Source organism: Erpetoichthys calabaricus, chromosome 6 (genome assembly GCF_900747795.2).
Source record: "Erpetoichthys calabaricus chromosome 6, fErpCal1.3, whole genome shotgun sequence".
NCBI lineage: Eukaryota > Metazoa > Chordata > Cladistia > Polypteriformes > Polypteridae > Erpetoichthys > Erpetoichthys calabaricus.
The window spans coordinates 1,602,153-1,673,443 of record NC_041399.2 but is presented as its reverse complement, the minus strand read 5'-3'; the positions used below and the strand labels follow the sequence as shown (position 1 = coordinate 1,673,443).

Below are 71,291 nucleotides of genomic sequence, written 5' to 3'. Positions count from 1 at the left end.
ATGACATTGAAAGGAGGATGGGATGAAACAGAAGAGGACAGCGAGATGCCACCTGCTGTGAGGATGACCATAGCTGAAGGCAGAAGAAAGAAGAGGTAGGCACCAAGAATTTGGAGCAAAGGTTTTCCACGAAAAGGTAAAGGAAGAAACTGAAAATATACAGCCAAAGTCAAAAAGCAAAAAGACCGGTGAGAGTGTGAATACCGGTGTGTGGGTGGGGGTCCACCATGGGATGCCCACCAATATTAAGGAGAAAGGACTTTGCATAGACCACCTGTGCACAAAAGCCAAGCGTTCTTGAAGTTCACCTGAGATGTCAAGGCCAAGTCATCTGTCTGTGCCACTCAAGTGGGGCACACAGCGCGTATAGAGGGCATGCCACCCCCTGGCAGACCCCGCTTTCCTATTCTAGTATGACAAGACCACCTAAACACTACACAAAAGAGGAGAGCAAGCAGGTGCCTGTCAGGACTTGAGGATGCGTCCTTCTGTGACGGACTCAAGGGTCAAGCAGAGGGGACTGCGTGGGGACCTCATCCAGGTTCAGGCACCCAGAAGAATTCGTTCAGCTAAGAGGGTGAATCGCATCCTCGGGGAGGAAGCTCTTTGGGACTCCTGAACAAACCACCGAGACATGGAGCTGAAGAAGAAACACCGAGAGCCTTTAAAAAGAATCGGGAGGAGACGTCGGGACAGCGGAGCTGTTGGCTAATCAGACTAACGACCCACGGGCTGAATGGCCTCCTCTCGTCTACCACACACAGTGGGCACCGAGTCTGCAGAGCCGTGACCCACTTCTCCTTACTTGGTAGTCTTCAGTCCCCCCAGATTTTTAGGAGTCCAGTGAGTGTTTCGGCTCATACAGAAGGGGTTGTCCCTCACGGTACGGGTGCGCTCTTTGTCAGATTAGAGGGGTGCTTTACTAGCCCACCGTATTCTCCAGAGGAGGTTCACTGAGTGCTTCCTTATGTTGTTTCATTCTCTATCTCTATACTTGTGTTCGGTCATCTCATAGCCAATGGCCAGTCAATAGCCGCGTCCCTCAGCACGTGCTGTGAGAGGTGCTTCAGGGGTCAGGGGTGAGCCTGGGAAAGGCGCTATATACTGTAAATTCAATGTATGATTGCTGTGTGCTTTTCATCTCCTTTATGACTGCAGTGTCAGTTGTCCCAAATAGTTGGCGCAAGTCGAATTCGTTCAGTGTGGCCGTCAACTGCTGTGTCTTGTCACCACTCTGGGCAGCACATGAAGGTGGGTGTCCACTTGAGGGGGGCCATAGGTAGCACCGCCACTTTATACTGATGATGTCGTCCCCTATGCCTCCTCGGGCTGTGACCTTCTGGGATGAGGATCAGCACCTCCACGTTCACCAACAGAAGAGAGTGGATGGCTCTCCCCAGGTCTCCTTAGTGAATGACCCGAGTACCTCAGGACCCTGTTCATGGGTGAGACTGGCAGGCGGGGCTCTGCACCAGTCTGTGGATGGGAGTCTAAAAGCGAAGATCTTGGTTTACCAGTTGACCCACATCCTGGTCCTCACCTCTGGCCATGAGCTGTGGGTACTAACTGAAAAAAAAAATGAGATCACGAGCAGGGTGGCAGGGCTGGCACTCTGAGACTGGGTGAGAAGCTCAGCAATTTGGGAGACCCTCAGAATAGAGTCTCTGACCCAAGAAGACCCTGTGGAGGTGGTCTGGACATGTCGTAAAGATGCTACCCAGATGGCTCCCCCTGCAATATTGTTATGGGCACATCCTACTGGGCAGCGTCCCTGTGGCAGCCCCGGGACACGCTGGGAACCCCCCAGCAAGAGATGGAATCTGCAGCTAGGGACATGGAAGTCTGGGCTGACCTGCTTGGCCTGCTGAAAACGCGTTTTTGGAAGACGATGAGATGAGAGATGAAATGCCCTTGTCCTCCATACGTTCTTTGATTTCCAAAACTCTAATTTAGCAGAAGTGATTAGAACTTGTGCTGCAAAGATCCAAGTGTCCCAAGTTCAAATTCCAGTTTGTCTGGGTGTCACCTGCATGTCCTCCTGTGTCATGTGTCATGTTTTCCCTTCAATATCCCCAAAGACACTGACTGGGTGGGGCACTTCAGCTCAGATGGGCACGATGCCCAGGCCTGTTTTGGACCTGAGTGTTCTTTATGCCTGGATAAGCTTTGGTGATTGAAGAGCATGAGTGAGGCCATTCAATGAAGATGGACCCCTTTGGATGTTCATATCGCTGGTTTTGAGGGGCACTGGTTTATTTTAACCTGATTTCTCAGATGGAGCCATTTGCCTGTAATGACCTCCTTGCTCCACACACCTGGAGTTCTAGTTGTGTGCCTGTGTTACACTTCAAACTCCACCTGTGCCCACCATGCCCCTCCTCGTCCTTCATTATGGTGCCCTTATGACTTCACTTCACTCTTCTTGGTGACAATTGTGATAAAAGAGGCTGACTTGGATGGCCCGGACCACCCTGTCCTCAGCAGCTCTTTTCAACCATCTTGATCTGTCAGTGGACTCCAAGAAATTCAAAGTGCAGCCACCAGAGTGGAGACTCCTGCCAGCCACATCAATCACTTGGCCTGCTGGTTCAGGACCACCAACATCCCAGAATCCTCTTCTGTTTCTCTCTCTCTACTGTTTGCCCGGGGTGATCGAGAGGCATCTAGCTGCAGTCGGGACTTCACAGCACACGTTCTCTGTCACAGCCCCAGGATGTCATTTAGGAACAAACATCACCTCGTGGGATGATCACATGACTCAGCCCTCAGTTGTCACTCAGGCTGTTGGTGACAAGTTCATGCTGGTTTGAGGTCCCTCTGCCATGTCTAACATGTATCTGGAGGCTGAAGCTCTTTTCTCTTGCGTGTAATCAGTTTGATTTCTTTCAGTCCCTGGCACACAGTGGTGCCAACCTTGATGGCTGGTCACTCTAACCCTTCGCTAATGCCAGTCCGCCTGGTAAGAAGAAGTGAGGGGGACCCTTTGGAACTCCCTGCATTGATTCATAATAAGAAGTGGACCCCCAGCTTGGCCACCTGACTGCACTAATGACCCACAAACGGTTCTGCCCTTCATGTCTCTAGTGAGCAGGTTTGGTAATCCCTGACGGTGCAGGTGTGAAAAAGTAAGTGACCCCCTGCGAGCGTGACTTGTGGTCAGAGGTCACTCAGTGAAGGAGATGAGACTGAAGGTGGGGGTCACACAAAGCCTGGCACCTGGCACATCTGTGCTCCTCACGAGTGACTGGTGAGTGTGGACCAAACAATTGTCACATGACCTCAGGAGACGCGTCATCGAGAGGCTGTAAAAGGCTACAAGAGCACTGGGAAAGACCAGGGGTCTCGTTTACAAACCTTTGTGTGAAAATATGCTTTCGGGGGCTTATGGGTGACCCTCTCTGCACAAGTCTTCCTCAGATTGCACATCCCACTACCCGATCACCTAACCCCCCAACCCCCCCCCCCCCCCCCCCCCCCCCCCCCGCCACTGGCTCACTTCCATTGTCCAGCCTGAACTCTGAATGGAGACTAGAGGAGCTCAGTAAAGACAGGAGAGGTCCGGCTTAGTTTAGTTCGAATGTGCATCAGAAAGGCGCTATATAAATGAAATGTCCTATTATTATTATTATTATTATTATTATTATTGGAATTGTGACTTTAAGGAAGATCAAACCACATTTTATATGGAAATCCAGGGGATATCAAAGGGTCCGCTGACTTGTTCTTTGAATTGTATGTGACTAGCAACTAAAATAAAACCTAAAACCGAGTGGCTCATCCAAAGGCGCCATATAAATGTCAGATGTGACAAGCCGGATGAGCTGCGGTGGGGCGCGGGGAGCCCAAAGCGCCTGCCGAGGCCGAGAGAGAGCTGCGCTGAGGAGGAAGTGGCCGAAGCCCCCCAGGGGGCTCCTTCAGACTTCGCATTTCCTGTCTGCAGCTCCGCTCGTTTTTGTTGTAACTTGGTGTCTCGTGGCGGGCGCTCCTGACGTCACGTGTCTCTCCGCTCTTCTTCACGCGAATGAAAGATAAGAAAAAGCGACACGGCGGTGACGGCAAACTGACAAAACAAAAACTCCCAAGCGGGCCGGGAATGGGAAGTGACGGACTGTCTGCTTGGCCAATCAAAGGCGTGTTTATGACATGACGTAGTAGACACGCAGCAAGACAGCGGCTGGGGACCGCCGAGGATGATGAAGGCGCGACGAAGAGCGTTGAGCTCCGTAGAGGCGTCACAGGCAACTCGTGAATCCGCATTGCGGGGTGGCACTGACTTATATAGCGCCTTCTGAGGAGAGAGCAGAGAAAAGAACGAAGGAAGTGAGCGGAGGGAAACAGGGGCCGATGTCAAGGTGGGCGAGCAGGCTGGCATCCTGTGCGGTCTGCTGGGCACGTTACTTGTTGGCATTTCACGTAGCAGCAGGGCAGACAGACGTCAGTCAGAGATAAAGTGCAGTTGGACTGGAGGTCCACCCATTTTGTGAACCCACCTTTTCCGTTCCAGGAGTAAAGAGAGCATCACACAAAGCTGTGCCCGCTGGCAGAAGGGCAGTTTGGGGATGGCTAGTGAGCCCCAAGTTTGCCTTTTATAAAACTGGCTGCTGGCAGCCCAGTCTGAACTGCTCGGTATGGCAGCTGTAGTTAATCAGTGGCTATTTGATATAGCGCCTTTTCAGGTCAGCCCGATTACCGAATGGACATCACGTTACAGAGCATCTCGTTCAAATCCCCCGACTGTTTAACTTGAAATGCTCCAGAAAACAAAGATGTCTTTTTGTAGGGTCAGTCAGTGACGGGAAGTGCCGTGGGACAAACCCTTGGAGTGGCGCAGCGTCTCCTAATAATCTCTGTTTGATTAAACTGTAAAGACTCAGCTCTTTGAATCTTCATCTCTCATCCCCTGTAGCCCCCCATAATCAGCCTAGTCGCCCTTCTCTGGACCTTCTCTTGTGCTGCTATGTCTTTATGGAGACCAAAACTGCACCCAGGACTCCAGATGAGGCCTCACCAGTGTGTTAGAAAGCCTGAGCAGAACCTCCTGGGACTTGTACTCCACACATCAAGGCGCTATATAACCTGACATTCTGTGTGCCTTCTTAATGGCTTCTGAACACTGATGGGAAGTCGATGGCTTAGAGTCCACTACGACTCCTAAATCCTCCTCATAAGGTGTTTTCAGACCCCCATTGTGTATTCAGACCTCACATTTTTACTTCCTATGTGTAATTCTTTACATTTACTGACATCAAATTTCATCTGCCACACATCTGTCCAAACATATCTGCTATCCAAGTCCTACTGTGATAATTCAATGGATTCTCGATTATCTGCCAGTCCACCTACCTTGGTATCATCTGCAGACTTCACCAGCTTGTTCCTTATATTCCTATAAAAATCATTTCTATCAATTAAAAATAGCTGCGGTCCCAACACTGCCCCCTGCTGGTCACCACTCTTAACATCACCCAATTTTGAGGAGGTTCCCCACACCATCACCCTCTACTTCCTGTGCCAATTCTGTACCCATCGACACCCCACACCCTGAACTGCCACTTCTTTTAGTTTGATGCCCACCCTCTCATGTGGCACCTTATCAAATGCTCTCTGAAAGTCCACATCAATCATCTCATCTGCTCCTCTCTGGTCGTATCCTTGTGTTTCCTCCTCATAGAATTTCAGCCTGTTAGTAAAACACGACCTCCCTCGTCTGACCCCACGCTGACTGTTCTGTCCTTGCCAGGTGTTGCTCCATCTTCTCCTTAATAATTCCTTCCATTAATTTTCCTGTGATGCCCATTAAGCTCACTGGCGTGTAGTTGATTGGCTCTGCCCTGTCACCCTTTTTATATAACGTGATGATATTTGTCATTTTCTAGTCCTTCAGAGTCTCTCCAGTGTGTAGTGACTTCCTATAAGTCTGTGTCAGGGTTTCTATCTGAAATCGCTGGCCTCCTTAAGAACTCGGTGGTACATCTGATCTGCTCCTGGTGATTTGTGTGATGTCAGCCTCTTTAATCTCAGCTGCTCGTCTCTCTCTACAGTTTCTAAATCCCTCAGCACCTCCTTAGTAGTCCCTGTTACTGCTCTGAAGTTATCCACTTGTGAGGACCTCATTAAAATGTGACTTTAGCTCATGTGCTATCTCCCTGTCTGTATCTTTTAATCCTCCTTTACTATTCCTGATGCTCTTCTCCTCCTTGGCTCTTCTCTTACTATTAAGAGTCTCTTATGGTCGTCTGTCTCCTTATCTGCTATTCCTCTCCAGCTGTGTTTTAGCCTCCCTGATGTCCTTCTGAGTGGTTGCCCTCCTGTTCTCATACACCCTACCATTCATACTGGACTCATTCATCTTATACATCTTGTTTTTTCTTTGGCAGCTTCTTTTCTAACCCACCGAGGAGTTCTTTCCTAAATGTCCTCCCAATTCCAGGTGTAGGTGTGTCCCTGTCCTACATTGGCCTCCTCGACTGTCTCTTATCCCCGTGTAGTCCTTTCAGATTTTGCCACATCTGCTCAGAATTTCCATATGAGTGAAGACTGCAGTACAGGACTGTCATCTGTAAATGACAATGTCATTATGTCATTATGATTTCTGGGTCCCTAATTCAATCACCAGCCTGACAGGTACTTAGAGTGATGGTGACAACGCCATTATAATTTTACTATAAACTGTGACCGTATAAACATATTCAGACCCTTAAAGTAATATGCGTGGCCTGAGACAATCACAGCATTCGATGAAGTTGCGGTATAATGACGATTATCGCCGGACACAATGAGACTTTCACACGTTTACCCAATTCCTTGGCCACCCTGCACTACGGAGCAGAATCTCACTTCATGGACGGTGCTGAACAGCTGACTCTCATTTTATTTTTGTATTCTTATCCCATAATGATAAAATGATTCAGTGCTGGCCGAAGTCTATTTGGTGTCTTAGGTGGGTTTGATGGCCATTGCCCCTCATTGTCCATTCTGGGTATTATTAGACTTTGGTGACCTTAACCCCCTCGGTGTTTGTAGTGTGCGCCCCTTTGACTAATGAGGTCCCTCAGAAGATGGTGCCCTCGGAGGTCACCTATGTGGCCTAATGGATTGATCACCTCTGGAGATACACATGCCAAGTGAGACGCACACGCACTGAAGGAGAGCTCTGCCCGATACCAAGCACTGAAACTCGCCACCACAGCGGCTCCACCAGTGTGCCCGATCAGCCGCCAGACTTGTGTGCCGTGTCCCTCGCTGTGACCCCTGCTGTGACGTCTGTGACACTCCACCTGCCTTCTTCATTCTGCTTGAGCTTCAGAAGCCTAATGTTAATGATCCAGGGGTTTCACTGTCAATCATCCATCCAGCCCCACCTATCCTCAGGGTAATTTGCAGGCCACTACAATATTGTAAGGACCACCAAGATGGCCGACACCAAATGACAATTAATCAGAAGAAGAGGTGTATTCATTTATAAATGAAAGATCGTACCCCTACTGTAAGACGTCACACCCTCCTGCTGTTATGGCCATGAGGAAGACCCCATCCATCCATCATCTTAACTCACTTACTCAAAGCATGGTGACAAGGCAGGAACAATCCTTGAATAAGGCACCGGTCTGTCACAGGGTGGGCGCACACAGGGACAATTCAAATGACAAGCACCGACTGACTGGACATTATCCACTGCCGCTCTTACACGGGTCCACGGTGGTGTTAACTGGCCCAGTATCTCCAGTATCTCCACTGTCGCACATTCGGACCCTCTCTCTCTCTCCAGAGTACACCAGCTGTGGACCCCCATTTTCTGAAAGACCTTCTGTTCATTCTCTTCTCTGAGACTCTTCAACCTTCCTACACTTTGTATGGTGTATCCCGACTATTTACGAGATTTAGGAAACACGGAATTCTGCATACCCATGTGACAGGTCACTGTCAATCATGCATTCAGCCACACCCATCTTCAGAGTACTCTGCTGACTGACTACTGGCACAGAAACCTAACTCTGCAGCCTGGAGCTCCAAGTAGGTGGCGTTGACTCCAAAGGGTGCCAATAGAGTCGGGTGGCGGACCTCCAGAGCTCCACCCAGTGGTTACAGTTAGGCTTATGAGGGGCTTATCTGTGTCAAATAATGACGACTGTCCATCAACTCAACTCCTGGTACTTGGAGCTCCAGGGTGGAGGCTCCGGGCTGCAGAGATACCAAACTCAACAGCAACGACAACAAGAAGAACAACTGCTACAACTAAAAGTGGTATTCTGGCATAATAATAATAATAATAATAATTCTTTACATTTACATAGCGCTTCTCACACTACTCAAAGTGCTCTCCATGCAGGGAGGACCCAGGAGGTGAACCCACAATCTCCTTACACAGCAGCACTACCACTGTGCCACCTGTGTGGCATGAAAAGGGTTTCCTTACTGAAATGTCACCTGACATGACTGATATTCTCATCCCTGGTACCGTGTACAGCACCCGCTGGTGAACCCCCCACCCCTTTTTTGTCATTAGTGGGTGTTGCCATACTCATTATTGGGTGCCCTTTGAGCAGAGGTTCAAGGTGGCAGAGGTCAGCCTGTCCCCAGTGCCCGGGGCATCTATGGTCAGAGCCACACTGTGCTCTCCTGCCCTGAAGATCCTGTGCCATGACAGGAGTGGCGCGGTGGGGTAAAGTTGTGATCTCACCCTAATTCATGTTCATCCTGCCATTTCTTCTGGGGGGGGGTGGGGGGTGGGGAGGAGTTTGGGGGAGAGGAGGAGGAGTAGGAGGAGGCGCGCTTTAGTGACACAGCGCCCTCTCCTGGTGAACACTTGAACAAAGTGCTCCTCAAACTGGCGCTAAAGCCCGTCGCATTAGGGTGACAGCAGAACGTAAATAAATAAATAAATAAATAAATAACAGTGGGGGCAACTCCTTCTATAACACGAACAACGAGAACGAGCAGCGCAGTCTTTATTTAGATGAACTGGCCGCACCTTACGTTTACATTCTCTGATCCGAGCACAAGGAACGCGTCACAATTAGCCACAACGGGACACTTCTGAGCCACCAGTCAAAGTGGCAACATTAGCGTGAGACGACACCCGAGGGGGCATGGCGACAACTCGCAGCTCCACGGGTAGTCTGGAGACTGCAATGCAATGTGACAGCAAAAGGTCTGCGACAGAAGCGGGACTCCTGTCCTGTACATCACACACCCCACTCATTTGGGTTCAGGTTCAAAGTTCACATCATGCGCCCACAAGACCTTTAAATGCTATGTGCCCCCACCCTACACCCCCTCACGGACTGGTGACAGCAGTAGAGCAGCTACAACAGAAAAGGAAGACCACGTGATCACGGCAGATAAGGGGGCACTTGAGCAGTTGTCAGTGTAAGCGACTATTGAAAAGTGACAGTCCAGGGATGTGTCAGACAGCGTGTGTCCAGATGTGAAGGCCACTGATTTGCACTCAGCCCTTTGGCCGTGGACTCACAAAGCCTTCACTTTCTGCACACTTGATTTCATTTCAAATGGATGAATTTGCCATTTCTGCCCATCAATCCTGGCACATTCAATAACCTATAATGACAAAGTGACAACATGTGACCAGAAATGTTTGCAAATTTATTTAAAATGAAACACTGAGCTCTCTCGTTCATAGAAGGACCGAGACCCATAATTCTGTACTTTGTAGAAGCCCCTTTGGTTTACTTCTTGGGTAAATCTCTCCAAGCTTTGTGCACCTCAATTTGGCCATCTTATCTTCCCAACATCTGCTAACTGCCATCTTCAGCTCTCTCTACACTTGTTCTATGGAGATTAAGTCTGGGCTTTAGCTGGCCACTCAGGGTCACCCAGAGACCTGTCCCAATGTCACTCCAGGGTGATCTATCTATCTATCTATCTATCTATCTATCTATCTATCTATCTATCTATCTATCTATCTATCTATCTATCTATCTATCTATAATATAGTGCCTTTCATCTATCTATCTATCTATCTATCTATCTATCTATCTATCTATCTATCTATCTATCTATCTATCTATCTATCTATCTATCTATCTATCTATCTATCTATCTTTCATATATCTATCTTTCTATCTATCTATCTATCTATCTATCTATCTATCTATCTATCTATCTATCTATCTATCTATCTATCTATCTATAATATAGTGCCTTTCATCTATCTATCTATCTATCTATCTATCTATCTATCTATCTATCTATCTATCTATCTATCTATCTATCTATCACACAGTGCCTTTGTTGCCAATCTGTTATATAGTGTCTTTCAAATCTATCAGTCTGTCTGTTGTGTATTGTCTTTCATATCTAGTTATTATATGGTGACTCTCTTATCCATCTGTAATATAGCGCCTTTCCTATGTACTTATCTAACACTATTCATCTATCTAGTTATCTGTAACATAGCGCCTTTGCTTATCTTCCCATCTATCTACTGTATAGCGCCTTTCATACTTATCTGGGCGGTCCCTCAGTTATATTTAAGCCCCACAATGATATTTGAAATACTGTCGACAGCCTTCCCGATTCCTTCCACTAACGGGGTCTCCGAGGCCTTTCCGCCCCTTATCTTCTGATATTTCATATCGCGCCTTCGTCGGGGGCGGGCAGGCTGAGTGCTTTGTCGGGTCTCCTCGGAGTCAGGGAAGGAAGTTAACGGTGACGGGTGGAGGGGGTCCTGTCTTTCCCCCTAAAGCTACTGTCCAGTCTCTTATGTTTGTGAGTGACGCCCCTTGCCGCCAATGCCACTGATGTGCCAACACACGCGTGTGCCCTCCTTTATATTTTGAGTTCTTTCTCTATTCATCGGTCGAACACTTTGCCGTCCTTTCGCCCACTTCCGTCTGTTAATCTACGAACTGCTTTTGACCCACAAGACTTTCCGTAGAGTACGGGCTGTCCCCGCCTCCCTGGGTCTCCTAGCAACCTGCGTAAACAAACAGGGAGACGCGAGACTCGAGCGAGTTGAGCCGAAGATCCCCAGCACCCAGTAAGGTGAGCCGACAGGCGCCGTTTAAACGTTTTTATGTCTTTCCAGCTACAAATGCCGGGCACGCAGTGTGTGTAATGCGGGGTCTGGTGAATCGAGAGGGGCACCACCAGGCGGGCCTGCCGGTCACCTGCCCACAAACTAGATGAGCACCTAAAAAGCCAACACTTCAGTTCAGGACAGGTGCCGGTCACCGTGTCACAGGCAAAGCGCACGTCTCGGTGGAGGCAGAGCGGAGGGAGCCGAGGATTAGCTCAGGATGCAGCCGCTGCGCAGCCTCTGCCCGTGCCGCCGAACGGAGGGGCCACCGCAGACCTCCGAAGACATCGGGGAACCTCCGTCTGTGTTGGTCAGCCCGCGAGAGGACAGCAGGGGGATCTGAGTGTGTCACAGATGTCACAGAATGGACACGTGAAAAGGAGAAATGTCACGGATCATTAAATAAGGCAACGTGTTTATGGGGACCGAATGAGCAGAAACTCCTCGATAGGAACAAACCTGGTGACCTCAAAAAATAATTAAATAAATAAAAATAGAATTAAAAAATAAAGGCTGATATTTTATGAATTTGGGCTGACTGGCGACAAGTCATCGGTAAGGGGCGCAACAACGGGGGCCTAAGAGTGCTAATGACAGCACCGGCGGCCCAGTAGAGTATTGCACAATTAGCGATGAAGACCACGACAATCCCCGCAGTCACCCTTGAGGCGACAGGAGTCAGGAGCAAATGAAAAGTCGATGAATTAACATTAAAGGTAATGACAGTGTCATGAAACTGAGCGACGTCATGTGAAGGACGAGCACGTCAAGTGGCCACGTGAAAAAGACGACAGGGGCGACACCGAGCCCAAGCTGGCAATAGGAGATTCACTATCTGATAGACAGGAAAGGCGCTATAAAAGATAGATAGATAGATAGATAGATAGATAGATAGATAGATATGAAAGGCACTATATAATAAATAGATAGATATGAAAGGCACTATATAATAGATAGATAGATAGATGATCTGAAAGACACTATTTCATAGATAGCTAATTCTTAATTTACCCCCAATGTGATATCAAAATATTACACAAGCTCAAGGCATACATGAAATGTTCAAACAAATCCCTTTCACCCAGAGACAAAGTCCTGGGTGGATAGTGACAGGTGACCTGCTGCTTGTAGGTGGCAGTACAGTGGATCAGACTGTGGTTAGGTCAGGTCAGGTCAGTTGTGCCACAGGTTTACAAAGTGTGTGTGGGGGATCAGGGGGTCAGTCCTGGCAGAAGTTCAAGCCACATTGAGATGACAAGGAGACCTGGGCGTGTGATCATGTGATGACCACGAGTGTCTGCTGTGTGTGCCACCGCCATGTAACTCCCACTACACTCATTGTCTTTCAGATGGGCAAGAAAGTGAAAAAGGAAGCAGACAGCCCCCCGAAGGACGTGGTAAGTCAGGAGCAGTGAGGGGGGTCTACTGCCAAAAACAAATGGGATATTCAGGGAGGGAGGAGAAGAGGGAGAGGTGGGTTTGGGGTGTGTGAAGGGGTGTCAAAATGTGGAAGGACATTCACCCCATTGACGTCTGAGATCTTGAAAAATGAGCAACTCTTTCTTTCTTTCTTTCTTTCTTTCTTTCTTTCTTTCTTTCTTTCTTTCTTTCTTTCTTTCTTTCTTTCTTTCTTTCTTTCCGTGAGTCCATTTCATGGCACACTAACTGCTTCTTTTTTTCTTTTTTTTCCAGTTTGATCCGCTGTCCATTGAAACTAAAAATGCTGCCACAGCTGTCCTCATGCTCAAGTCTCCAGAACACGACATTCTAGCCAAAGCGTGTGAAGCTATCCACAGATTTGCCGACAAAGGTGAGCTCTGAAGCCTCGTCCTCCCTTTGTCACCTCCTTTGTCACCCCCTTCTCATTCCTGCAGTCTTTACTGTCCACATCAGCCCCCTGAATTGGGCTCAGCTTGTGCCCTGATGTCCCCAGACTGCCCACACCCTTCATTTATTGTACATTTTCTTTTTATTTATTAAATCATGCCTTTCTTATCTGTGCTATTATCTTGTATATAGCGTCTTACATATACACTTATTTAATATATTTAATATATGGTGCCTGTCCTTTGTATGCAACTACATAATTTATAGCACTTTCACTATCTATCTATCTATCTATCTATCTATCTATCTATCTATCTATCTATCTATCTATCTATCTATCTATCTATCTATCTATCTATCTATCATATAGTGCCTTTCTATTGTGTAGAAGGTCCCCATGCAGAACTGGCACCATATTCCAGGGTGAGGGTGGCGCTGAGCTTTTCACCTTGGCACCTGACCACTAGGGCTCAGTGCTGCCCACACATGCAGAAGGCCTTGGCGTCCTGCAGTGGAGCCCAGTGGGTGGTGGCCTCAGTTTTAGTCCGAGTGCCACTTGTGCCATTTTGTGACTGTTACTGGCACATTTATTATAAATAAAGATGACAGGACATTTTCCTTTAATTGTATCACTGACTGAATGAGTGGCCCCCAGCCGAGCTGAGGAAGGCACCCTGCAGTCCTGTGTGACCCCGGTGATGACCATTAGTGCTCTATTAGGGGTATTGGGACCACTCAACTGCAGCCAGGGGGTAGCATCTCAGGAGTGTCCATATGGTGTCCACTGGTAAGACCAACTTGAGCAGTGAGGCCATGGAGATCGTCGGGGTCTTGAGCAGCAGTCACTGGCAAAGGGGCATTTTACAGATGTTGGAGATGGCAGCAGCAGAGCATGAATGCCAAAGTCCTTGACTCTACAGCATCTCTCTTTGTCTTTGTACCTCTTTCAGGAGATGAAAACAAGGTGGCCCTCACCGAGCTCGGAGCCTTAGATTCTCTGACCAAGCTGATAAGTCACGAGGACAAGCTGGTGCGCAGGAATGCCGTCATGGCGCTGGCTGTGATGTCCGCTCACGGTGAGTCCACCGACACTGTTTGTGCTCACACTTTACTCAGTAAGCTTGGGGCTGTGAAAGCCTCCACCCTGGTTGATGGGAGACCAGCTAGATGGCCAAACCCAAGAAGGATCTGTGAGGGGCCAGCGGCTATGCAGCCTCCAAGACCACCAGCTGGCCTCTCATTGGACCACAGTCTAAAGCCAAGGGGGAGGACATCTGATGTTCAGCTATATGTCAATGAAGTCTGTGGTGGTGCCGCGGTGGGCGTGTCCAGGTCACTTCTGGTGGGCGTGTCCAGGTCATTTAGTGCTTGGGGTCCAAGGGGATGGAGGAAGGTGGTCCACACTGGAGAACTTCCCAACAGCAAACTGGCAGGCGTCTTTATTTTATATAGCGCCTTCATGGCCCCTCCCTGTGTGATCAGACTTGATGTTTGCCCCCACCTTCATCTTGTGCCCGAGCCGACACTCGTTGCAGTTTCCTTTAAATGTCCTCTGACTTGACATTGACAGGTGAGGTCAAGCGGCTCTTGAAGAAGATGGACATCATAGCCTCGGTGATTGACCGACTGGCCCCTGAAGGTGAGTCAGCGATAACATTGTCAGGCAGAGGGGACGAGTCAGCGGAGTTAGGGGGTGCCGGACCACACCAGTCACGGTCAGTCTGACGGGCACAAGTACAGTGGTGGCCGTCTGTGTTTAAGGTGTGGACCTGGGGGGGCCGTCAAAGAATGGATGAGAGAAAGAAACCACAAAGGCGCCTTTCTGCATGTTGTATCCATGCGGTTTGATTTTATATGGCGCCTTTCTAGGTTGTCTACAGAATGACATATTTGGCTGTAGGTATTTCTTATGGTGCTTTTCTAGATTTCCCAGAATTCCAAAGATGACATGTTGGTGTTTTGGTTTAATATGGCAGGTCCAAAACTTCACCCACAGTGCATTGTCCTTTAGGTTATATATAGTGCCTTTCTAGGTTTCCCAGCATGCCAAGCACTTTCTAAAGAGTCCCAGGGTCAGCCACTAGGGGGCCATAAAGCTCACCAGTGAAGTTCAGGGGGGAGGCCGCCCAGCAGATTGACCTGCCGTGTTTGTCCCCTCGCTTTGCAGAAGAGGTGGTGATTCACGAGTTTGCGAGTCTCTGCCTATCCTTCCTGTCCAGCGAGCCAACGGTCAAAGTGCAGATATTTAACGACGATGGCCTCGAACCTCTGATCGCCCTCCTCTCCAGTCCTGACCCTGACGTCAAGAAGAACAGCCTGGAGACCATCTACAACCTCGTGCAGGTGCCCCCTTCTTGTATTCCCTTTATTTGATTTTGGGTCTTGACGTTAACTTGAAGTGAGCTCAGAGTCATCTCTGAGACTGGCATCTTCTGGACTTGTTGGTCTCCCTGCCAGCACCTCTCCACCAACGCCACTCTCTTGCCCTTTGTAGGATTTCTACAGCCGGGCCGTCATCTCCGAGCTCAAGGGGATTCCTCCTATGCTGGAGCTGCTCAAGACCGAGTTTCCGGTTATCCAACAGTTGGCGCTCAAGACCCTGGCGACGATCACCAGTGACGTGGAGAACCGGGTGGCTCTGCGAGAGTGCCAGGGGCTTGACCGCCTCATCGAGATCCTGGGCAGCCAAGTAAAACTCGTTTGTGTTTATATATGTGAAAGGCGCTATATGTTAACACTTTACATCTGCGTTTACGTTCATGTTCTATTCATCTGTGAATTAAGTAAATGTACCGGGCAGACTGGTATTGAGCAGTGGCCCGTGATGGCAAGGCGTACCACCCTGAGCGAGTGTCAGATTCACGGCTTTGTGTCATCTGTCCCCAGGAGCTGAGTGACCTGCATGTGGACACGCTGCTCGTCGTGTCCAACTGCTTAGAGGATGAAGAAGTCATGGCGCTCATTCAGCAGACGGGGGCACTTGACAAGCTGCTGCACTTCGCCAGGACCTCGAGCCAGATGGAGATTCAGAGGAACGCCGTCAGAGCCATCCTGAGGGCCGCACACAACAGTAGGCCACCACACTGCACAATAATTCTCTCTGTTTGTACCTGCACTCGTCTGATAAAGGAGGGCACCAACACCCACCCACCCCACCTGCCCTTCCAGTTGGGCTCATTTCACCCTCTTGTGGGTTGTGAATAAACTTAAAAAGGGAATACTGAGTCATGAGAGCATCAGGGTTGAGGAGCACCACTGTGATGGACTGGCGCCCCCTGCAGGGCAGGTCACTCTCTCCTATCTGTTGCCAGTTTGTTTGGCGCCCCCTGCAGGGCAGACCCCTCTCTCCTATATGTTGCCAGTTTGTTTGACTGGCACCCCCTGCAGGGCAAGTCACTCTCTCATATCTGTTGCCAGTTTGTTTTTTGCGCCCCCTGCAAGGCAGACCACTGCCTCCTATCTGTTGTCAGTTTGTTTGACTGGCACCCCCTGCAGGGCAGGCCACTCTCTTATATCTGTTGCCAGTTTCTTTGACTGGCGCCCCTTGCAGGGCAGGTCACTCTCTCATATCTGTTGCCAGTTTGTTTGACTGGCGCCCCCTACAGGGCAGACCACTGCCTCCTACTTGTTTCCAGTTTGTTTGACTGGCGCCCCCTGCAGGGCAGACTCCTATCTCCTATATGTTGCCAGTTTGTTTGACTGGCGCCCCCTGCAGGGCAGACCCCTCTCTCGTATCTGTTGCCAGTTTGTTTGACTGGCGCCCCCTGCAGGGCAGACCCCTCCCTCTTATCTACTGCTACTTGTCATTAATGATGAGACTGCAAGCAGCGCTGAATGCTGAGCTCCACAGGGCCCCCTGCTGGCCACTTTTTCCAATTCAGAATGCTAAGCGGGTGTCAATCGGATTCTTTGGAAATTCTACATGTAGGTGGGTGTCTGACCCCCCCCCCCATTATTGTATATAGTGCCTTTCAGCACAGATGGCGCTTGAGATTGGCACCAACTCATTTGTTCCTCTGTATCAGCCTAACCCTAACCCTAAGTGTAACCCTGGTGAGTGCCGTCCACACAAGGGGGTCTCGTCCGCCTCTATGCATTTCTGAAATGTTCCCCTTTTTTGTGTTTTCTTTCAAGATGAGAATAAAAAAATGCTGCATGAGCACAACGTCGAGCAGGTCCTGATCACCCTGCTGGGCGTGGATCACAACGAAGTGCGAGAGGTGACCTGCCTGGCGATCACCGTCATGTGTGACAACGTGGCCAGCAAAGCTGCCTTTGGACAGTGCGGTAGGTGTGGGGTCTGCTGGTGGCAGTCGAGAGTTGGCGGGTGGAGTTGACATGTTTGACATCCTCCAAGGCACGAGATGTCTGTCATGAAACGTGCCATCACATCGGTGACAACAAGGTGACACTCGTTCTGCTCTGCTGTGACATAACAAAGGCCCACCCACTGTAGAGGTGGAGACTCTCAGTGATGTGGGCTGCCTGCAGTGCCACCTAGTGGGCACAGCCTGCATTGTCTTCCTTTCACTTCCAGTCTCACTTCTCAGAATGTGGCTGAGACCCCACAAGAGAGGGAGGTGGGATGACCATCAGGGTATGTGGGTGCAAGGTGGCATGTCGCGCTGGGTGTAACCTAAAGTGGCTTCCACCATGTGGCACTGATAGAAGTAAGCTGACATCCAGGATGTCCAAGAGGGCAGGGTGCAGGTGGTCCTGCCTATTAGGGTCTTCAGCTCTGAGCCTCACATGCAGCTGGACAGCCATGTGGCATTCATGTTACTCAGGCGTGTGCAGAGTGACCTCCTACCTTAACATGTCATCGCCACCTCCATCACAAGGCCATCAAATGCCACTGGTGGCTCAGCTGATTTGAATTTGGACTTTTTAGGACAAACTGTCTCATCACAAGCTGGCAAAGCCACCACTTCATGTGAAGCTCCCTGGCAGCTCAGACCCCCCGGGTCTGTCACAGTGTTAGCTGCAGGCTCCGCCCCTCCATGGTGCTTGCCCCGCCCCTACCCCGCCCATGCAGTTCCAAAGTGGGTCACGTGCCAGTCTGGCAGCTGCTTAGGAAAATCCGGTGAAAGGGCCATTTAAGAGGCACATGTCACATGCTTCAGGCCCGGAGGGGACAGCAGTGTCCCTTCACTTGTAACTCCATGTTAAGGGCTTTGGAACTCTGTGGGGCCCAGCTGTGTCACTTCCTGTATGGGGCAGCAATGTCACCTTGTGTGTAGGGCCCTCTAGGGGGAAGCAGTGACACCAGCAATGTGGCACTAACCAGGGTGACTGACCTGCCATATTCGTGTCTTACAGATGCCATTCGGCCCCTCGTGAAGCTGCTTCAGAGTGACAGCGGGGCGGTGAAGGAGGCAGCAGGGCTAGCCCTGTCTAGTCTCACCACCTCCAAGAGCAACGCCTGGTAAGTCCATCCACCCCTAAGCTGAGTGGCAGAGTGACAGCTCACCTGTCACAGTGTGTGCTGCCCAAGCGATGGGTGACTTGACCCACCCAAGTGCCTTCATCATGAGCGGACAGAATGGAATGCGCAGGCTGAATGCCCTGTAAGGGCACCTCGAGCTGCAGGGTGCCACGTTGGTCATCTCTGATGTGTGATGCCACAGCTTTGGGAGAAGGGAGCCCTGTGATGCCCTTCAAGATACCCCAACGTGGTTCTGTCGTTGGTCTCGTGGAGGTCCGTCCTGTCAAGGAAGCTGTGACCACAGGGGTCTGTCTGCCCAGGGCAAACCTCAAAGGCATCAGCCAAGTCTTGTCAGAGTCTTGCCTTCCATGGTGACAGCGTGACGGACCCCCTGATCTGAGTGAGCCATTGTTGGGGCAGCACGTGGCCAGCACTCCTCCTCGGTGTCTTCCTCCACTAATGATGTGAAGAACGTCCCCTCTGACCCCTTGAGTGGGCGCCAGTTGGTCAGCAGTGACAAAGTGTTCAGGGTAGACCAGCAAGTGCAATGGGCGAGGGGTCCACTATTTATTCTTTGTGACAGGTGCTCTACAGTCTGTGGTGGTCTTTCACACCTTACTGATCCCCTTCCTGGTGGGCCTCCGTCCTTATCATCTGAATGCTTTCTGCCCCGTCCTGCTTGCCTTTGGATTAGATGTAATCCAAATTCGCCTTCTGTTCTAATCTCCTTGTGACGGTGCTCTGTACTAAAAGGCGCTATATAAGGACTGAGACTTGTGAGGATTAAAGTTTCGTTCTGCCAGTGCAGCGCTGGACCCCCCCGCCTTCCAAAAAAATGTCAGGTTTAAAGCGCAGAGCAGAAATCCAACTAAAAGGCAGAGAGCTGGCGCCCTCTTGTGGGGCCATCAAGAATTACACTTGCTTATTATTCGGCTGACTCCTTCTTATCTATTTGAGAGACCACCGGCTCCACTTCTTCAGTTTGTCCACCTGGAGCACAGGCAGGTGAAGTGGCTTACTGAGGGTCACTCAGGGTTTGTAGTCCACAGCCTGCCCCACAACACCGCACTGCCTTACCCGCCTGGCTGGGCTCTGCTGGTCAAGTGACACCCTGCATGGTGGCTTTGCACCTTTTGTCCTGTCAGGAGGGAATGGATGATTTGTTCACCTCAGTCTGGTAGACCCCCGTGTTACCTCGTGTAGAAGTCCCCCGTCACCTGCATCCGTGACAGACGTTACCTTCTGCTGTTTGTTCTCCTCTGATGTCCCCTCCCCGTTGTTGTCCCCACACAGTGCCGTCTTTGAAGAAGGGGTCGAGCCTCTCATACGACTCTTGGCTGATGACCGAGATGCCATCATCGCTCACTCTGCGGCTATTCTCACCAACATGTCCTCCCAGAATGCACTGCGTGGCAGCATACGGGCACAGGGGATCATGTCGGCCCTGGTGGAGCCCCTGCAGTCCCCCAACACTCTCGTGCAGAGTAAAGCCGCCCTGGCAGTGGCCGCCTTCGCCTGTGACTCTGAGGCCCGGCTTGAGGTGAGTGTAAGGGGGGAGGGGGGGTCCACATACCTGGGCACTGCCCACTGCCCCATTCGCGTTGTCACTTTAACCCAATGAGTTGATGGGAGGTGGGCCCTGATGCAATCTGTGGTGCCAAGTGTGACTGGTTTTGTGTGTCCAGACCCCTCAATTTAAAGCCGTCGGCTTGTGAGTTGACTGGTGGGGTTCTTGAGATGGTCCTGCTCAGTGGTCCTTAGGGAGTCAAATCCAGCCATTCTGGCCAATGACACGGTCAAGGTGAAGGCCACACCTCATTAGCTCATCATGAGGGGTGGGTTTCATCGATTCTGCCTGCATTGGGAGCACACTGTGCAATGGTGGGCTTTGGCACCCACCCACCTACCCACGTCCTGGCACCATCTGCTCTTGTGGGCACGGCCAACTCGACTTTAAGGCCTGCTTTCTCTTTCAGTTTCATGCAGCGGGAGGCGTGGAGCCCCTCGTGAAGCTCCTGTCCTCTAACCACCACGAAGTGAGGCGCCATGCCTGCTGGGCCGTCTTTGTGTGTGCCAGCGACCGGGAGTGCTCGGCAGACCTGTGCAGATTAGGGTAAGTGGCACCTTGGCCTGATATGACCTCCTCCTCCTCCTCCCTTTTCTCCTTCCTCTTTCTGTTATTCCTCCTTGCCTTACAGTGAGTGGTCAGCTGTCAAGTGTCACCAGTCGTGTCACTTTTTGTCATTGCAGTATTTCCATGCAGGTGTACTTTGGAGTGGAGATTACTTGCTGATTTTATTGTTTTGACGGTGGTGCCACTCCACCGCCATTTTGAAGTGTTCGGGTGGCCATTTTGTTTACTGGCTGCCATCTGCTGTAATCACCAGTGGACTATCCAAGATGGCCGCCCCTCACTGTCTGTTAACCTACTTGTGAGATTTCAAGCATAAAACAGACGTCCCCTTCGTTTGTTCCTAAATTAGCATCTCCAGGTCTCGGTGCCCCCCTGTTGCTCCAAATCCTTTACTCCGCTGTGTTCTCGACCCAGAGGAGGGTCTTGCCCATTTAAAACCTCGTTTTGTCTCCTGGGTCTGGGCAGACTTCCAGGTTATCCACTCTGTGCTAAAGGGGTCTGAGGCCTGCAGGCTGGAATGACCTTGAGGGTCTTAAGGTTCCTTCTGGAGTTCCGGACCCCCAGGACCCTCCGGAGGTCCTCTGTCGTCCCTGGGACCTTATGAGTGAATGGAGAGCCTCCTAGACATGCGCTGGGTGGGCCAGCATATCTTCAAAAGGAAGAACGTCATCAACGTACCCCATACGTTGGATAATTCTTCTTCTTCATCTTCTTCTTCTCTTCTTCCTGACAGAAATTCTGTTTAATTATATGTAATCAATGCCCACTCTGCCCTGTCAATCTGCGCTCCGCCATCTTATTAAGCCGTTTTTGGGGTCCTCTTGAGTGTATAAATCCGTGGCTGCAGGAGATCGGACCACCAGCCATAATCTCCCTGAGCAGGCCACATCAGAGACTATGAAACACGTGTGGTCACTCATTCGGTCGGACATCGATAGAATGGAGTCGGAGGGGCACACGCACTGGGGGGGCTCCACCAAGTGATGTCGTTATTGGTCTAATCGATGGCAGGATCACAGGAACCCTGACATCATCTGAGGGACAGGAGGTGACACAGGGGACGTCAGGGGTTTCCACACACTGCTCCATTTCTGAGCCCCCCACAGATGTTCTACTAACATTTGGCACATCGTTGAAGACGTCTACTCTCAGTTTTCTCCACCCATGTCCATGGACCTCCGAGTGTTTCACTCCAGTGGGTCACTTTGTTCAGATTGGGTCACGTTGCCTTTGAATTGTGTCACTTGGTCACCTTACAATAAGCTGCTGGATTTGTGGCCCACTCCTCCAGACTGCACTGGTGTAACTGGGACAGGCTTGTCAGACCCCCACACTTCTTCATTCAGACCTTGTTGTCCTTAAGCCATTTTCCCGCAGCTTTGGAGGTCTGCTTTGGGGTCCTCGTCCATTTGTGACTGAGCTTCTCCTTCTTGCTGGCCTCTTGCTTCAGTGTCTCTCCATCGTCGTCCTTCCTCATGATGCCACCTGTTTTGTGACGGTCACCAGTCCCTCCTGTGGCCACCACTGTATGACACTCCCACCCTCATGCTTGACGGCTTGCTGGCCTCCCCCTTTGTCCTCCTAACATCACGATGGTCACTATGGCCCAACAGTTGGATCTTGGACTCATCAGAGCAGAGGACATTTCTCCAGGAGGTCAGCTCTTTGTCCCCCTGTGCCATCGCCCACTGCAGTCTGGCATTTTGATGTCTTCTTCCTCACTGAGCCACCTTTCATGTGACGTCGATTTGCTGTGGATATCGATGCTCGTCCACTTGTGTCCTCCAGCGTCCTCACATGGGCCTCTGCTGTTGTTCTGCGATTGATTTGCTGCCAGAGTCCATTCTTCTCTACGAACCACAATGTGTCACCGTCCAGAGTGGTGTGACAGCTGAGTGGTCCCACGCTGTTTGTACTTGCGTATTGTTGTTCATACAGATGAACTAGGACCCTTCAGGCGTTTGGAAGTGGATTTCAAGGATGAAGCAGACGTGTGGAGGTCCACCATTTTGTTTCCTGAGGTCTTCTTTGGATTCTCCCATCGTGTCAAGTAAAGGGGTCGTGAGTTTGATGGGCGGCCTTAACACCCACCCACATGTCCACTCCAGTGAGGCTCATTGGCTCTCAGAAGTAAATTGTTTGAAGGGCTTGAGGTCATTTTCTGGAATTTTCCTAGCTGTTCAAAGGCCCAGTTAACAAAGTGTCTGGAAACGTCTAACATCTAGACAATAGGGGGCAATGTGGGGGGGGGACCACCTCAGTAACAGAGTTCAGACAGTAGGGGTCGATGTGGGGGGGACCCCTCAGTAACAGAGTTCAGACAGTAGGGGTCGATGTGGGGGGGACCCCTCAGTAACAGAGTTCAGACACTAGGGGGCGATGTAGAAGGAGGACCCCCTCAGTAACAGAGTTCAGACACTAGGGGGCGATGTGGGGGGGGACCACCTCAGTAACAGAGTTCAGACACTAGGGGGCGATGTGGGGGGGGACCACCTCAGTAACAGAGTTCAGACACTAGGGGGCGATGTGGGGGGGACCCCTCAGTAACAGAGTTCAGACACTAGGGGGCGATGTGGGGGGGACCCCTCAGTAACAGAGTTCAGACACTAGGGGGCGATGTGGGGGGGGACCACCTCAGTAACAGAGTTCAGACACTAGGGGGCGATGTGGGGGGGGACCACCTCAGTAACAGAGTTCAGACACTAGGGGTCGATGTGGGGGGGACCCCTCAGTAACAGAGTTCAGACACTAGGGGTCGATGTGGGGGGGGACCACCTCAGTAACAGAGTTCAGACACTAGGGGGCGATGTAGAAGGAGGACCCCCTCAGTAACAGAGTTCAGACACTAGGGGGCGATGTGGGGGGGACCCCTCAGTAACAGAGTTCAGACACTAGGGGGCGATGTGGGGGGGACCCCTCAGTAACAGATTCAAACAGGATAGGCTGATGTTGCTGCTAGCCAATCAATAACAGAAGTCTGACACCTGGGGGTGATGTAGTTAGACAGAGTTGAGACACTAGGGGGCGTCAGGGTAACCAAACAGACGTGATGGTCTGAGCCTTTGATTTAACAAACTTCTTATGTTTTTGTGCTTTGAAATCTGTCGTGTAATTAACTGAACTCTAAACACATCACAATAACATAATGTACTCGGGGTACCCTCAGTCACAGAGTTCAGATACTAGGGGGCGATGTAGTCAAGTATCTGGGGATACCCTCAGTACAGACACGAGATGGTGACGTAGCTGCTGGTCATGTGTGACACCAGTGACAGAATGCATATTCTAGGGGTGATGTAGTTGGAGATCCCCTCGGTATCAGAGTTTAGACTCTAGGGGGCGTTATAAGCAGGGCAGGAGTTTCAAGGTGTTGTGCCCTCAAGTGTCACGCCGTGTTTCATGTCGATTTGCACATAGAAGTAAGAATTACCCCCAGACTCCTCACCTATGACAATGAGGACCCCATAAACCTATTATTTTATGATCATTCATAGCCATTTATCATATAGTGCCTTTCACGCCTTTCTGTCTGTCCTGAACGTTGGTCCTGGAGTGGGGTGTCATGTTGCATGTTCATCAGCACATGCTTACTTGCGCTGCAGTTTCACTGGACACGGGACATTCAGGACCTTCTAGGCCTATAAAGAAGAGCACAGGGGGTGCCAGAGGGACATGGGGGGTCTTCTGAGGTTTGTCTTCTCAGAGTTGCAGGGGCACATGGAGTAGGAGATCAGGCGGCGTGGTGGATGGCAGGACCTTTGACTTGATGGTATTTTTGAATCGGGACTGATGAGCCATGATGGACTGCACGGCCCCTTCTCGCTGGCACCACTCGTATGCCCGTTGACTCCTCGGGCCGGTGGGCCGTCTTTATTGTGCTCTTTACGTTTTCCTTTTTTTTTGCATTTTCAGAGCCTTGGAAATCCTGCAGGAAATCAATTTATCGCCGTGCCGGAAAAGTCAGTTTAGCGAGTCGGCGCTGCAGAAGCTCTTCGAAGGGAACCTGTCCATTAAGTACAGCATGACGGGCAGCCTGACGCTTAACGACATCATCGTGGATGGCTTTTACGACCCTGGCAAGGTAGGCAGTGCGCAGTGGGCAGACACGCCATCTTGATAGCTGGTGCCAACTGAACACAAGTGCTTCCTATTTTTAGGAAAAATCAGGGAACAGAGTGCCATCGCTGGAAGAGCTTTCCAAAATGAAAGTGACCTCACAACAGACAGTCATCATGATTAACGGGAAGCTGCCAGAAGTGTAAGTTGGCATCGCCCGGGGGGTCTGGGATGAGCTGTACCCACTTTGCACATTTCATTGTCTGCTGCTCTTCAGGGAGCCTCCCGAGTTGGCACCGGCTGAGGAAAAGTTAACGGATCCACGTGGACGCTCCCCGGCAGTTCCCAGTAGGAACACGGCGGACAAAAACTCGAGGTACAGTTGGCCGCCTGGTCACATGGGGGGGGGGGGGGGGCGTTGGACTTTTCTCTGGGTGTGCTGTCCCTTGGGGGGCTCGATTTGTTACTTGGTGGGCTTTTAAATCTTTCAGCAAAAACAAAGGCAAAGGGAAAAAAGAAGACAAAGCCAAAGAGGAGGTGAAGATCACAGACGACAATGGCGTCGAGACAAAGCCGTGGCTCCCACCCTCAGATCCGGCCTTCTGCGGCCTCGTCAGCCACGTCATGGAGCTGATGCTGCCCCTAAACAATACACGGGAGCGCGTGGTACTGCTGGCCAGGTAAGCGGCGGAAAAATGGCACATGGAGTTCGGGGCATGGCCACCCAGGGGGACGCCGGAAAGCTCATCCCAATAATAGGCTCGTTGCAGACGCCATGGGCGGTCCGGTGGAGAGGGACGTGCTGCACGAATTCTTCTGGGAGCTGCACTTCAGTGAGCTGAAAGCCGAGCTGCGGTCCAACGTCATCCCCATCGGCAGAATCAAGAAAGGCGTCTTCTGCCACCGGGCGCTGCTCTTCAAGGTGAGTGGCGTGGGCTCGAGTTCCTGCCGCCTGCTCCCCCCTAGTGAGGTTCACTGATGCGGGACGGTGGAATAAAGAGATTAAAACCTGGAAGAGGGGTTTCCAGAAACAGCCTGATGGTGGAGTGAGGTGCCTGCGGGCGCACGTCTGGTTTGGGCTTCATGGCCTCAGAAATCCGAGTACTGTAAAGCGCCCCCAGCTGGACAAACTGCTACATTGTCCTTCTTGATGATGTCAGTGCCACCCAATGAAAGGTCCTGAAGCCCCACAGAACTCCCCCTCTCCGAGACATGTGTGGGCGTACAAGTGAAGCATTGCGTATTGTCCACGGAATTAGAAACCAGAGGATGCCATGTGCTTGTCCTGATAATTTGATCAGGTTGGTCTCCACCTCGTCTCTGTGACACCCCCCGCGGGGTCCATTCAAGATGCACTTCTCTCAGGTGTCCAGTAGGTGTCCTCGAGAACCTTAGTTTAGTGTTGGCAGCATCTGACTGAACCTTCATACGTCTGCTAGTGGCGGGTGGCATCGTCGTGGGCCAAGCGCTGAGGCTCTTCAGGAGTGGAAGACATCACAGTTTTGAGGTCAGGTGTCAGAGAAGGTGCCATGTTGTGTGTCGACATGTGACACTTTGTACTTGTGACAGTAGTGACTCTATAAACATATAACCAAGTTCAGGCACTAAGGGACGGTGCAGTCAGTAATACTATCAGTAGCAGAGTTCAGGCACCAGGGGGCAGTGTAATAAATGATGCCAACACTAACAGAGTTCACATATTGGGTGGCCATGTAGCTGCTTGCCAGCTGTGCCATCACTCGAGGGTGATCTATGCACACATGTCCTCACTAGCAGAGTGTAGCTGCTTTCATCTGGAATTCCTCATTAAGGGTCCGGCTGCAGTCCTCTGGAGGTCCACGAGCTTTGGCAAACAGCCAATCAGATTGCATGTTTATGTCTGAGAAGCCAGCGTCACAACACAGCAGCATCGCTACCCGAGTGACAGTCATAGAACAAGACACGCCCACTCAGTAGCAATCATTATTCATGAGTCACTTGACTCCTCCCACATCCCTAATCTTACATGAAGTAAACACACCTCCAAGATGGCCGTGTTGAGAAAGACACCAACGACCAATCGCATGGCGCGCCGTCACTGAGGTTTAAGGCCACAGAGTGCATGCAATTTGATTGGCTGCTCGGTGGAGCGGAGCTCTGGGGGTCTAGCCTCTCGGCTCTATGGGATTGGTGACAAGTTTGCTAATAGCAGAGGTTGGACACCAGGGGGTGATCTTTTCCAGGTGAGTTATCAGTTCAGGTAAGAAGGCCAAAGTCCTGAGGTGCTGCAGTTCTCCTGACTAACGATGGAGCCTGAGAGTGGAGATGTGGGGCATCCTGATTGGCACGTGGAGGTTGGACTAAGGGGAGCAGGAGAGGTGCATTTAGGAGTGAAGGCAGGAGGGCACATCTTTACCCAAAGAGCTGTGGAATCAGGAACGGCCTACCGAGACTTGATGACCTTTAAGAAGGAGATCAGCGGGCGACAAATGGGCTGATTGGTCTCCTCTCGCTGGTCAGATTTCTCCTGTCCTCTGTAATGTTTGTCGTCTTTGATGGTTTTGGGTCCTCATGCAGGCATCACTGGGCTTGAATAAGCAGGCGCGGGGCCCCCTGGTGGTCATCCATTCACTCCACCATGTCCTCACCTAAGCATGTCGGGTACCCTGGCAGTGTGGAACAAACACTTGGACATGAAAACCTCCAGGGGATACAAAGAAGAAAGACGGAACAGCAGAGGCAGACAGATGGGACGGTGACGGGTGGGAGAATCTCGGGGGGCCGGAAGTGTTTCAAGCTGTGGGTGGGATGAGTGCCATGGATCTCTCACTTTATCCTTTCAGGTTCCACACAAATGCTAATATGGGCCTTAGGTGACTGGGACTGGTGGACGTGTGGGGCTCAACGGCCTGTTGCCATTCATGTTGTTTTGTTGTCAAATAGTCCCCCGTTGTCCCCTGGCAGGACTCAAATGGACGTTCTTCACAGTCTGTCTGTTTCTCTCCTCCTTAGGCGCTGGCTGACAGACTGGGCATCAACTGCACCCTGAACAAAGGCGAGTTCAGCCGGGCCTGGAACGTGGTCATGTTAATCGAGGAGACCCCCAAGATGTCATTGGTGGCTTACATTGTGGACCTGATGCACAGTCCTGGGCGCCTGATGAAGGCCGGCAGTCCAGAAGCCATCCGCTATCAGACTCTGTGATGGGCACCGTGGGGGTCTCCTTACAATGTCAGATGGGGGGAGGGGGGGTATGTGAGCTGGTGCAACGACCAAATAAAACATCTCAGGTGGTCTTCTGAAGTCCATGAATGACTCGATGCAGCAAAGCTCTGATGTCGGCCTGCATCCCTTACTGCAGCTTGTGATTGGCACCGCGATGGCCGACCGAGGTGTGACTGCTCGAGGTGGTCTTTTCAAGTGACACCCTAGAAGTGAAGGGTGGGAGTCCAATGAAGACCAAGGTGGGGGGGAGTCAGTTGGGGCCAACGAGAAAGATCTGCAAGCCAAGAGAGAAGAGGCCCTGGTGTGCGCAGTCGGCCCTCCGTTGTTAGTTTGATGTGGCAGAAGGACATTGTGGTGACCACCTGTAAAGTCGAGGGTGCTGAGTGGGGTCTGCGTGAGTTTGATGCAGCAAGTGAAGAGGTGGGCCTGGGGATTAATAGAAATAAATGAGAGTGCCTGAGGGAGTCAAGACGAGGGGCTGGCTTGATTAAAGATGGCGGTTCACACGTCGATTGGACCCTGTTTATGGAGATACGTGGCGTTCGATCGAAGAGCCCCGTTGAATTCTGAGCGCCACCGATTCAGCGTACTGGTGCCCACTTAATAAACATTGGCATAGTGGTGAGTACCAGAGCACTTCTAGCACTGGCCCTTGGTCCACACACTCCACCGAGAGACCTTACGTGAAGACCAGCAGCACGGCTTAATGTCGACCGCGTAAAGCTGATATTAGACGGAGGAGCAAAGGCCTTTAATGTCCTGGTTTAGCCGTCGATGGTACGGAGACCACGCAAAATGGACGCTGAGAGGCTTCGAGTCACATGGTGTGCAATGGGGAGACGATGGTGAATGTGTCGAAAACGAAGAAATTCAGAGTATGAGTGCCTTCAAAGACATCACGGTGGTCTTTAAGAAAGGGAAGGACATGTGGAATGCATGTCTGATGACAAAAGGGCATGCAAAGTGACATTCTGGCGGCCTTACAATTTCATACCCTCAGTGAGGCAGTGAAATACACCATGGACTAATGATGGGGTCAGAGAGTGGAGATGTGTGGCATCTTGATTGACACATAGAGGTCAACTAGGGCTTTGGTCCCTGCTGAGCAAAAGATCAACTGAAGGATCAACAGGTGTTGTCCTCCTCACTTCAGATGGTGAACCCACCTGGGTGAACATGAGGAAAGGGTCCGTCACCTGCTCGGTTTTCTTCTTCAGCCATCTCACGTTTTCTGGCCCTGTCGGACACAGAGAGGACTGCAGACCCTCGGACATTACTCATCCACACCCACTTTGGCCTGCTGATTGGACCACCATCCAGAGCCAGAGAAGGTCACAAGTGGTGAGTGGCACCTCTCAGGTTATGACTGGTATTGTTAGCCTTGCCTTACATGTGCCACTTACTGCTTTGACTTCCACTCATCACTCAGTTCTGGACGAGGCTGGTCACCACCTTAGCAAGGACCACCTGTCGGGACATCAGCTCCCAAATCACTGCCCCCCCCCCGAAAGGGCAACACAGACCACCTAACAGAGACCAGGAGAACTTCCTGTCGGGGCGCCTTCATCCTTCAGTTCCTGGCATTGCTGTGTCTCTAGAACGAATCACATGCATGACACGGGGCAGAAGATGTCAACCAATCAGAGGTGACATTCAAACGTCACTTGAATCTTTACTTGGGTTTGCTGGCGACCTGAGCGAGTCCACATCTGAGCCACCAACAGAGAGGTCCATGGACATGTAGGTGTGTTTAGTCCAACTGAGCCATCCATCATCAGACGTCACAAAGTTACAAAAGTCAGTGTGACAACCAAAAAGACCAAAAGCTAAGCAAAGGCAAAGGCTGCCTGGTGGTCCTCGGGGTCGCTGTGCTCGTCCTCCAGGCCTGACCAGGTGGGTGACGTCCTCAAATGGTGCACTCAACTTGGAGAGTCCAAGTCCTCCTCCTAAGTCTGAAACCCGGCAGTTGTCATCACGTCTAGCCCCACCCTAAATCTCCAGCCCCGCCCCAAACACATCCTTGGTTTGACCTCTGACCTGCTCGGGTGGTGGTGATTGTGGCACAGCCCTTCTCCTCTGCTCCGGTGGGCCGCCTTTTCATTCTGTAATTGGCGTTTTGAAGCCCCTTGAGAGTCGCCCGTGTTTCCGGTCTTTCACACTTTTCTCGTAGTCGGGGCTTTGGATTTTCTCTCTGCCTCATTAGTCACATGATGTTAGTGTCCGCCTCTCTGCCTTAGCTGTATGGCGTCTTGCCTCGCGCCCGTGGAGGTGCTTTCTCTTTATACCATGGCTATTTGTGACAGACAAGACCCTAGAACATCACATCTCAAAGGGCGCTCAACATCCACTCGTGGGGAAAAGAGAAGCATGAAGATGAGGAGCCAAATCTACTCAAGGTGTCTGGATGAGACGGAGCTGAATGGCGGTGGCTCGAGCCTTCTCACGTTTCATTTCTGCTTGGACACCAACGCCAGTCAACCTGCACAGGTCGGGGGTTGAGCGAGGACCCTCTCTGCAAGCGTCATGGTGTACATCCCCATCAGGGTGCCAAGCGGCGCTGCCCGAGGGGAGGTCCAGGTGTGGTCAATGAGACACAACCACCCAGCCTGAGCACCATCACCTTAGCAGAGGAGGCTGTCCAGGGTGAGGCCTAGCAGGATCTGCTGCCCATCCTAATGCTTCTGTCCCCCCTCTTGATGTGACAGTGACCAGTCCACCACGACCCCCCAGATCTCTCTTTCAAGTTTCCAGCCCTCCACTGTGTAGCTCTTTACATTTGACTTACATTAAGGACTTCACCCCCCTGTGTGTGGTCCAGGTCTGTCTGTGGTGAGTCTTCCTCCTGGTGTGCCATCATCATCATCAGACACAACCAGCTTGTTCTTTATGCTCTTAGCAGAACGTCTCTGTAGCTTAAAAAGGTAAGGCAGTGTAATGGTTAAGACTTTGGACTTCAAACCCTGTGGCTGTGGGTTCAAATCCCACTACTGACACCAGTGTGTGACCCTCAGTGAGTCACATGACCAGCCTGCACTCCAGTTAGAAAACCAAAAGAAATGGAACCAGTTGTAGGATAAATGTTGTAAGTCGCATCGGATAAAAGCGTCCGCCAAATAAGGAAATGAGCAGCAGCCCCAGTGCTGCCCTCTGCCTGACACGGCTTGTCACGTCGACCAGTTTGTACTCCATTCCCTGCCCATAACCCTTTGTTCCTGGAGTTGAAGACATTTTTGTGCCCACCTACAACCCCGTGCTGTCAAATCCCACTACTTTTCATTTAATCCCAACTGATCAGAAGCTTTCTTTGTCTTTTGCTATTTTGTGTTAATAAATCTTTCATTCATAAAAGTCCGTCATCCGTGCTTTTACTACAAGCCAGGGGTTTACGGCCATCCTTCCTCTTGTGTGGCTCTTGTTATATTCTGCTGATATTTCTAGTTGTTTTGCCACCTCCCCATTTTTGGGTTCGCTCCAGTTCAGGCCAGCAGGTGGCCACGGGGGCCTGGCTGGGTTACGGTGGGGCTCTCCTGGGCGGACCACTGAAGACCCCGGCCTTCTCGAGTAGCAGCCTTTGGATGCCTCACACCTATGTGGCCTTGGAAGAAACTCCAAATGATGGCACAATGGACACGAGACACAGGGGGCCGGGTATGGAGTTAGGTTACTAACCCCAATGCTTTAGGGGTGCGTGACGGCGTAGGAATGGGAAGAAACTTAACTCGGTGGTCTTTGGCAATGCCAGGGATTAATGAAAGAATCTGATGAGACTCCTACTTCATTCTACTTACCTTCCTCTGTTGTAGGTGGTGGTCTCCGGCCATTACACTTGCATGAAGGTAACTGAAGCCCATTCGTTTCTAAGGAGGAGAAAAATCCAATGTATTGATAAACACAAGGACTACAGAAATATGAATCTAAAAAGATAAGGTGGGACGCAGACAGGTGAGGCAGACAAGCGTCCACCACCACTGCCTGTTTAGAGTCCTAATTTATCTTGGCAGGTGGCACGGGGGCTCACAGTAAGGAGACCAAGGTTCGGGTCCAAGAACCTCCCTCTGTGGAGTCTAATGTCCTCCCCGTGTCACAGGTGCCCTGATTTCCACCCGCCATCCAAAGACATGCAGGATAGATGAATTGGTGGCACTAAATTGTCCCCAGTGGTGCGTCTGCCCTGCGAAGGACTGCCGTCCTGGCCAGTGTTTGTTCCTGACGCTTGCTGGGATGGACTTCAGCCGGTCTGGGTGAGGTGAGTTAGAACATGACACGACGTGACGTTAACAGTTTTACAGAGCCAGGTCTTTAAAGATGAAGTTGGGTGTTGGTGTCGTCGCGGTCCCGGGTTCAAGTGTGTCTTTGCGACGAGGTCCTTTTGTTCGGGCGTCCTGGGCTCTTCGCACTGAAGCTCTTTGCTGGGCCGCCTTTCTGGCTCCACAGTTTATTCAGATGCTGAAGTCTCCTTCGTAAAGTGATAACAGCTGGCACACCTACTGGCACAGCTCAGCTTGGCAGAGGGGTCTCAGCTTTCAGGCCCACAAAGAGGGAGTAGCACAGTGGCTTGACATTTCAGAGGTGGCAGGCAGTCATTTTGGAGAGAGTGCAGGTGGAGGGTCCACAGAGCAGAGTGCAGCTCGTTTCTAATTGGCTTAAAGTCACTTAGAGCTACAAAGGCACTGCCTCCTCATTGGTGGATCACGTTGTCCATCACAACTGTCATTCCTTGGCTCACAGCTCCTTGTCCTTGGGGTTCGATTTTGGGCCTCCCAACCTGAACTCTCCACCGTTGGTGTCAGATGAAGCCCAGGCTGGTCCTGCTAGGGTGAGTTCAGCCATTTCATTTGGAGTGCAAGTGAGGCACTGGCACAGCTCCATGCCAGGCCTGGTGTGCCACTAAAGCCAAACAGAATGGGCAGTGCCCACTTTATCGTACAATGCTAACCTAGTCCATTAATTGCATTTCTCAACATCTCGCACTCTTCTAATGGGTCCAACTTTTGCAAAGGTCCTTAGATTTAAACACATCTGCATAATGTGGGGTCTCCATTTTGGGTCAGAGTCCGAGATCACCCCTCAAATTTTAGGTGCAGGGTCATCTGTGTTACTGGGACCACCAGGGGGGAGCTCTGGGCAGACAACCCCAAGGGTGCTGTGGCACCCTGTCTGGCCCAGAAGTGACCTCAGAGGTTACTCCAGGGATGTGAAGGCGTGCAGCGGCCATTGCTCCTGTGAACTGAGTGGCAGATGAAGAAGAAGAGGAGGAGAAGAAGAAGAAGTGCAGGGAGGGAGCGAAGGTAGGCGGTGTAGACAGGTGGAGGTGAGTTGGGTTGTCTTTTTATTTCTCGTGTCCGCTGCCCTTTTTCTTGCTGCCTTTGTCTTTCTCCTTCTCTTCTATTGTTAGTTTCTTCACCATTAACTTTAATATACATGTGGATGCCATCTTCCCACCGCTGTGTTCCCAGCCTAGGCCCGCCCACCTGCCTGCCCAGCCCTTCTGATTGGCTACTCTGACTCTGCACTAGACTGATGGGTTGTGCCATCTTGTAAAGGTGGTGGGGGGGGTCAGTTTGGAGACATAAAAAGGAAACAAAAAAAAGGGGGGCACAAGAAGGGGGCAGAAAATCAAAGTGTGGGCAGCAGTTCACAGGTGCCAATGACACCTACTGTCAAGGCCTTGGCAATCAATGACATGCCACCCTTCCCATTAAGAAGTGGACCACACCCAAAGAGAGGAGGAAAAGCCCCAGCAGGCCAGGGGTGGCATCATTGCTGTGCCCACATCTCTGGGGTGAGTGCCTCTGCGTCACTCTGTCACAAGTCCTTGAACACACCGTGAGAAACGAGGCAGGACTAAGTCCCCCTCACCATTCAGCTAACCTGAGAGATAAAAAGGTGGCACACAGGAGAGAGGCAGAGCCCAGTAAAAGGCGATAAGAAAGATAACATCGGACAACCAAAGCTGAAACTGAACACAAAACTCCTCCGTTTATGACTTGGTGCTGCCCTCTGCCACCGTGCTTTGGAATTTCTATTCCACAGACTTAAGGATAAGCAGACTAGCAACTGGCAACATCACATCCTCCATGCTGACCACCCAACATGGGCACTTTGACATGACTGTGTGACCAGACTCCACCGTTAAAACTCATCACCAAGGAGCTGAGCAAAGACATCAGGGAGCAGCGGGCAGAGTACCCTGGCATCTACTGGGGAGCAGGTGAGCAGCTTTACACTCCTTGGAGTGACCACCACTGAGGAACTGAAATGGGCACAACACATCTCAGCTCTCAGCACCTTTTTAATATTAATGTACGATTGGCACTATATAGTACAAAGTCACAGCAGTCATAGCACCCAGTGGGTAGAGTAGAGTGGCATCCTGGCACACAACATGTGGGCACTGCCCAGCGTTACCATGAAAAAGAATGGAAGAAAATAACAGAAGAGCATCAAATTCATAGAAAATGTACACAAGCTTAACTGAGAGAGATAGATATGAAAGGCACTATATAACAGGCAGACTGGATGGATGGATGAAGGCACTATAGATAGATAGATAGATAGATAGATAGATAGATAGATAGATAGATAGATAGATAGATAGATAGATAGATAGATAGATAGATAGATAGATAGCTGTGCGACCCAGCTTCATCACTTCACTCCACTTTCTCACGAGGAAGTGTCTCAGATCCTGACGGCCAGCAACCCCACAACATGTTCACTCGACCCTATCCCCTCAGGTACATTTCAGCTCATCTCTCGGGATCTTCTCCCACATATCACACACATAGTTAATGGCTCCCTAACGACTGGCCATGTTCCCACTGCCTTTAAGTCTGCTGTTGTCACACCAATTCTTAAGAAACCTACTCTGGACTGCTCAGATATTAACCTCTACAGACCAGTATCCCTGCTCTCTTTTCTTTCTAAAGTACTGGAACGAGCAGTGTATAACCAACTTAACTTGTTTTTGTCTAATAACGCCCTTCTTGACCCTCACCAGTCTGGATTCAAAGCAGCTCATTCTACCGAGACTGCACTTCTTGCTGTCTCTGAAACCCTTCACACAGCCAGATCTACCAACCTGTCCTCAGTCCTCATACTTCTGGACCTATCTGCAGCCTTTGACACGGTCAACCATCAGATACTTCTGGAAACTCTCACTAGTCTTGGGATCTCAAGCATTGTCTGGCAATGGTTTGCTTCTTACCTTGCTGACCGGACATTCCAGGTTGCCTGGCAAGGCTCCCAGTCAGCTCCACGAAGACTGACCACTGGTGTTCCTCAGGGCTCTGTCCTAGGACCCCTTCTCTTCTCCTTATACACAGGTTCTCTTGGGAAGGTAATAGCTGGACATGGATTCTCTTACCACTGCTATGCGGATGACAGTCAACTCATTCTCTCCTTTCCACCCGATGACCAGCAGGTCTCAACCCGCATCTCAAACTGCCTTGCTGATATCTCCTCTTGGATGACTTCCCGCCACCTCAAGTTGAATCCCAGCAAGACTGAACTCTTGTATATCAGAGGCAACTCATCTCCGAATCTTGACCTTGCAATCTCTCTTGACAACTCGGTTATCGTCCCCTCAAAAATGGCAAGAAGTCTTGGTGTCACTCTAGACGAAGAATTGTCTTTCTCTCCACACATCAGCAACCTCTCCAGGTCCTGCAGATATCTCCTTTACAACATTAGGAGAATCCGCCCCTTTCTCACTACAGAGGCTACTCAGCTTCTCGTCCAGACCTTGGTCATCTCTAAGCTGGACTACTGCAACTCTCTGCTGTCTGGACTTTCACTAAAGGCAACACGACCACTTCAACTGATCCAGAATGCAGCTGCAAGACTCGTTTTTGATATTCCCAAATTCTCGCACACTACACCTCTGCTGCGGAACCTGCACTGGCTCCCTGTGGCTGCCCGCATCAGGTTCAAAACCCTAACACTTGCCTTTAAGGCCAAAACTGGAGCTGCACCACCTTACATATCAGCACTGGTCAAGCAGCGTGTCACTTCTCGCTGTCTCAGAACATCAAGCACTGCACGTCTCGAACCACCCTTACTTAAAAGAAAAGGACGACATGCATCAAGACTCTTTGCAGTGTTGGCTCCTCAGTGGTGCAACGAACTTCCTCTTGCTGTACGAACAGCGGAGACCCTCACTGTCGCCTGAAGACACATTTCTTTCAACAGCACTTGGACTAAAGTCCCCATACTTTTTTTTTCTACCCTTTTTTTTCAAAAAAAAAATAAAAAAAAAAAATTTTGTACTAACTTACTATTTTCTTCTAGCAGGGTTTTGTATACAACTTGGTCAGCGGTAACTTGTTTAATGACAGTAGATTTAATCCTAGCCTTAAAGACTGAAGAACAGTCGTAGACTACTAAGCACTGTTGTAAGTCGCTCTGGATAAGAGCGTCTGCTAAATGATGTAAATGTAAATGTAAATAGATAGATAGATAGATAGATAGATAGATAGATAGATAGATAGATAGATAGATAGATAGATAGATAGATAGATAGATGTGAAAGGCACTATATAACAGACAGGTGTGAAAGGCGCTATATAATATATCCTAGCAGTCGTTGCCCTGCCCCGTGTTCTTTCCTGCCCATCAAGCTGCCCCTTTTACTCCTCCCATGGCTCGTCCTCAGTTCTTGGCCCACATTGGCATTCAAAGCCAGGACTCCCCAAAGTGGATGGTCCACAGAGACCCTCAGTTCAGGGTCATGCCTGTCACGAGAGCCACCATTAATTTCCCAGCAGGCTGGTGTGCCTCAACAGGTCCCCTTGGGTGAGTCAGCCATCGCCCGGTCTGCGCCGAGGTCCGAGCCGCACAGCCACAGCAGCAATGTGTCATGTCCCCCTGAACTCAAGTGCCAGCTCTGCCCCTCCTTCACCCCGAGTGTCACGGGGCTCCATTCCATGCGGTTAAGATGGCTGAGAAGAGTTTAAGCGCTTGACGTGACTAAGTGAAGTGTTTGGCTGGCAGCTCTCTTGGTGGCACGTTTTTTTGGGCAGTGCTCAGCAGGGAATGACAGTCCACATAAATGGAGAGGAGTGGCAGGGCGGGCGAGTGGTGTGGGGATGGACTTTAAACAGCTGATTGGCCTAAAAGAAAACCTGGCTCAGTTAAAAGAGGAATTGGGGTCTTCTCAGACGCCACACAATTTGGGGGTTGCATGATGGACAGGCACATATAGCACCGGCCCACAACCCACGAGTGGTTGGCTGAAGGTTCGAGAATGTGTGTTGTGTCCCACCAGGACTGGTCCAGAGCCACGTGACCGGCACACAGGAAGGGAGTTGTCCCTTAAATTACGATGCCACTTTGGTCAAAGGGGTACTGTAAGGAAGACTGACGCCAGCCTAAATATGGGGTCCCGCCCTCAGATGATTGTCTCTGCCCTTCCATCACCCTCCACCCAAAGACCCTTTAGCTTAGAAGCACAACACAAGGTTAAAAGCCACCAGATATCTTCTCAAGAAGAGCTGCTGCCCCCCTGGGCTGTATGACTACGTCCTCGCTTTGCTTCTCTTTGGGGGGGCACATTAAAAACGGTAGCTGATCTTTCATTGAGTGAATTCACATTTGAACTCGTGTCTCTAATTCCTTTCAACTCCCCCTAAGCTGTTTGGGGTGTAGAGACAGGAGAAGGTCGGGCGTCTTTCACAAGTGAACTGGCAGAGCAGGATGCCAAGGTGGGGGGCACTCAGGTGAACACTGAAGGTCCCAGGGTGATCAGGGGGGGTCACAATTGGAGACCCTTCTTTGGCAAAACATCAAGAACAAGGAAGATGGAGGGACAAGGAAGCGATTCCATGTTGTACCCCATGACCCTCCTGAGCCACATGGTATATAGCGCCTTTCATTCCAAGCTCTATCTCCATGAGTCAGTGAAGGGCGCTGATGGAACTTTAACGTGTCGCACAGAGTTGACGGTTCTGCAGGGTCTCAAAGTGACAGAAGGCTTAAAGAGGGGCTGGAGGGGCTGGCAGGAATGGCAATTAAGATTCGGGGCATTGACTGCCACCTGGTGAAAATAGGGCAGGTGGCATGGTGGCATTCACTAACATGACTCTCTGTGCCACTTTCATTTCTAGGATGGCGAAGAAAGGAAAGAAAGAAGCAGAGTCGTATGGGAAGGATTCAGTAAGTGACAGCGGAGCGCCACCATGTGGAAACTCCTGAGTGTGCAGATTTAAATAAATGGTGCAGGCGCTAAATGACTGTGAGTTAAAATGGCAGGGGGACATCCAAAATACTGGGGGGTGGTGGTGATAAAGTCCCAGTAATCCAACAAGTCACAGGATTGCTCAATTGTGGGCTTGAGATGATATTTAGGGGGCTCATCCCGGGTAGATGACCCCCCCCCCAGAACTGGACCTGTCATGGGCGCCATCACAGGGAGATCACAGGGAAATGAAAAGCGTAATAAAGGGGGCTGATGACTGGACAGGACTCGAGTTCAAAATCTAGACAATGCGCCCGACTGGCCATCTTTTGGGTCACAGCTGTCTCTGGGGGTCTCCCCCAAGTCCCTCTCACCTCTCAGAGACTACTGTAGAGTCCCATCCAGGGTGGGCTGCCGCTTTTGTGACCCTGAACTGTTTGTTGAATTCACCGAGAGGGCCGGGTGGCCTTGACCACCAGAGACAAATGACAGAAGTCTGGGGGCTTATTTGAGTTGGGGACTCTAAATAAAAATGGCAGGAATCTGCAGTCGGTTTTATGGACCCCTCAGTGTTTCCTCACTTTGTTTGTCTTCCTCAGTTTGATCCCCTCTTGATAGAAAGCAAGAATGCGGCCACCGTGGTGCTCATGCTGCAGTCACCTGAGCTGGACGTCATCCTCAAAGCCTGTGAGGCCATCTACAGATACGCAGAGAAAGGTTTGCTATATGGGGGGGCTTCAAGGGAGGGGGGCAATGCCACCTCACTCACTCCTCAGGCACATCATGTCTGCTCTACAGATCCACACCATTAGCACCACAGTCTTAGTGCCCCCAACCCACACTTTACTTGGGGGGGCTCTTAAAAGGACCCCTCAGGCCAGGTGATTCTGAATGGTGAATGATAAAAGGCTGTGGGCCAACTGGAAGCACTCCCAGAACTGTGAAAAAGTATTTGCCCCCCTTACTAATCTCATCATCCAGTGACCTCAGATGACCAGAAGGAATGCATTATTAGAGAAGGGGGGGTCTGGGGGGACACAGCAGACCACTTGTAAGTCAGGACATTCCTTATTTGAGGAACAAAATCATCTAACAGCCCCCCCGTGGAAAAAGGGAAGGCTTCCTCTGCCTTGATGTCACAGTATGTTAGTCCTTCACGTGGCCCACTTGGCTTTACTTTCATTCTGACACGGCTGTAGCTTTTCTTTTTCTGTGTGTTTTACATTCCTTCTTATGGGACCACTCATCCTGGGCAACGACTGGGCACTTGATCTTCATTCGGATTCAGCTGGCACTGGTCTTAACTTTTAACATCTGGACATGTTTGCTGATGTGAACTGCAGGGCATCCTGGAAAAGGTTTTGATGAGACATTTAAGGAAGTTTGGGTCAGGGTGGCATGCTGACGGGGTTTACGTGTTGTGTTTTGTATAAAAAGTGCATGCCTCGCCATACGTGCTGTGATGGATGGCATGTATGGGCAGGGATCCCAGCTGGGATAGGGCAAGGTTCCTTACATGGGTGGGAGGTGAGCCCTTCAGCAGTACAAGAACGCCAGTAGATAGAAGATGCCAGTGTGGCAGTGAGTATACTGGCAAACTTGTTAGGGATGGACCAAGGAACAATACCCGGCTGGGAGGCCAGCGTAGTGGAAGACCAGGGGGAGGCAACTTAGGTGGCAGAGTCGCTGTGTGACACTACTTTTGCAGACACCAGCAAGGCACACTGAGAACTGTAGTCCTGTAGGGTGGCCTTGCCAGGTTCTGTGGGTGCCACCAGGGTGTGTGGCAGGGATTCGACATCCTTGTTTTTGTGCAAACTGAGTTCATACACCGCACAAAACAACACAAATAGTCGTCTTCTATTAGCCAATTTAAGAATGTCACAGCACACGTGAACGAGGACAGACGCAGAGCACACGACAAGGAAGAGTCCGGAACACTCGCTAAATAAGGAACTGGCACTTAGAAAGAGGAAAGGTCTGTTAAAACACACGGGGAACAAAGTAGGAGCTCGTTAACATAAATGGAAACCAACGACGTCTGTCCAGGAACGGAATTGTAGAGCTACAGACAGTTGACAACGGAGGAGATGAGACTGAATGAGATAGATAGATAGATAGATAGATAGATAGATAGATAGATAGATAGATAGATAGATAGATAGATAGATAGGGCCTTTATTTGTCCCCATGGAGAAATTTTGGCATTTAACAGACGACATGTCAATCAAAGACCTGATAAAAAGTAAGACACTATAAACAATATTAAGGGAGTGCTGTATAATAGTAGTAGTGCTGTCACATGTTCAGAATGTAGTGAAACTCTTACTTCCATTTCTGACCAACGTCACCATTTTCCGTCAAGACAGTTAGATAGAGTAAAAGACACTATATAATAGATAGATAGATAGATAGATAGATAGATAGATAGATAGATAGATAGATAGATAGATAGATAGATAGATAGATAGATAGATGAAAGGCACTATATTATAGATAGATTGCCCCCCGGTGTTTCCGTTTGCGATGCCCCAGAAGCTCTGCCAGGGCCTCCTAACCATGAAGCAGCTCGTTTTCTGGTGCTGCTCGCCAGCCTTCTGGACCAGGATGCGTCCATCATGAGGATCTTGTTGGGCTCCCGCTTGCCAGCCATGTTTTTTATTCTGCCTGTCTGTGGGCACATACTGGGTTGCTTTTATGCGTGTTGCCTACTGGTGGTGATTCACAAGGTAATTCAGAGGCGTGGCACAATTCTGCTTTGCTGAGGGTGGCAGACTGGCATATTGTGACTTGTTTGTGGAGGTCTCGGCCCACACCAGCTCTCATTTGCTCCTCTCTGTTGCCCTTGCCCGGCTCACCAGCTCTTCCTGCCAGTGCACTGTGCTGCCACCCGTTCCTTTTTTCTTTTCTTTTTGTTGTCCTTCATCTGCTCAGTGCCCCCCACCATTTTGGAGCAGCTTTACTGAAGGGGAGAACAAGCAGCCCAAAGAGCAAAGAGTGGTCAAGCAGCGGGCGCCATGCTGGTGTCCACAACGCTCACCCCTCAGCACAAAGGAGTCTTTGGTGCTCAGTTGTGTAGCCCGTCACGATGGTGTTGGCGTCAAGAGCAGTGGACGCACAAGGACCCCACGCCCTGACCCTTCTCAAAGACGTTGTTTTTATTTCTTTTCTGTTTCTTTCCCTTTCAAGGAGATGAAAACAAAGCCATCCTCGCCGAGCTGGGTGCTTTGGAGCCGATCTCAAGGCTGATAAAACACGAAGACAAACCTGTGCGCAGGAGTGCCGTCATGGTGCTGGGCGTCATCTCTGCACAAAGTAAGTCTGCCCTGCTGGTGCCCATTCCGAGAAGTTCATGACTTGGGTGGGCTGTGAATCTTTCAAATGTGTGCAGTGGGACCCCAAAGCTGACTGACCATCTCACCGTGCGACTCTCAGCCGGTCCTCCGAAGGCCTGCCTCGTTTGGGACGAGTACAACATTGGGGGTGTTTGGAGACCACCTGTCAGGAGGGCCCACACAAGCCTGGCCAGCATTTGCTCCTCTGCAGTGTGAGTGACCGTGTCGTGATTTGACACTTATTTTACTTTTTATTGTTTACAGTCATGAAGATGGCTCTTAATTCTTGTTTTGTGGGTTTTGGTGGTCAAGGAAGTTTGAATTTAGTGGGGCGTTCAAAACGAAAAGACGCCAAGACCATCTCACGAGGCACCACTTAGTCTGCATTGTGAGCTGCCACCATTTTGTGTTTTTTGTTTGGCCTGGTTGCCAAGCTGTTGCTAGGAAGTGTATGGCACGTGACATCACTAGGTCAAAGGTAAAACGTGAGGTCAGCGTTCAGCTGTGATAGTCCACGATTGTGGAGGCTCAAAGGAAAACCCCCGACATTCTGGCTGCGAATTCAACTACGGTTTTGTCTCTCATTCCAAGTGTTGACTACTCGTCGATTTGACGGCGTTCCTCGAAGTTTAATTCTCACCATTTTAGTTTCAAAGATGGGTGCAGCTGCCTGGCCCACTTCTGATGGAGTCAGAAGGTAAAGTTAACAGCAGGGCATACATGGGCCGCCATGTTAGGGATGAGCGAGTGACAGAGACCCCCAGTGACATTACTGATGAGATGCTGACCAGAGCTTTGAGTGCCACAAATCCTTAGTGTAGTTCATGCAAGAACAAGGCCTCAACCCAAAGGAGTGCCTTTGATGTGTCGTCACATAAAGATGTCTGCCTCCTTTAGTAATCCACTCTGTCTTCATGGCCAGCTGTGGTCCCTAAGAGCTTGTCTGAACTTTCTCTGCAGATGACGTCAAAAAGTACCTGAAGAAGATGAACGTCATCCCTTCGGTCATCGAACTGTTGGAACCAGAAGGTAAGTCCATTCGAACACCAAGGGAATGAGGAGAGATTGACCAATATGGCTGTCTGTGCCTTTCTGCCGTCACCTGAGTAATTAAAGGGACACACATGGCATTGGAGGGGATCTGCGCGGGGAGGTCCACATTGAATACTGTGGTCGTCATATCTGATATCCGATATTTGGGAAATTTGTTGGGAAAGTTTAGTTTTCATTGAGCTCTCTCAGTTTTCCAAAACTCCCATTGAAGAGCATCGGCCAAGCAGTCAGTCTTATTAATGAAACACTAGGAAGGGCAATGCCAACCAGGAAAGGGAAACCCCCCCAAAACCCTGGCCCATGCTTCGTCCTTATTACATTAAAATTTACATGTCATGTCAGAGAAGGTCACTAGTGGAAACTCTTGGGAAAACACACCAAAGATGAGACGTCGTGGTGTCAAGAGGTGAAAAACCTCCAGCAGAAAGGGAATGACAGGGGGATTCACTCGGAAGAGGCCCCCAAAATATTCTTTAATGACTCTCGCTAGGACAACATAATCTGAACAGAACGACGTGCCACGTGCTCCTCAGCTTATGGAGCTTCCAACAAGCTGGGATGCGATGAGGTAGGCGCCAGACAGCTGTTTGTAACTTCTGGGCCCACCGCCCAGACCCCTTCACTCTGTCACTCGACCTCTCACCAGGACGGTGGTGTACTGTATCGAGAAGCACATCTTCATGGGTCACCAATTCGTTTAAGTGATGTCAAAATCAACTGGATGATCGCGAGTTAACACAAGATGGAGCAACGTGTCACACTATCGGCAAAGAGCCTGGCAGAAATGGAGTCCTTCTTCGGCAACAGGGTCATTTCAAAGGGGCTTTGGCCACCACGGTCACTGGATCTGACACCACCAGACTTCTTCAAAGGAAAAGTCTATCGGAACAAGCCTCGCACTGTGTGAAGGAAAACATCCAACGTGACATGGCTGCTGTTCCCCCCACCCCGAGATGCTTGCCAATATGTTCGAGAACATGGAGCTCTGCGTTGAAATGTGTCTGGCACCACTTCCAGCTTCGCATGGCATGCAATCAATTACACGTACGTCAAGGTAGACAGCGCATTTTAGCGGTTCAGATTGCTTCACACAGAATATTCCGGGCTTCTTTTGAGGCTAAGGAGGGACTAAGTGACCTGGAGATTGTAGAGAGAGAGGTGTGTTGCTGGGACTAAATGGGCTGAAATCTGACAAACCACCAGGAGCAGATCACGTCCATCATGGAGTGCTTCAGAAGATCAGATAGAAATCCTTGACGTGGTTTTTTTTTTAAATCTCGGCTCTCTCCTGAAATTCCTAAAATCCAGAGGCTAGCATGTGTTATGTTCTCGCATAAAAATGATGATTGGGATGATGCAAATTACGTTAGGCCGGTCAACGTAACGAGTGCCACAGGTACGTTAATGGAGACAATTATTAAGGTTGAGATGAAGCAGCACGTGTCCAGAACAAGAGAGTGATGGTGAGCAGTCAACACGGGTTCAGAAGAGGAAGGTTGTGTTTCACCATTCCAGGAGGAAGCTGCAAAAAGCAAACAATCAGAACGGAGTTTATGACATTCTTCACCTTGACTTTCTGAAGGCTTTCATTAAAGTCCCACATGAGTGATCAAACTAAAGGAAGTGGGAGTCCAGGGTGCAAAGTGGGCTCAAACACAGGAAGCGGAGGGTTAGGCTGAGGGGAGATGTTACAAGTGGTGTCCAGCAGGGGTCAGTGTTGCGGCCGCTGCTCTTTTTTAATATTCCTAGGTCAATTCGCTTTTGGAGCTTGGAGATGATACCAAGTTACGTGGATTGTCAGATAATGTAGAATCATTACAGAGGGTCTTGGACAGCATACCGGCTTGGGCAAATTTGGAGGAAATCTGAATTGGGCTGGAGACCCTGAGGTGGACGAAGCAGGCTCCAGCCTGAGATGCATGGAATTTCTGTTTGGTTTTTCTGAATTTTGCACCCTTCCTGATTATTTAAGGTGGTCCAGTGGCTTGACCTGGCGTGTTTGTCCCCTCGCTTTGCAGAAGACGTGGTGATTCACGAGTTTGCGAGTCTCTGCCTGTCCTTCCTGTCCAGCGAGCCGTCTGTTAAAGTGCAGATAATTAACGAAGATGGCCTCGAACCTCTGATCGGCCTCCTCTCCAGTGCTGACCCTGACGTCAAGAAGAACAGCTTGGAGACCATCTACAACCTCGTGCAGGTGTCACTTTACTTTCCTCTCTTTTCCTCTGAATGCCCCCTTGGACTGAGAGGTGTGTGGGTGGGGGGTTCAGAAGCCACAGGTTACTGAGGGGGTTTCTGGAATTTAAACTCCAGCAAATCTCCAGGACCAGTTAGCAGTCACCCTTAAATGTTTGAGGAGATCAGTGAGTGCAGACAGAAACCATTGAGGCGAACAAAGGGTGAAAAGGCTCATGGGTAGAGGACCTTGTTAGAGTCAGGTGATGTTACAGGTGGTGTCCAGCAGGGGTCAGTGCTGAGACTGCTGCTCTTTTCAATATACCCCCCATTGAGCCAATCCTTAGGACCACTATCTTAGCACTGGGTAGGCCAACCATTTGCTCTCCAAACAGCGTCAATCCATCATGACATGGACTCCCTTTGAGATTCTGGGCCATGTGGAGATGATGGCATCACACAATTTCTGCAGATTCCCACTGTGAATCTTCTGCCCTACTAAATCCCAACGGCCTACTGTTGAATTCTGGGAAGGCTGTGGTCAGCCGTGGCATTCAAGAGATGATGGATGGGTGTTAATGGGCCCAATTCCTCACACCAGTATACCACCACCACCACTGGCAGGTTGGATGTCGGGGCTCGTGCTGCTCTGACCCAACTATCAGCAGAAACTGAGATTCATCACACCACTCGCCAGCTGTCCAGTTTTGGTAAGCCTGTGCCCACCGCACCCTCCACTTTCTGTTTTCGACTAACAGGAGTGTTTTGGGTTTTTTTGATGTTGTACCCTACCTACCCCAAGGTTCAACAACAAACAAGAACATTGTTGTGAAAATATAAAAATAAGATTAGGCAATACCAATTAACATAGAATAAAAGTAAGGGGGGACAGAAAAAACAACAAAAAAAACTCCCGAACGGAGAAAAAAACAAAATCTGCAGGGGCTCCGAGGCCATGAGACCACCCGGCCCCCACTAGACATTCTACCTGGCATCAATGATCTCAATCAGTCCTCAGGGTTTTCAGGATTCACGTGGAGGAATTAGATGACGATGATGATGGTGATGGTGGTCATTTGGACCTCTGGCCTTCAGTCCATCAATGTAGGTGCCCTGATCGGGTGGTGGGGGCACAGATTGGCACCACAGAAAACCAGAAAAAGAACAGCAGAGAAAGTAGGGGTCAGTATTAGGATTGTGGAGATATGATAAAAATGATAACTAAATGCATACACAGAATATCAGGGTTACGCTAAGATGAAGCCGTGAGAGCGCCATGTTACAGTAACGGGTTTTTATTTTTATTTAAAATGCTCCACCGTATTAGCCTGGCAAATTTCTATTGGTAAACTGTGTAACAAAAAGGCGCTATATTGACCTGACACAGACAGACACGGGAGGCACACTTATTAAACAAATAAAAGTTTTTTATTTATTCTTCACCACGTGGGAAACGCCTTCCCCGTGTCCCACAGGCACACCACAGTCCCAATAAGCACTGAAACACACACACTTTCCTTTCTCCTCCACTCCTCTCCTCCCGACCCTGGCTCCCGGAGTGCTGTCTGCTGGTCCCTTATATAGCCCATCCAGAAGTGCTCCAGGTGTTTGATTACGCATTTCCAGTAGCACTTCCAGGTATGGTGCCCATAAGGGCTCAGCAATTCTTGCTGCAGCACCCCCTGGTGGCGCCCACGGATCCCAACAGGGCTGCTCCCATGAAGCCCTGCGGGAGTCCGAGGCTCCGCTACAACCCAGGGGGGTTGCCATTTAGCGTCCAGAGGGAGGTAACGCTCTGTCCACGCTTGCTCCCCCGGTCCTCCCAGTGTGGAGGTGTCCCGGCCAGGCAAGAGCTCTAGAGTTGTATTCCAGATTTGAGGTGCATAACAGCAGAAGGTCGCCTCACCACTTCTTCTTGGAATTCTAAGCAGACCCTCATTCGAAGATCTAAGGTTACGATTTGAAGTGAGTGGTGAGAGACATTCTGAGATAAAGGACGGAGCAGATGATTGAAGGCTTTGTACGCCATCAGCCGTATTTTAAAGTCAATTCTACATGGCACCGGTAACCAGTGTAGTGACGCTCAGACTGGGGTGATGAGCTCGGATTTTCTTTTCCTAGTTAAGATTCTAGCAGCTCCATTCTGCACTCATTGTAACTGATTGATGTCTTTTTTGGGTGGTCCTGAGAGGAGTGCGTTACAGTAATCCATCCATCCATTATCCAACCCGCTATATCCTCACTAAAGGGTCACGGGGGTCTGCTGGAGCCAATCCCAGCCGTTACAGTAATCTAGTCAACTAAAAACAAAGCGTGAACTCATTTTTCAGCATCTTGTAAAGTTATAAGGGGTCTAACCTTTACTATATTTCTTAAGTGAAAATATGGTGTCCTGGTAATCTGATGAATATGTGATTTAACATTCAGGTCCGAGTTAATAGTTAGCCCTAAACGTGTTGTGCTTTCTGAGATGCTTTTCTGCTCACCACACAGTTGCCTCTCTAAATGACCTTTCTGTCTGCTGAAACCCATCTGGCCGTTCTCCTCATCATCACAGTTGTCGCTCACCGGACCCTTTTTGTTTTTCAGTCAACTCTAGAGAGAACCTTCAAGGAGATCAGCCGTTACTCAAATACTCCAAGCAGCCCATGTGGTTCCAACACTCTTGCCAGGGTCACAATGCCAGAGGTTACATCGTTTCCTCATTCTGGTGTTTGATGTGAATTTGACCTGGAATTCCTGGCCAGCATCTGCAGGATTTTAGGTACTGCGCTGCTGCCACATGATTGGCCGATTAGATACCCGCAGGCGTGCAGGTGATCCTACTAATCTGTTCAGTGGGTATACAAGTAGATCCAACAAATAATGTGGTGGTCAGGTGGACTTCAAGGACCCTTCTTGAATTTGGAGAAACTAGGGGGATAGGATTGATGAGCTTGTTGGGCTGATTTGCCCGTTCTCTTTGCAATTCTGTAAATGAAACCCCAAGCTCCCCCCCGGGGGCATCGACTCTCGTTTAATTCCACTCTCTTGCCTTTGCAGGATTTTTACAGCCGAGCGGTCATCTGTGAGCTGAATGGAATTGCTCCTCTGCTTGAGCTGCTCAAGTCGGACTACCCGGTGATCCAGCAGTTGACCCTCAAGACCCTGGCAACGATAACCAGTGATGCGGAGACCCGGATGGCTTTGCGAGAGTTAGAGGGGCTCGACTACCTCATAGAGATGCTAGGAGCCAACGTAAAGCAGCATCATTTCTCGTTCTGTTTCTTGGGATCGGGATGATGGGATGAGCACCTTATTGTAGGGCTAGCAATCAGAGAATGAGGAAACAAAGGGTGAAGGTCAGAAGAGATGTCATCATTGTGATGACGTGTCACTCAGAGTAGAAGAGGGTTATGGAGCTAAAGAGTAGAGGAGGACGTCATAACTAGCTGCATGCCTTCAGGGGTCATAGGAGTGGAACTCCATTCAGTGTGAAGAACTGATCTGGTGCTTTGTTTGGTTTCCTCCCAGGACCTTAGTGACCTGCACGTGGACGCCCTCCTGGTCATATCAAACTGCTTAGAAGATGAGGACACCATGCAGCTCATTCAGCAGACGGGGGCCCTGGACAAGCTCATGCAGTTTGCAAGAACAGCCACCCTCGTGGACGTCCAGAGGAAAGCCGTGAATGCGATCCTGAGAGCCGCACAAAACAGTACGAGACCCCCTAAGTCTCTCGTCTTAATACACTCGTCACTCCTTGTCTCGATTCTGGCACTTTAGAAACGTGTTTCACAGACGCCTGTTGAAAAGAGTCAGTCGGGATCACTGAACTGCTTCCCTTGCGTCCCCGCACTGGCGGCCTGTTTGCCATCACACACCCTGGCAGTGGGTCTCACGTCTCGGTTTGGCATTCTCCCTGTATTTGGAAACAAATGTGCTGCATACACTGGGTGGTGTTCTGTTCTCCGAGGTCCAGACACCATTTTAGTACCAAAAGGACCCCCCTCACTGGTCACAGTCCCGATGACAGGGAAAGCACTCCAAGCGGATGGTGATAAGGTACCCAGGCTCCTCTTCCTTTCCAGATGTGATTTGCTCACCTCCATTCTTCACTCTAACTGTCCTGGCCGAGACCCCTTTTCAAGACACACCCGGACGTAGTTCTGACACATCAGTCCTGTAATCTGGGTGACCGGTTAGCCTCATCTCAGAAGTTCCCTGCAGCAGCACCCAAGGAACCTAACATGGCAGCACTTTTGGACTACGATTCCCATGCTCCTCTGTGGTAACACATGGCCACTGGGAGGTCTCCCACTGCCCTTCCACTATGCTGGCCTCTCGACCAACCGAGGAACTTCCCATCCAGGCTACCCATCCACTCACATTGTCCATCACACCAAACATTAACTGGACACAACTTGGTCCAACAAACTTGTGTGGCACCAAAATGATGTCTGATGACCCTGTGCACACTCTTGGCCCATCTGGTATCACTCCACATATTGAGTTTAAGACGTTAAAGGGGATTTGACATTTTCAGAAGCGCTCATCGTTCCTCACTCTACACACTGGACCCGCATCCTGGCACCACAGAGGGCCTTCAGGGGGCTCAAAAGGTGAAAAGGGGTAGACATGACAGGATAGGATGTGGCATCTTCTTAACTTGGAGACAGATTAGTACCTGCTTTTATGACCGCGTTGTTTAAGTTCATTTCATTCAATAACAGCAGGGTGCTCTGACCGATCGCAGTCCGCTAGAGTTGATGTGTAGAAAACGCCGTGAAAAACAGTTAAACATCTCAAAATAGTTGAAATCTGATAACCGTCAAGGAGCCAACTGGAAAAACTGCTGTAATTATAGCACAGTGAGTGTGTGTGTGGCTCCTGTAAGACTGCCATCAGGAGACAGCTTTGAGGACCCGGACTGAAAAGTGTGACCACCGCTGTCATTTCATTCAGCTTCAGTAGGCTGGCACCGTGAGCTCTTAATGCCCACTCGAGTTAGTAAATCACGATAAATTCAGAACCTCGCTGTTTATATGGAAGAAGGAGGATTTGGAAATGTCCTCTGAGCTTAAAAGAGAAGCGCAGCATTTGTCAAGTCAAAGTTATTTCGTAGGCATTTGCTACGTGAAATCTCTCAATTATAACAGAAAATCCTGAGACGAGACGAGACAATTGGCAAGAGATTTTCTCAAGTCCCGCCCTCCTCCTCTCAAACCACGCCCTCTCACGGTCCTCTCACCTCTCATTGGTGTGAATGCTTTTGTCAGACACGCTTCCTGCGCTCTCAGCTCTTATACATTTTTACGTTTTCCTCACTTTAAGTTCCCAATAAAAGAAGACGTATGATGTCCAAATCTTATTGAAGACTTTCATCAACAGAACAAATGAGTACACGGGCAATCCTAGCACCGAGAAACGATGAAGTCAAACAAATAACACGAAAATTGTCGAGTGGTGACACGTCAAATTGGTTAAATGCGTATCAATAGACTCTGCTGAAGCAGTTGGTGGTGATGGTGAGGAAGATGAAAACACCAACTTACAACATCATGAAGAATATCTACAACCGTTAACACCTTCGGGTCTCCCACCGGCCAAATTACTGTTGAAAGAAGGACATATTATAATGTAATTGTGTAACTGATGTCTGAGTGATGAGATTAGTTGCACTGAACAATTCTGACATATTAAATTTTAACAGGCGACAAGAAAGGTAATGTAGTCCATCTTCACTAATGACATGAGACACCAAAGGAAATCTTGACATGCCATTCGTATTAAAACGTTTACGGTTTCCTGTTAGAATCGCTTTGGCAAAGACAATTAACAAATCACAAAAAAGAGAGAAAAAAATGATAATCACTCACAGGCAGTTATACTTTGTGTTTTCATGATGAAAATCCAAACACAGAATTAAAATTGAATGCGATATTTAGGAAAAGTTAATTCCAAATATTGTTTTTACTGAAGTTTTACAGTAAAAGTGTTAGTTTAAAATATATTTGCGTGTTAATTTCAAAGCCGAACAGAACAAAATCGTATAACGCAACGAATACCTCTAACGCAACACGAAACATCATTTACTTTCAAATTATTACGTTTGACTATGTTTTACTCTTGTTAATTACTTGCTTTAATGTAAAACAGTTAGGTCTATTATGCATACGTGACAATTCCCATGAAAACAACAATCTGTTTAAATTGCATATCCGCTTGCCCACACGCCAGCGGCAGAGCCCCCCAGTATTGGTATATATCTATCTATCTATCTATTGTTTTAAAATCTATTGTTTTAAAATCGAGCATTTTCTGAGAATTAAAAAGAAAATTTCTTCCCCACCCTGGCATTTTATAATGGAAGTCAAGGGACATGTGGCACGACTGGAAAAAAAGCCTAAAAGATTCCAAATACGTTCAGGCCTTGAAAGTCATCCTTGGTCCACCTCTTGAGATTCCACACACTTTGTGAAACGGCTCATACGTCTCCCTTCTGAACAAAAGCCCATCAGTGTTATGAGATTCCACCATTTTAAGAGGAGACTCCGGGACCTCGGGGCTCGTCTTCTTTCACCCCCAGGGGTGTTGGTGGTACCAGCGGCTCCCAAAGTGACTCCATCACATTAACTACATCATGTCTTTGTAAAAGAGGGAGACAGCGGACCTCTCGCTCATCGAGGACGTGCAGACTTCACACGGGCGTGAGATTCGAACCCAGAAGTGAGCTTCACACACACAAGAACTACTCGTCTCTTCCGTATTCGGCTCGCTAGTGAGCGACATTTCCGTTGCTAGTAACACCGTGGGCTCCATTTGTCACCCTGCTTCACTTGCAGCTGCAATGCATTGACTCTCCCTGTCTGCAGTGGGCTTCAACAATGGACGATCAGACACAATTTGGTTATCACGTATGTCGCCGTCTGTTGAAAAATGATAACTACAAGCTCGCAGGTCCACTTTCAGCAGGTCTTCAAGTTCAGGTTTTCATTTATTCATTGTCCAGTTGTCCCCTACAGCTGTGCCCACGTACTAATGGAAACAGGACAAACTTTAAAAATGAATAGACGTAGTCACCGTATCTGATCGTGTTCAGGTCTGACAGGAGAGTGTCACCCGCTGGGGGAGAAAGGCACATGGCCGTGATAACTCTGCCAATCATCAGGTACCCTCTAAAACACACTGAGCTCTGATCTCGCTCTCTCTCAAAAACATCAAACGTTACTCCTTGACAATCTCTAGATGGTAGAAACAGGTATCACCAGCTAAGCGGAGGCAACATGTGGCGAGAGGTAGAGGGACTCGAACAGAGGCCAGCCAAGTTTTGGAGGTCCCCACAGTCCTCCTCTCCGCCACTCTACTTGGTCACTTATTCCACGTGCCTGTGGTTCTCTGTGAGAAGAAAAACTTCCTAACATTTGTGTGAATTTAGCCCTTCACAAGTTACTAATGGTGTCCCTGTGTTGTTGATGAGCTCCTCATTTTAAAGTCACCGTCTCGATTCGCTGGACTAATTCCCTTCATCATTTTAAACTCTTCAGTCAGTCAGGTCTCTTCTTCTTCTTCTTTTGACTGCTCCCGTTAGGGGTCACCACAGCAGATCATCTTCTTCCATATCTTTCTGTCCTCTGTATCTTGTTCTGTCACATCCATCACCTGTGTGTTCTCTCTCACCTCATCCATAAACCTTCTGTTAGGCCTTCCTCTTTTCCTCTTCCCTGGCAGCTCTATCCTTAACATCCTTCTCCCAATATACCCAGCATCTCTCCTCTGTACATGTCCAAACCAACACAATCTCAAATCTCCAATGTCTTCATTTCAATCCTTGAAAAGGCTCAGCTCTTTGACTCTTTCCTCATAACTCATCCCCTGTAGCCCCCATAATCAGCCTCATTGCTCTTCTCTGGACCTTCTCTTGTGCTGTTATGTCCTTTTTGTTGCCTGAAGACCCAAACTGCACCCAGGACTCCAGATGAGGCCTCACCAGTGTGTTATAAAGCTTGAGCAGAACCTCCTGTGACTTGTACTCCACACATCAAGGCGCTATATAACCTGACATTCTGCTAATGGCTTCTAAACACTGACTGACAGTTGATAGCTTAGAGTCCACTACGACTACTAAAGGTGGACTCTCGATTTTCAGACCACCCATTGTGTATTCAGACCTCCCATTTTTACTTCTTGTGTGTAACTCTTCACATTTACCGACATTAAATGTCATCTGCCACACATCTGTCTGCTGCCCAAGTCCCTCTGATGATTGAACAAATTATTGATCATCTGCTAATCCACCTATCTTGGTATCATCTGCAGACTTCAGCAGCTTGTTCCTCATATTCCTATCTAAATCATTTAAATTTATTAAAAATAGCAGTGGTCCCCAGCACTGCCCCCTGCTGGTCACCACTCTTAACGTCACCCAATTCTGCTGAGGTTCCCCACCCCATCGCCCTCTCCTTCCGGTGCTTGAGCCAATTAATAACATTAATGATCCCTGCTTCACCAAAAGGCACACACTGGTGAACACCTAATGGCCGGGTGAGCCAGACACGGGAGCACAGGCTTTATTTAATGTAATATTCAAAATGGAGGACATCACAAAGATCCTCACACGGAGCTAAGAAGGAAGAGCCTGGCATTATCTTCCCAGTGCCATTGTTGAATAATGAACAGCAGTTCAATGCCCAAGACTGTCCTTTTGATCTTTCCACAGGACTAATTTATCCTCTTTTATAATGGTGGGCATTTGCACATTTGCCTATTGGGGGGCTTTTCGTGTCCCCGGCTGTTTTTATGGTTCAGGACAGTTTTCATTTTTTTCAAGTTGGTTAGCTCTGCCCATGAGGTGCTTGACATTTGTGCCCAACTTTGTTTTTCTGAGATCCCCTCTGCACTGCACAAGTGTCCACTTCATTCTTTTCATTTTTGTTTTTAGGCAAAAATAAGAAGATTTTGCACGATCACGGGGTCGAGAAGATCTTGGTAGGACTTTTGGGTCCGGATAACGCGGACATTCGAGAAACTGCCTGCTTGGCCATCACCGTCATGTGTGAAAACGAATCCAGCAAGGTGTCATTTGGGAAGTGGGGTAAGGCAAAACAAAATGGCGGCGTCCTACCTGGAAAAGAAAATAGGTGGGGTAGGGTGACGATAAGAGGGTGGGAGCTTCACACCTACAGCAGATAACCCAAACCTGCGAACGCTACATCAACAGGTGCCTGGCCGTCAAGGTATCAAACGGCATGGTGGACCTTAAGGGCTTGGAGACCACCGCTACTCTCACCCCTTAGCCTGGGCAAGACAGAGATAGATAAGCCAGGTGTCCCCCAGGCTCGGCTCTACACAACATTCACCCGATTCTTTCTTTTTCCTGATTTGTACTCCTCTCTCCACTGCCACCTCTTATAGTTTAACCACAAGTCTCTCCCTTGGACATCCACATCAATCATCTCACCTGCACCACTTTGGTCATCTGCTTCTGTTGCTTCATCATAGATTTCCAGCATATTAGTAAAGCACAACTCTCCCCGTCTAAAACCCATGCTGACTATTCCCTAAACGGGCAGTTTTCATACAAACACTGCACCATGGGAGCATGGACAACATAGTGGGGTGGACGGCAGGACCACAGGGACCTTCAAGTCTCAGCTCGATGTTACTAATGAGGTGAAGCGGACTGGTGAGGAGCTTATTCTCCCAAAGGCCTACAGCACTGCCCAAAGCTGCCCTACACTGCCTGGACTTTCACACCCCGCTCTCATCCTGGACGTGTCCTGCCTCTGTTACCCAACTGGGCTGCTCCTCGTTGGGCTTGACTTCAATGTCCTTTGCTTACTAATTTTCTTGCTGATCCCCTGAAATGTACAACATGAAAGATGAACGAGGGTGTCTGCCAAGTAAAGGTGAACAAAGCGGCCTTGGGTACCTTATAAGGCGCTTTAAAATAAAATGTATTATGAACTAACTGGCTGTGTAAGCCCGTGCTGTAAAGATCCTAGAAACCCTGGATTCTTGCACTTCAGTCACTTGATCGCATCGATTGTACATTAGCAACTAAGCGAGTTTCTCTCTCCTTAGATGTTTCATTTTGCCGATGTGCTCACCTCACTTGTCTATCGGTGGTTTCACTTTGGCGACAGAGTCGATATCTTTGAGCTTCATGCTGTAGCCTCGCACTTCCAGGCCGGACAGACAGACAGACAGACAGACAGACAGACAGACAGACAGACACATTTTCACGTTTATATGTACTTGTGGCTCGTGCCCGATGCCCGCCACACATCTGACTGGACTCTCCTGCTCGTTTGTGTCTTTCAGATGTAATCAAGCCACTGGTGCAGCTTCTTCAGAACGACTATGGCGAGGTGAAGGAGGCGGCCGCACTCGCCCTATCCAGTCTCACCACAGCCAACATGAACAACTCCATGTAAGAGTCGCGGTGCTGTGAACTGTCTCCTGTCGTGGTCAGGGCTGGACACGGTCATTCTCTTTGTTGTTGTGTCTCACGTAGCGCTGTGTATAAAGCCCGAGGCATTGAGCCTCTCGTACAACTCCTGGCTAACGAGAGGGAAGGTGTCGTGGCCCACGTCGCTGCTGTCCTTACCAACATGTCATCCCAGAACATCCTGCGCTCAAATATTCAAGCCAAAGGAGTCATGACCGCCCTAGTGGGCCCACTCCAGTCGGCCAGCAGTCTTGTGCAGAGTAAGGCGGCCCTGGCTGTGTCTGCCTTTGCCTGTGACTCGGAGGCCAGAGAAGAGGTGAGTGCCCGAGTTTCCCACCTGCTGTATTTGGCCGTGCCAATCTATTTTAGATTAAAGCTCCCAGCCATCACAGATGTGCCATGTGTGCCATCCTGCAATGCCAGGTATATGACTAGGAAAGCACAGGATGTGAGTGACACCAAGTGTGTGGAATCTCTGGAACATCTGTGAGGAGTGACACCAAAGATGAGGGTGTCCTTGGCACCCAATTGGCACATCCAGCAGTGGCCCAAACCCAGCTTTGCTTTTTTTATTTTTTCTTTCAGTTTAGGATTGCGGGGGGCTTAGTGGCACTTGTGTGGTTGCTGAATTCCAACATCAATGAGGTGCGACGCAATGCCTGCTGGGCTGTCTTCGTCTGTGCCAGCGATGAGCCCACTTGTCTAGAAATGTTCCGACTTGGGTAAGCTTGGCTCTTGTTTTACAATAAATTGCATGTCACTCACCCCCCATGGGGGTGGGCGCGCAGAGTGGGCTTACATCTGCTGACTAGTTAATGGGACACTTACCGGGTGACAGATACTGACACGTCCCAATGGCTAATGGCAATTTTGTCATTGTGTCAAAATCCATTACTACTCAAACTGCAAACATGAAGAACGGACAATTCACACAAACTCGTTTAAGCAGCCAATCGCAGTCTGTGCTGAGCTGCCTCCCTCAAGTGACTCAAATGACAGAGTCACAGAGAGCGAGTCCAACAAATGTCCTGCACGGTGGCCTCTCTGTGCTAAAGGCAGGTGGGAGAATGTCCTCCGTCTCCCAGTAGGTGGCACTGCTGTGTAAAAGTTAAACTCGACTTTTGTTAAAATGTTTATAATACGCTCAACTTGGTCGTCATAATCCGAGTCTATGATGAGGTGATGGCTCAGGCGGCACTTTGACCAGGGTGCCAATTTCATGAAAGGTGAATTTCTTTTTCTTCATTATGAAATAATAAAACACAAAATGAGAGTTAAGTATGATCTTTAAGAAATATATACAGTTTATATCCGGGACCTTCTGTGTATAGGGAGTGACGATGCGGGTTCTCTCCATGTTCCCATCGTCCGTCTGGGAGCTCTGAACCCAACACCGTCGGTAATGTCACCGAGATGAGCTGACATATGAGGACAAATCTCACATGAAGCCAGGGGATATTTCACAAAAAGTGCATAAGTGCTATTATTAAAACAATAAGAGTCCAAAGAGCAGTGCATCAGGTGTCAATAAATAAATCCATCATAAAACAAGTGTCCAGGGGGATAATCAAATAAATAAATCCTTTAAAATACGAGGTTAAAACGCAGTCTCTCTTTCTCTCCAACTCACCCATTGCTTCCTCAGCCAGCGGAGACCCCACAGCCACGAGCTCCTAAAGCCAACCTCCGTCTTGGCCTCCTTACAGACGTCACTGCCAGACCGTCCGAGGTTGGCTCTCCTCCCTTCATCTTTCGCGCACCCGCAGTCACTCCTCAGATCCCTCGTGAGGACACCTCTCTGCTCACACCACTCACTCGAACTTTCAGTGGGGCAAACCAGCCCTCAGAGCGCCACCAGCTAACGCTCCTTCGCGGGGCCCCAGCTCATTCGACTTCCCCTTTTCAGGTGGCCAGATCCTCCCGCTTAGACTGCTCTTTACTGTCCGTTAACATTTTAATCTTCACCTTGATCTATCTCTCCCATTCTAGATTTTTCCCACTATCCAGGTGTTAACCCGTATATACAGTGTATCTGGAAAGTATTGCCAGCGCTTCATCATTTTTTCCACATCTTGTTATGTTACAACCTTATTCCAAAATGGATTAAATTCATTTTTTTCCTCAGAATTCTACACACAACACCCCATAATGACAACGTGAAAAAAGTTTACTTGAGGTTTTTGCAAATTTATTAAAAATAAAAAAACTGAGAAATCCCATGTCCATAAGTATTCACAGCCTTTGCCATGAAGCTCCAAATTGAGCTCAGGTGCATCCTGTTTCCCCTGATCATCCTTGAGATGTTTCTGCAGCTTCATTGGACTCCACCTGTGGTAAATTCAGTTGACTGGACATGATTTGGAAAGGCACACACCTGTCTATAGAAGGTCCCACAGTTGACAGTTCATGTCAGAGCACAAACCAAGCATGAAGTCAAAGGAATTTTCTGTAGACCTCCGAGACAGGATTGTCTCCAGGCACAAATCTGGGGAAGGTTACAGATAAATTTCTGCTGCTTTGAAGGTCCCAACGAGCACAGTGGCCTCCATCATCTGTAAGTGGAAGAAGTTCAAAACCGCCAGGACTCTTCCTAGAGCTGGCCGGCCATCTAAACTGAGCGACCAGGGGAGAAGGGCCTTAATCAGGGAGGTCCTCTGTGGAGAGAGGAGAACCTTCCAGAAGGACAACCATCTCTGCAGCAATCCATCAATCAGGCCTGTATGGTAGAGTGGCCAGACGGAAGCCACTCCTTAGTAAAAGGCACATGGCAGCCTGCCTGGAGTTTGCCAAAAGGCACCTGAAGGACTCTCAGACCATGAGAAAGAAAATTCTCTGGTCTGATGAGACAAAGATTGAACTCTTTGGTGTGAATGCCAGGCGTCATGTTTGGAGGAAACCAGGCACCGCTCATCACCAGGCCAATACCATCCCTACAGTGAAGCATGGTGGTGGCGGCATCATGCTGTGTGGAACTGGGAGACTAGTCAGGATAAAGGGAAAGATGACTGCAGCAATGTAGAGACATCCTGGATGAAAACCTGCTCCAGAGCGCTCTTGACCTCAGACTGGGGCGACGGTTCATCTTTCAGCAGGACAACGACCCTAAGCACACAGCCAAGATATCAAAGGAGTGGCTTCAGGACAACTCTGTGAATGTCCTTGAGTGGCCCAGCCAGAGCCCAGACTTGAATCTGATTGAACATCTCTGGAGAGATCTTAAAATGGCTGTGCACCGACGCTTCCCATCCAACCTGATGGAGCTTGAGAGGTGCTGCAAAGAGGAATGGGTGAAACTGGCCAAGGATAGGTGTGCCAAGCTTATGGCATCATATTCAACAAGACTTGAGGCTGGAATTGCTGCCAAAGGGGCATCGACAAATTATTGAGCAAAGGCTGTGAATACTTATGGACATGGGATTTCTCAGATTTTTTATTTTTAATAAATTTGCAAAAACCTCAAGTAAACTTTTTTCACATTGTCATTATGGGGTGTTGTGTGTAGAATTCTGAGGAAAAAAATGAATTTCATCCATTTTGGAATAAGGCTGTAACATAACAAAATGTGGAGAAAGTGATGACGTGCTGTGAATACTTTCCGGATGCACTGTATACACCCCCCGCACACCTCCGTGGGCGCAGCACCTTAATGAAGCACCGCAGGAAGCCAATGAGGCAATTGAGAACGACGGCACCCACACGTGCAGGTGCGTCTCGCTCCAACTACCCCATTAACTCCCCCGGTCGCGCCCATGGAGAACGGTATGGCTATACGGATTTAAAACCCGCACTTTTTTATTGGAAGCTACACCACATAGGGCCTGTGATAATTATTTTCATTTTAAAGATTTTGAATATCTCAGATGTTACGGCCTACCAAAAGGCTGAGCAGTATATAAACATAAAAGGGGGGGGGGGGCAACAAAAAACACAATTAAAAAACTCAAAAAATATGGAGAAAGTTACACACACAACAGAAACAAGGCAGGAGGAGAACACGAACTTCGCTACCGTATGTACTCGCGTATCTTGAAACCTGAAAAATCGATCATAAAATCAGACCCTGACTTGTACGCCTGTTCAAAAATGCACCACTTACATTTTTTTACATCTTCTTGCCTCCTCCAATCTCACACCCGTTTCTCAGACAAATCGAATTTTGTTGCAGCAGCGCGGTTATCAATTTCTTTCGCCACTTCAATGACTTTTAATTTAAAAAGTCCTAGCAACACCCGGTGGGAATCCATGGTCCAGGAGAGCTGCCCTCTAGCGTCCCGGGACGGTATTGCACTGCTGATGCTCTCTCCCCAGATCCTTCCATGCATTTGGCATCCCGGCCAAGTAATTAAATTAAGTGTGTCATCAAACACCTAGGTGGTGCGATGATGACAAAAATGTGCCTGGCCTCGGGGGACATGATTTAGCATGCCAGCTCAAACAGCAAAGCCAGACCTGTGTCTGCTGGTACCACATGGTGGCCTCACCTCTTGGGGTGAGAAACTACACGATACAAGATAAGTACACCATGTTTACATTAAACAACAGAAAAATAATACAAAAGAAATGATGAAATAAAGGAAAATAATGATGAGCTAGGGAAGTAACCCATACTGAATCATGCCAGTCTTGGGCCAGCTTGGCTATTAGCTGAATAGACCTGCTTGATGGACTCGTTTGTCCAAATTCTTCCTTTTCTTTAACTACATCCACAGAGGTGCCATCTTCTGGGAGATGGTGTGGGGTCTTCCCCTGAATGTCTAACACCACACTCAAATGACCACAGCAGCCTGGCCCTCGTCCCGTGGTTTGCTCTTCCCTTGATGAGCTTCACTTTGACGCTCCTCCACCTTCTTATACTTGCAGAGCTTTGGAAATCCTCCAAGAAATCAATCTGTCCACCTGCCGAAAAAATAATTTTAGTGAGGCTGCCCTGCAGAAGCTCTTTGAAGGCAACCTTTCGATCAAGTACAGCCTTTATGGCGGCCTGTCATCGAGTGACATCATCGTGGATGGCTTCTACGACCCTGGACGGGTGAGTGTCACTTTTGGCTGCTCCTGGTGCTCCTGGGCTTTATCTGATGGGGACGGTGTGGCGTCTTCAGGTGAAACCGGGCAAGAAGGTGCTGCCACTTGAAGACCTGTTTAAAATGGAGGTGAATCAGCAGCGACCCATCATTCTGGTCAACGGCAGGACGGGTGACGAGTAAGTTGCTTTACCATTCGTGGAGTTTGTGTTCTTGTGGCATGTGGAGTGTGCGAATGTTAGAGCTGCTTAGTCTCACGGACTTCACTTCTGTTTTTATTAAGTGACTTGGTAGAATCTGTTTCTGGTGATGAGAAACTGGTGGATGGCAGTGAATGGACCACTGGAAGAAGCGTCAGCAAAGATAAAAGCCCGAGGTAGGCACACTGGCACCGAGAGCAGCAGCGCTGCCACTCTCTGCTGGGTTGGGATTTCCAGACTTAAATACACTTTTTTTTTTCCAGGTTTTTGAAAATTTCCCATTGTCTTTTTTTAGACCATTTCACCCAAATGTTAACATGAAGATTATAAATAAACATTTAAATTATGAAATAGAACTTTGGCATAATGCAAACAAATTACCGTATATACTCGCGTATAAGTCGGGTCTTGAAACCTGAAAAATCAATCATAAAATCAGACCCCGACTTATACGCCCATTCAAAAATACGACATTTACATTTTTTTTTATTATTACATCTTCTTATTACAGGCACAATACATAGAAAAAAAAAGGCCATGTGCCCCGTGGTGACTCTCTCAGGCGGGCGGGTGTTAGCATATTGTAATCTCTTGGACCAATAGTGTCCGTTTTCCACATTTGACTTATATAACTGACATTATAAAATACCAGAAATTATACGATAAAATCAAGTCCCGACTTATCCGTGGAAGAACTTAATGTATTTCATTTGACTTGGCTACAACGCCATTTTGTTTTGTTATGGGTGCCGCCATTTTGTGTAGGGATGTAAGTGTGGAGCGTTAGGCCGCAGTCCCTGGAAATCGCATTGATAATCAGAGTGGTGATTTATGAGCTGGCGACGCGGTACATTCGTCATTCCAAGTTTGATTAATTCTAATTACAATTTCAAGGGTCTTCAGTTAAGGCTTCCAGGTATTAATCGTGCACGGAGCACATTTAGGGATGTTGATTGTCTGGTTTTGACTACTCCCGGTTCGTGATTCACGTTTCCCCTCCATTACTCTGCCCTTGTGGCCTGCTACGTTCTATCACTTGGCAGAACACTCTGTCACTATCATGAACATCAGACAGACCTGCTAATCACCTTGTAACGTGTGCCATTCATCATCAGTGCCACCATTAATAAAAGAAAACTACTTGAGCTGAAAACCTCCGTTTTCTTTACCTGAACAAGTTACAAACCTTATCTTGAAATGTGGGCGCCCCCAACATCCCCGCCTTCCGGGGTCAGAGTTCTGTTGCAGGTTTATAGGGGCGTCCGGCAGGAGGCACATGTGCCCTGTGATTGGGTTCTTTAAGTACTGCAGTGTGACACGAGACAAGATGATTCCTCTCCAGTAATCGCAGCAGAGACGTCAAGACAAGGAAATGATGGTGCAAAGGAAAGAACAAATGTAACTTACTGTAAGTGCAGCGTGTCAGCCTATTGGACAGTCCAGATGTCTTACAATGTTTCAGTGGGGTCTTTTACAACTGAGAGTGTCCATCCTTACAGAAGTCGGGATGAAGAGCACCCAAAAGGAAAAGCTTCAGTAAGTGACTGAGCTGCCCTGCTTTAGACCTTCAGAGCAGTCTGACCAATCAGATAAGAACACCAAATCATCTTCCATTCATCCCATTGGCCCTCAGCTCCTAGTAACAGTTGTGGAAGGCAGCCCAGACACAGACAGGCAGACATCGTAATAGGCACCACCACGTGTTTATTATAACTAATATTTACAAATAAAGTGCCACACACAACCCCCAAAACTCCCCCAAAGTCCAGGCCTTTTCAATGATGCCTTCTTCAGGTCCGCCTCCACTCCTCTCCTCCAAGACTTTGTCTCTCGTCCTCCCGACTCCAGCCACTGAATAGAGGGAGGCGGCCCCTTTGATAATCACCCGGATGTGCTCCAGGTGTCTTCCGATAATCTTCCGCCGGCACTCCCCAGTGTGGTGCAAGTTCTGGCTGTGCACCCGGAAGCACTCTGGGTGTCCCTGGTCTTCATCCCCCCAGCACTTCCAGGTGTGGTGGAAGTGCTAAGGGCCAGGGATCCGTATCCATTGGGGTGCCCCCTGGCGGTGACCACGGGCCCCTATAGGGTTGAGCTTCCAAGCTCAGTTCCTGTGGTCCCCAAAGCCACCAGGGTGGTCGCCCCCTTGTGGTCTGGAGGAGGCATAAGCCCTCCTCTGGTCCTCCTGGGTGTCCCGGGCTGGGTACCACCCCCCGCCACTCACCACACAATTTATACAACTGAGATTTGTTTTCAGGAACATGAGCCCATTCACAGTTCTGGTTGTCAACCACTTGCCCTTTACAATACGTTTTCTGCTAACCACCTGCCTATTTGTCCTCCATTGAAAACAGTCAAAAAATCCAACATCTCCAGATTACGATCTCTGGCCTGAATCAGTGAGTCATTACATGCAGGAAGTCAAAATGTGAGGTCTGAATACACAAAGGGAGGTCTGAAAACCGAGAGTCCACCTCATGAGAAGGATTTAGGAGTCGTAGTGGACTCTAAGCTATTGACTTCCCAACAGTGTTCAGAAGTCATTAAGAAGGCTCACAGAGTGTCAGGTTATATAGCGCCTTGATCTGTGGAATACAAGTCACAGGAGGTTCTGCTCAAGCTTTATAACACACTGGTGAGGCCTCATCTGGAGTCCTGGGTGCAGTTTTAGTCTCCAGGCTACAAAAAAGACATAACAGCACTAGAGAAGGTCCAGAGAAGAGCGACTAGGCTGATTACGGGTGACAGGGGATGAGAGATGAGGAAAAATTTAAAGAGCTGAGCCTAACGCTTGCTTTAAGTTTAAGCCTCTTTAGGTTTTAATTCATAATGAGAGGTCTGAAATTGAATGTCCACCTTATAAGAATTTATGAGTCATAGTGGACTTGTCACTGTCAACTGCCAGACGGTGTTCAGAAGCCATTAAGAAGGCTAACAGAATGTCGGGTTATATAGCGCCTTGATGTGTGCAGTACAAGTCACAGGAGGTTCTGCTCAGGCTTTATAACACACTGGTGAGGCCTCATCTGCAGTCATGGGTGCAGTTTTGGTCTCCATAAAGACATAACAGCACTAGAGATGGTCCAGAGAAGAGCGACTAGGCTGATTCAGGGCTACAGGGGATGAGTTATGAGGAGAGATTTAAAGAGCTGAGCCTTTACAGGAGTTTAAGAGGAGACCTGACTGAAGTGTTTAGAATTATGAAAGGAATTAGTGCAATGGATGGAGACGGTGACTTTAAAATGAGGAGATTATCAAGAACATGGGGACACCGTGTCGTTTTCTTTTTGCTGCAGTAGAGACGCACTCAGATTAACGTTTCTAATTCTGTTTAATATTCTTACTCTCCGTAGAGAGTCGGGACGCCTTCTTCTTCTGTTGGCTGCTTCCGTTAGGGGTCACCACAGCTGATCATCTTGTTCCTTATCTTCCTGTCCTCGTCATCTTGCTCTGTTACACCCGTCACCTGCATGTCCTCTCTCACCACATCCATAAATCTTCTCTTAGGCCTTCCTCTTCTCCTCTTACCCAGCAGCTCTATCCTTAGCACCCTTCTCTTATTAGACCCAGCATCTCTCCTTTGCACATCTCGCCTCTCTGACTTTCTCTCCCAACTGTCCCACCTGAGCCAACCCTCCAATGTCCTCATTTCTAATCCTGCCCATGGCCTAAAATGTACAATAAAATTCTTCACCTCATATATACCGCTCCGAGGTGCATGACAGATGATACGGTGTGTTTGACAAATACACCGTACATCATGGCTGCCACGCGTTCCTTTCACGCGTCCTGAGGGGTGCCTGACATCATAACTTTATTCACCAGACAAAACCAGAGGTCACTGACATTAAATCCCTTGATCCTTCAATAAGTACTTGAACACCCCCCCCCCCTTTTATTTTGTTGCAGATTTCATTTGGAATGAATACATTTATTGCCCGTCCATCTACACTTAATAACCCGTAACGGTAAAGGTTACAAATTCATTAAAAATCGAAGACTGAAATTTGCTGTTTGTTGCCTCCCTCTTACTTGAATTCTCCTTGAGATGTTTCTAGAACTTGATTGGAGTCCACTGGTGGCAAACTGAATTGTTTTATAAAGTCACACGTGTATAGAGGGTCCCACAATTTCAGGTGGCATATGCCACGACTGTGAAGAAGTAACAGAGAACACGCATCATCTACCGGGCCCTTAACCTTAAAAGTCAGCAAGCGTTAGAATGTTTCTTAAAGACGTCAGGGCCCCCAGCCACCACTCTTCCAGTTCTGTATGTTTTAATAGTTTTGCGGTTGTGTTTTCTGAATTCCTTCATTTAATAATAGATTTCTCCTTAGTGACAGAAGCATGACATTTGGTGTGCAATATCAATGAAAGGTGTCTGTTTGTATTATTATTATTATCATCACTAACAATATTTTTAGTAAAACAAAGGGTAAAGGCAAGGAGGATGAGGATGAAGATGACGACAGGAAGACATGGCTCCCTCCTTTTGACGCCGACTTCTACAACTTGGTGAACGAAGTGACCAAACTCATTTCACCTCTGGAGAACACCCGGGACCGAGTGGTGGAGCTGGCCAAGTGAGTGTGGGGGTCTCCGAGAGCTGGGCTGGGCTGGGGGGCGCTCGTCTGTGCTCACCGCTGTCTGACTCTTGGATGATGATGATGATCAGATTTGTTGCAGAAACCATGGGTGGCGGCGTAGAAAGACGGAAGCTACACAATTTGTACTGGGAACTCCACCTGAGTGAACTCAAGTATGAACTGAAGTCCAATGTCATCCCCATTGGCAAAATTAAGAAAGGCTTCTTCTGTCACAGAGCGCTCCTATTCAAGGTAACCCGCGATAACCTCACATACTTTTATCACATCTTCTGTCAGTCCAATTGTGCTTCATCTGCACCCAAAAAGGACAAAGAGGGCATCAGGTGGTGGGCGGCCATCCTGGTGGGCTTGTAGCTGAGCAGGACGGAAGCGTCTGGACCGAAGGGTGTCACTTGAGAACGCTCAGCCACGTCCCCCTGTCTTGTAGGACCCTTTGCTAGACGAGTGCTAAGGTGGCGGCATCAAGCCTTCCTTAAACTGATTACACCCCATCTCGAGTGAGAATTAGAGGCTCCAAGTTAGCCACATCCTAGTCGCCTTTCATTTTGGTCGCTCAGAGGAGTGTGCTCTGCAAAATGTAAGGGCCCGTTTATACTTCACGCTCAGAATGCGTACGCACATGCATCATGGCTGCCACGCGTTCCTTTGACGCGTCCTCTGAGCAGGTCCTCAGAAATTAACGTGACGCGTGCGCGAGTTGCAGTACCACCACAAAGTCGGGGGGCGCAGTGTGATAAAAGTCGGAACATGACGTCAGAGACTCTGTTTACTATCGACATGTGACAGAAAGCCGCTTTGAGGATCCTACGAGATCGGTGTGCGCGCTTCAATGTTTGATAAATGGCTCGATGTGGTGAAGCAAAATGCCGACATACAGATGCATTCGTGGTGCTTTTATATTCAAGTGTCGCATATTCCCCATCGTAATGACACGATACGTTTTAAAAGTCTCACATACCGTCTTTATTTCTGGGGCTTCCTCCGGACCTGACAGCAGCGACAAACAGCAGTAGATTACCACACAGAGCACATTAAATGTCTGCACCTTTAGAATCCTTAAATTTCTACTTGATATCACTCTCTTGATGAAATGCATTAAAGTATGAATGTTACATTTTACAGATAAGTCGTTAATTTCGTTTAAATAGTGAGTACTGTTAATAATTACACACAAGAAGGTGACACAGTGGCAGAGCAGTAGCACTGCTGTCTCACAGGGAGTCACGTCCCTGGCGTTCCCTGCCTGGGGTTTGCGTGTTTTCCTACTGGGTTTCCATGATGTGCTCCGCTTTCCTTCCAAAGATATGCAGATTTGGTGACACTAAAATGACACCAGCATGTATGTGAGTGCTTGTATTCACCTTGCAATGAGCTGATGTCCCATCGAGGGATTGTTTCAGCTTCGTGCCCAATGCTAGCTGGAATGGGCACATCCCTGGATTGATGGATTCAATCATTAAAGCTCCTTTTCAGAGATATGCGGTAAGGTGTGATCGGAATTTAATGGATGTTCCAGGCAATTCATAACACAGAGAAGCCGAACCATGATAATATCTCACACTGCCAGCTGGTGGATTCTTCCAGATTTACGTAAAGTACTTATAAACAGTAAAACGCTTGCAGAGCATGTGTTGCATCGCGTGAAGTATAAACCTGGCCTTAGACCAGGGGTCTCAAACTCCAGTCCTGGAGGGCCCCAGTGGCTCCAGGTTTTCATTCTAACCCTATTCTTAATTAGTGACGCGTTATCGCTGCTAATTAACTCCTTTTCCTTTAATTTTAATTGACTTGTTCCTCAAGGTTTTTTCCTCTGATCGTTCCTCTGAATCGCTTCATGTCTTTCCTGAAACAGAAAGGAAATGTGACATGAGTGAGCCAACAGAAGACCACCTAAGTCAAGGCCTCAAACTCCAAACAATTGTCGTTAATTAAACCCATTCTTTAATTCCATGGCTTGTTGCTGCTGTCATTGTGCCATAGCAGTCATTTCCTAAATTTCTTAAATCAGGTCCTAAATTGGACCTGAGTGGGTCATCATTCCTGAGGCCTTCATCTTTCTTTCTTTTCAGATATTGTGTGATGGACACCAGTTGTTTTGGCTCATTTTGTATCTCATTATTGTTTGGCTGCTAATTAAGGATGTAGAAACAATTAAAAATGGCAGAGTCTTCAAGAGCAAGTCAATTAAAATGAATTAGCAGCAAATTAAGAAAAGGGTTAGCATGAAAAGCTGCAGCCACTGCGGCCCTCCAGGACCGGAGTTAGGGACCCCTGTTCTACTGCAATGCGTTATTCAAATTGTTCTTTATGAAGCTTTCATTTCATTCAAAATGCTGTTGCAAGAAGCATTACAGGAACTAAAAAAAATCTGACCACATAACCCCAGTTATTGAGACGTTACACTGGTTACCAGTGAGATTATGCGTTAAACCCGTTCTTTAATTCCATGCCTGGTTGATGCTCTCATTACGTGATAGCAGACATTTCTGAAATTGTTGATTTTCTCTTTTGTAAGAGCTCTGGGGAGCTGAGGAGCAGATTGACACTCCTGAGGCCTTCGCCCTTTTAATTTTCAGATATTGTATGATGGACGGCAGTTGTTTTTGGTTCATTTTGTATCTCGTTATTGTTTGGCTGCTAATTAAGGAAAAAGAAACAATGAAAGGGGCGGAGTCTCCAAGAGCAAGTCAAGTCAAATGAATTAGCAGCACAAACAGGTCAGTCATTAAGAAAAGGGTTAGCATGAAAAGCTGCAGCCAGGACCAGAGTTTGTTTGAGACCCCTGCCTTAGGCTGAAGTTGCTGCATTCGCCACCAGGATCAGACATGTGAATGTAACCATCGAGTGTTCTTCTCTCATTTGAAGGCGCTGGCAGACCGAGTTGGCATCAACTGTAGCTTAGCCAGAGGAGAATACAATCGCAGCTGGAATGTGGTGACGTTGACGGAGGAGCACCCCAAGGTACTGTTAGTGCCGTATGTCGTAGACCTAATGCACAACCCCGGGTGCCTGATGAAGGTCAAGAGTCCAGAAGCAGTTCGCTATCAAACCATATGATGAAAGTCTAGAGGGAAGGACGGAGCAGACGGCCACGCAGGACAGACAGTATGAAGTGCCTCTGCAACTGTGAGTCCACATCAGACGCGTTCAACGCCGACTAAAACAAGCAGCTTTAATAAACAAAACAAAATGTGGAGTGAAAAACAAAATTAAAACTAAAAAAAAAACCAAAATGGTGGATTTGAACATTGGTATTTTGTTGCATTAAGTTTATGATGAATTCATGTAGCACCTTCTGGGCAGGGCCAGACCTAAGGTGTCAGGCCTACACTGTTGAAGTCGTAATAAGCCTCAAACTGGCTCTTTGTGGTACTCCGGATTCTAACTTTGGATTTTAATCTTCATTATTGTAACTTCGGTGGCACAGTGGTAGTGCTGCTGCCTTGCAGTTAGAAGACCTGGGTTCGTTTCCCGGGTCCTCCCTGAGTGGAGTTTGCATGTTCTCCCCGTGTCTGCGTGGGTTTCCTCCCACAGTCCAAAGACATGCAGGTTAGGTGGATTGGTGATTCTAAATTGGCCCTAGTGTGTGTTTGTGTGTGTCCTGCGGTGGGTTGGCACCCTGCCCGGGATTGGTTCCTGTCTTGTGCCCTGTGTTGGCTGAGATTGGTTCCAGCAGACTCCCCGTGACCCTGTGTTTGGATTCAGCGGGTTGGATAATGGATGGATGGATTATTGTAACTTTTTTTTTGTTTGTTTTTTTTTGACCTTTGGGTTTGGGTGTGATGTCCCCAGCATCCTCATGCCATTATGGAAGAAACCGTCAATTGTGCAATTTTCCAGAATGTTCTTGACTGGGAGAATGTATACTCATCTGTTTGTGACCCGACATGGATGCGTCACCTTACTATCCGGCAGGACAAAGGATCGAAACACAAAAGCAAGCATGGAGGTTTTGGAGAGGCCTCGTCAAAGCCTTCACTTGAAGGCAGGAGGAGATGCCGAGATGTGCAGTTGTGGCTCACAAACGTGCCGATGTGCCTGAGCTAAAGCAGCTCTGCAGTGGGCGATGCGAGCGAGCGAGCGACAAAAAACGATACCAAAAGTTTAGTTGTGAGTATTGTTACTAAATGTGCTTCAGTCAAGAAGTGAAACTCAATGACTTTTTCACATGGCTGACAGGGGCTCCTTGAATAAAGAGAATCCTGATTTAAAACGGTATTGTGTGCTCACTCAGCTTCTAACACTGCATTGTGTCTGTTAAGATCTGAGACCCCAGGATACGAGGAATGGGGGCAGAAACGTTTACATTTACAATCAGGATTTTCAACTTCACCATGTTGTATCTTGAAGTATCAAGAACGTCCCGTTTTATTAATCTGCTTAGACTTTGAGATATCTAGATTGGACGTACGGGATAACTTTGAGAAAGCCTGTGAACTCAGGATTTAGGATTGTCAAGTCAACTGAATGGCAGCTTTCAACAATTACTGAGGTTTCTCTAATAACCAATTAGCATTCATACCTGACTGATTAACACAGATGGATAGAAAGAAGTTAAGTGAAGGCTAAAGTAGCTGACCATTAGGACACTGAAGGGATGGTAGCTGAAAATGGGGCTTTGCAGTCAAATGTGAACAGTCTCGCTATTATAGAAAAAAGCTCTGCGACGAGACGAGACCTTTGACATGAGATTGTGTTAAGTCCTGCTCTTCTCTCAAACCACGCCCACAGTCCTCTCATCTCTCACAGTTCAGCTCTTATAAATTTTTACGTTTTCCTCACTTTAAGTTCCCAATTAAAGAAGATGTTTTCTGTCCAAATCTTATTGAAGAATTTCATCCTGAAGGGTTATCAACAGATTAACGCGTGGCTCAAGTCTTGGTGCAAGGTAGTAGGGTATAGGTTTATGGGGTATTGGGAATCCTTTTGGAACAGATAGGACCTGTTCCACCGTGACGGGTTACATCTGAACTGGAGGGGCACCAATGTATTGGGCAGGCAGGGAGTTTAGGACAGGCCTGGGTTAGATCTATACATGGAGGTACAAAAAACGGTGTAGAAATAAAAATGCGTAGTAATGTAAATTATAAGCCAACATTTAAATGTAGAAGGAGTAACACATTAAAAATAGCTTGCCTTAATGCTAGAAGTATGTATCAAAACTAAATTGAGTTGGAGTTGTATGTAGCAGAGCAGAATTATAATATTATAGCAAAAATGGAAACCTGGCTAAATAACAAAGATGGGGATGAGTGTAACATAGAGGGGTACGTATTATTAGGAAGGAGAGACAGAACAGAAAAGGAGGTGGGTTGGTGTTTATGTCAAACAGAATTTAAACGCAAGTCCTCTTCAGTTGGACGATGAGCCCCATCTTAGTGAGGACGTCTGGCTTCACCTGGAAAATATTAGGGAACAAGGTCTTATTTTAGGAGTGTGCTAGAGACCACCCAATTCAGACAGTCATTTCAACACACCTCTTTTTAGTAATATCAAAAAGGCAAGTTTACAGGGAGATATTATAGTCATGGGGGACTTTAATTATCCAAATATTAACTGGGATAACCTTACAGATGGCGGAGTACAAGAGCAGTGGTTTTTTTTTTTTTTTTCAGAACAAATGAGAACACAGGCAATCCTAACACCAACAAACGAGGAAGTCAAAGGAATTAACGCCAAAACTGTCGATCAGTTACACTGCAAATTGGTTAAATGCCTATCAATAGACTCTGCTGAAAGAGTTGGTGGTGGTGGTGATGAAGATGAAGACATCAACTTACAATATCACGAAGAATATCTACAACCGTTAACACCGTCTGGTCTCCCACCGGTCAAATTACTGGAGAAAGAAGGACGTATCGTAATGTAATTGCATAATTGATGTCTGAGTGATGGGCTGTGCAATACGACAAGATTAGTTGTACTGTAAAATTCTAACATGTCAAATTTTAACAGGCGACAAGAAAGGTAATGTAGTCCATCTTCACTAATGACATGAGACACCAAAGTAGATCTTGATATGCCATTTGTATTAACACATTTACAATTTCCTGTTAGAATCGCTTTGGCAAAGACAATGAACAAATCACAGGGACAAACAACCGAAAAAGAGAGAAAGAAATGATATTCACTCACTGGCAGCTATACGTTGCATTTTAATGAAGAAAGTCCAAATACAGAATCAATTCAATGTGATATTGACAACAAGTTAATTCCAAATATTGTTTTTACTGAAGTTTCACATTAAAAGTGTAAGTTTAGTATTTGCCTGTTAATTTCAAAGCCAAACAGAATGAAATCGTATAACACCACGAATACCTCTAACGCAACACGAAACATTTACTTTCAAATCATTACGTTTGACTATTTTTTACTCTGGTTAATTACTCGCTGTAATGTAAAATAGTTAGGTCTATTATGAATACAGTACGTGACAATTTCCATGAAAACAACAAACTGTTTAAATTGCACATCCGCTTCCCCACACGCCAGCGGCACAGCCCCCCAGTATTGTCTTAAAATCGAGCATTTTCTGAGAATTAAAAAGAAAATTTCTTCCCCATTGGCGATTCTAAATTGGCCCTAGTGTGTGCTTGGTGTGTGGGTGTGTTTGTGTGTG

The 71,291-nt window shown here is 48.6% G+C and overlaps 2 protein-coding genes across 2 annotated transcripts; both read left to right on the top strand.

Moving 5' to 3' along the window:
• The first annotated feature begins 10,911 nt into the window (after nt 1-10,911).
• armc3 (armadillo repeat containing 3) lies at nt 10,912-27,771 on the top strand. Its single transcript, XM_028803343.2, has 18 exons — nt 10,912-11,004; nt 12,388-12,435; nt 12,731-12,848; nt 13,816-13,941; nt 14,436-14,504; nt 15,033-15,208; nt 15,360-15,554; nt 15,752-15,935; nt 17,000-17,152; nt 18,185-18,290; nt 19,584-19,830; nt 20,267-20,403; nt 24,337-24,505; nt 24,582-24,682; nt 24,758-24,856; nt 24,972-25,160; nt 25,240-25,402; nt 27,472-27,771. The coding sequence occupies exons 2-18, from the start codon at nt 12,388-12,390 to the stop codon at nt 27,661-27,663; spliced, it is 2,472 nt and encodes an 823-aa protein (XP_028659176.1). The 5' UTR covers nt 10,912-11,004; the 3' UTR covers nt 27,664-27,771.
• A 2,280-nt stretch (nt 27,772-30,051) lies between these two features.
• Nucleotides 30,052-65,026, top strand: LOC114653848 (armadillo repeat-containing protein 3-like). The gene is made up of 20 exons (XM_051929349.1): nt 30,052-30,171; nt 30,228-30,327; nt 31,123-31,332; nt 36,303-36,477; nt 37,788-37,836; nt 38,458-38,575; nt 41,048-41,173; nt 42,154-42,222; nt 44,265-44,440; nt 47,461-47,655; nt 47,932-48,115; nt 53,339-53,537; nt 54,689-54,829; nt 54,914-55,163; nt 55,433-55,569; nt 59,708-59,876; nt 59,947-60,047; nt 60,152-60,244; nt 64,490-64,648; nt 64,741-65,026. The coding sequence occupies exons 1-20, from the start codon at nt 30,052-30,054 to the stop codon at nt 65,024-65,026; spliced, it is 3,057 nt and encodes a 1,018-aa protein (XP_051785309.1).
• Nucleotides 65,027-71,291: the final 6,265 nt, after the last annotated feature.

Coding starts and splice junctions, on each gene's coding strand:
- armc3 (XM_028803343.2), top strand. CDS start 12,388: ATGGGCAAGAAAGTGAAAAAGGAAGCAGACAGCCCCCCGAAGGACGTG. Junction 20,404..24,336: donor GCAGACCTGTGCAGATTAGG/GTAAGTGGCACC, acceptor TTGCATTTTCAG/AGCCTTGGAAATCCTGCAGG. Junction 24,506..24,581: donor GCTTTTACGACCCTGGCAAG/GTAGGCAGTGCG, acceptor TCCTATTTTTAG/GAAAAATCAGGGAACAGAGT.
- LOC114653848 (XM_051929349.1), top strand. CDS start 30,052: ATGAAGATGAGGAGCCAAATCTACTCAAGGTGTCTGGATGAGACGGAG. Junction 42,223..44,264: donor CGAACTGTTGGAACCAGAAG/GTAAGTCCATTC, acceptor CTCGCTTTGCAG/AAGACGTGGTGATTCACGAG. Junction 48,116..53,338: donor CCTGAGAGCCGCACAAAACA/GTACGAGACCCC, acceptor TTTTGTTTTTAG/GCAAAAATAAGAAGATTTTG.